Here is a 72,089-nt window from a genome sequence, read left to right on the forward strand (position 1 = left end):
GAAAAGGATTTTCTAAGGTTTTTTTTTTTTTTTTTTGTCTTGTGCAACTAAAATTTTTTAGTTACAAAAAAAAAAAATCTTTAATTAGTAGAAAATTAAGGAAAATTTGCGAAATAAGAGACTAGAGTCTTCAAGTTAGAATATTCTTTCATTTCTATTCTAAGTTAATTTCATATTGTGTGCGCGTACGAGTTTTTTGTTTTATCAATATATTTCAAATAGCTTTTTCCTTCAAAATTTTGATGGGATGGTAATAAATCCAAAGCCAAAGACTTTTTTATCGTCATATCTTTCTAAATCGTTCCAAATGGTTGTGCTAATTAATTATTAAAAAATAAACTGTACTTGTAATTACTCTTCTTGTTTCTATTTTAACTACAAAACAAGTATTTTTCAAGTATTGATATCGTCAAAACTATGAAAATTGTTGCAAATTTAGTACAGAATCAATCATAAATTATTTTTTAAGATTTTGAAAAATGCCAAATTCCATTTTGAGAAATGACTAATTTAAAATGTAATGAGAAAAAATTATTTTACATTTTTATTTTATTTATATTTTGTTAATATTGAGTGGATATTAGTTCTATTTTCATAAGATATATAGTAGTATTTTTTTGATTCTTAAATTATTAAAAAAAAAATCAATTTTTACACCCGAAAATGAAATCCTAGTTTTGTCCTCGATACATGCATCAAATAATTATAAGAAAGAATCTTTGAGGATATATATAGTTCAAGGTATTGATCAAGAAGTTTCTCAAAAAAAAAAAAAAAAAAGGTATTGATCAAGAAATTAACTTGAACTCAAGAGTCAAGACCTCATGGGTCATGCTGATCTCGTTAACGGTTAAACATGAAACCCAGAATTTTCTGGTCCACCTTAATTAGTTGCAAAAGAGCATATGCAATTCATTGCGAGCATATTCGTACTCAAAGTCAATTTTCTTCGTTTATTTCGTTTGACATGCACCAAATAAATTTTTCTCCTTTGGACCTTTGCGACCTAGAATATGTGAACCTGGACCATATATACTTAACAAGAGTGTTAGGTTGGAACATGTGAGAGATTTATTACTTTTCAATTGGTTATAATGCATCAGGAAAATACATAAATCATTGACTTCTTGTTTTAAAGTTTATCTTTAATTTATGCAATATTAGTAATATATGTTGCAACATTTATTCTCTCATCTCTCATTGCTTGTAAAACACTAATGTGAGAATTGCAAGTAACAATTGCAGATTAATTATATGAAACGACAATTAGATGAGTTCTGTGTTAAGAGCAACAAAGAATGTTGAGTTCATAATGGAGGAGGTTGGATTAGATTATTATTATTATTATTATTATTATTATCTCTTTCCCTTTGAATTAATGAACTTAGTTTTATAGCAGATACAGAATCACAGATTGTACAGGGAGATATTTTGGGAATCAGATCCTCTCCATTTATTTTGATTGAAAAGGCCCATTTTATGATATATAGAGTATAAGTATTTCACAAATTTAAATAGGAATATGATATTGTTACTGTGGGATTGTGGGAGCATTTTTGGATTGACAGGCCAATAGCTTGCTTGTAACCATTTTCTCCTCAGCGTCCCACATCGAAAGAAACTCCCCCCACTTTCTGCCTTATTGTTGTGTCTTTGTTTCTTGTCCGTGTCTACCCGAACGCTTGATATTCCGTTGTTGTGTTCCCTTCTTACCATCGTTGGCGCCACCCTAGTTGTAAAGTGAATTCCTAGAACCTAACTGTAAGACCCGTTTGAGCCAAGAGAGGGCGTGTAGGACATGAGAGGTATAAGGTTGGTTAGGGTATGTGTTACGAAATGTAACGGTTGTGAGAAAAACATTGATAACTGAGTGTTGAACCTAGGATAGTATGGATAGGTTGTGGAGATCCAACTCCTCTATCAGCTCCAGGACTAGTTGTCCTCCTGATATTGTAAATGAAGAAGATCACACTATTGATGATAATGAGTTAATCCCTGATTTTCGTCATTGGAATATTCCTAAAGTTGATACTAAAACTGTTTATAAAACTAGTTTTATTGAAAGTACTTTTCATTCTGCTTACAAAACTAGAACTGTTGAACAAATTTTCTCTATTTCAAAAGTTCATGAAAAATGCTGTTTGTTCACTAAAAGGAATATTAATGACTTCCTTGCTGCTAAAAAATTCAGTTATTTGCATATTGGTATGGTTCAAGTTGCTATTAAGCCACTTACTCGAAAGGGTATTAATGTTTTTGTTCTTATGTGTTTAAGAGATGCTAGATTTAAGATTTTTAAAGATAGCATTCTTGGTATGATTACTGCTTCTATGTATGATGGTCCTGTTTATTTTAATTGTTACCCTGATCTTACTCTTGCTTTGGATGATCCTAATATTGTTAAAGCTTTGACATTGAATATTACTTCCACGGTTACCTATTTAACATTAATTATCATTTTTTATTTACTGGAATGATCATTTTCAACGGTAGCTATAACTAATCCCATGATTCCTATAGAGTATTGTCCCAGACAAGCATTGCAGTCTCGTGAAGGTGAAACTCACATATAGATTTTCTCTAGCAAATGAATGGGACAAGGATGAATATTGGCTTGACAATCTGGTGTTTCTTTAAAGGCATCCATGTATCCATTTATGAAGAATTGGACCCTTTGGTAAGGTTGTGACTCTATGGACAAATACATCTCTTTGGAGGAGTCATATCTACTCACTGGAGAAATTAACAACTTGAGAAGTTATCAGTCATCTTTCTAGAAAAAAAATCTAGGTGATTAGGTATAAGGGGGCACACTGTGGTTATGGTTTACCATATCTTAATCAGTCATCCCTTTATTCCTTCATAGAGAGTTAGAGACCACTAAATTGAAAACCGGGAGCTAAAAACTCTACAACCTCATAACAATCTTGTACAAATTTCTCTTCAGTTGTCACCTTTTATATCATTGATATTCTTTAGCAAGCTTCATTTGATGCTTTACCATATCTTAATAATGTTGGGTTAAGATTGACACCGGTTCAATTAATCAATCAACCAAGTTGATTGATTAGTCAAATTATGCAATGGTCCAATTTAATTACGTGATAGGCACGATCATATTGCCAATTCTAAGTTTCATGCAGTGGAAAATAAATTTCAAGTACACAACAATATGGTGACGATGGGAAAAATCCTTGTTAGGTTCTAAATATTTAGGAATAAATGTTTAGATTCTAATTTTATGTAAGTTGGCAAACCAAGAACTAAAACATGTCTAGTTTAAGATTTTTAAGTCTTAGAACAATGTTAGACATTACTCATGTTGGTTCAAGTCAAGATTCAAGAATAGTCAAATTGCAAAAAGAAGAATTCAGAATCTACAAGACTTGATCGATCGAGAGACAAACTCGACCAATCAAGAATTGAATTCTACAGAATTTAAATCAAGCCCAAAGCCAGCGAAACATTTAGGGTTTGTGTCAAAGGTAAGGTGGAGACCTCCTCCAATACCATGATAAATTACAAATTGTTTCAAAAGTTGAAACGGTTAAAAAAGAATAAATTTAATCATTTAAGCTTCCACGTAAAAACCAGAAAGAATTGTATTTTAGCAAAGTAAATGATAGTCTTTATATGTGTGAGATATCATGTGCCCACATGTGGTTTGGCACCCACAATGAGCGTCAATAACACCAACCTAAATTTTTCAGTTTATCATAGATGAATATCTTGCACGATAGCGTTAGAAGGAAGAAATAGCAATGCAGTTGGAGTGTGATCTTGGTGTACCTAATGCCCTCTTGGATTTGTATATAAGTCATAAGATCCATATGTATACAAGAGAGCAAGGCATATATACATGTCACATGAGATACTATGCATTTTTTATGAAATTATATAGATGGAAAAAATAAGTTTTGCCTGGTTTTTTCATCGGTCACTCTCAGTTGCCCACGAGGCCACAACTTCCAAGATTTGCAAACCTAGCAAAAACCAAATATAAGTAAGGGTCATGCTAACGAGTGTCCTTTGGGCACTTGTTAACAATCTATTTTAAGAAAGTTTTAAAATCACTTTTATGAAAAATGAAAAAAAAAAACTATCAAAACATTAATTGTTTTTTTTTTTTTTCCATAAAAACTTTCTTTAATTGGATTCTTAACCAGTGTCCTAAAGACACTCATTAGCATTTCCCTACAAGGTATAGAAAATTTTATTACACACTCACTAGTCACTATTGTACACTCCGTAATCCGTATACACTCCTTTTTGAAATCGCAGTCTATATAGAGGTGTGTATAGTGTACATGGTGAGTATGTTATAAAGAGCAAATATCATTACTCAGTGAGTATTGTTTTTTCACATGCAGGCTTGAACCGAACAAATCAGACTGCCTAGCAATACTAAACGTCGTCCAGCCCAAGCAAAGGTGGCCCAATACGTCCAAAGTACCAAACCACTGAGCATTCACATTGTTCACAAAGGAAACTGTTTCAATGATGATGTTTTCTTGAAAATGAATCATTTTTCAAAATATATTTTCTATAAAAATATCTTGTTTTCTTATGTTTAGTAACAACTTTAAATGAATTGAAAAACAATTTCTTAACTTCTTTTATTAATTTGTAAAATAAAGTTGTTTTCTAAAAAAAATTAGTTAAAAACAATCTTTAAAAATAAGCCATACTTTTTATGTTGACTAAAAATAGTTTTCTTTTAACTCATTTTTTATAATGCTATCTAACACTGAAAAATAGAGATAATTATCTTTACACAATATTTTCTATCAAACAAACAGAGCGGTACAAGAACAAATTAATAGGTTGAAATTTCAAGCTGTAGACAGGGAGGCTTTAGTGTGTTGTGCAATAACTAGGTGGTAATACACACAAAAATAAAATAAAACAGAAACAAGAATCTCAAATAAGAATCGTATTCTGCATAGATGTTTAATCTATTCAATCTGGTATATACTAATTAACAGCGTCTGAAATGCTAATGTTCATAATCTCTCTTTCTAGTTTGCCTTCCAATATCTAATGAAATGCAATCAATAAAAAAGTAAATTGATACTGAAACACTGAAAATAAAGGGAATTTTCCATTAGCATTGCATACCTCCAGTTCATAAATCATAATACATCATTGTTCAAGATTTCCACTTTACACACTTTACAAAATATGCACCCTGGGGGGAAAACTGGTGCATAAACACAGCATATGTTAAAGAAAAGTATTATCACAATTGGGCATTAATATTCTACCCTATGCCCTTCTTCCTGGGTTGTAAAAGGCTGCACATACAACATTCAAGTCCTTGTCAAAATATCATCCTGGCTGCACTTAGGATTTTGCATTTGGGAGGACCCTGTAAAAAATTGGATTTTCTAACAATTCTTTAGCAGAAGGACGCCGGACTGGATCTGGGTCCACCATCACCTGTTAGAATTATTAAAAGTTTAAAACATCAAATAAAATCAGCCATGAAGTTCCAAGTTCCCGATAACCAAAAACAAACTTCAACAACAATATATAATGCACGCTAAAGTTTCTTATACAACACCTTTTGTTACACACTAAAGGAAGTGCGCAAAAGCTTAAGAAGCCTACTCAATTGTCACTCAAACTATATCCAGCAGTATCTTATAACATGTCCTCTTAACAGAACAGAGATGCAGAAAATAGCAAAATCAATTATATTCATTAACAATTTTTCTGGTTTCAAATCTCACGAATACCATATTACATTGGGACTACTTGATATTTCCAAAAAGTACAAGAGTAACTTCAACCAACATACAGTGATTTTTATTTTTACTGCAAGATTTGAGTAAATGAAAGATGAAGATATCCAAAACTAGCATATAGCCGCTAGGAACCAATTTTCAATCACATTAAGTAGGCAATTACAACATATTCCAAAACATTATTCAGAAATTGAATAAAACAACAACAAACCTTAATCCCAAACTTTTGGGATCGGCTATGGATCCTCAACAAATCAGAAATTGACATAAAAGTACAATTGAAAAGTCTTTCCAGTTTCAATAATAAAAAGTATCCCCAGCACCAAAGAAATAGAGAGATGAATAGAAAAAGCAAGCAATTGTTGCATTATAAAGAATTCTGATAAGTAATTCTTGCATTAGAAAGTAATGCTAATAACAAATATCAAAAACTACTTCCCATGCACACACAACAAGAGCAACAGCAACATTTCCTCAGCTTCATAGAAAGTACAGCACTATCAATATAGAGAGCAAAAATTTGCACCTTGAGTAAGTTCTGAAATTGCAATGAATGGCCTGGAAGAAGCGCCAATTTTCCCTCTTTCAAAAATTGAGATCCTGACTCTGGCAAAGGCGAACCTCTAATAAGTTCATAAATAGAAGCTCCCAAGGAGAAGATATCAACCTTGTCAAGATGATCATATTTCTCATTCAAGATTTCTTGAGGCATATAATGTGCATCACCCTCTTCAATTGGCAAGCTTTTGTCAGTAAGAGTTGCACATCCAAAATCACCAAGTTTATAGACACCATTCTTGACATAAATATTATCAGGTTTTACATCTAGGTGAGCTATTCCTCTCCCATGTATAAACTGCAATGCTTTTGCAATCTGTGCAAATTTAAGTAACAGAATGCAAATATTAATGGAAGTGGAAAATTCCTAGTGTCAAAAGATGTTTGGATCAATATAGAGCATCAAGTTGGCTTGTATACCTCATAGAAATTTACATTAAGAAAAAAAAAAATGAACGGTGATAGTAAAAATAAAAATAAAAGAATGTATTCCATCTTTCTCTTTAACAATAAAATACAAGAATGCATGCCATCTTGAAATCGGCATTCGTTTTATAATATTAATTCAAACATAATCAAGAAAGCAATAGATTGATATTGTTTTATCATCCTCTCAACTAAAACCAAAACTTACATACCCCATTTTCAGATTATATGGGACCACATACATAATTCTAAATTCTTTACAAAATTCAATGATTTAGCTGGTTTCCATTGTAACCACATGTGTCTTCATAGTTTAATTAATATAAGAATGTCATGAATCAGTATCTTACAATTTGAATTAAGCAGGAACTGCATACAAGAATTAAGGAACTTACATATAAAATACTCACCCAAAATCGATATTTTTTAAAGAAAAGGTTAACCAGTTACTTTAAAACCATTCAATCTTATCTGCCATCTTCCTGTTGCATATGCAAAAAATCAAAAGATGATGTTCATTGCGGTCAATCTTGTAATGACTTCATGCTACAGCATGTGCAACATTTTTTATAGCATCTTACAAGGTCCAACTATGAGATTTGTACACAAAATTCCCAGAAAGAATATAACCTGATGCAAGGCTTGCAATACTTCCGCCTCTGTGAATAATTGAGAAGTTCTACATATAGATAAGCTGTGATCACAGAGCTCCATCTGAATGTAGAGTTGCTCATTTTCAAACCAAGAAGAGTAGTACCCAACAATATTTTCATGAGACCCTGCATAGTAATGACCGTGAAAATCATTAATAAAATATTAAGCAGAAATGGAAATACTAATGAAATTTTCACATACATACCAAGAGCTGCCAAAGATTGAACTTCCATTAAAGCTTTCCTCCTGCGAAGTGCAAATATTATTGCATAAGCAAGTTACTTGACCAAAAAGTAGAAGAATCTAAATGCATAATGCAGCCACCTTTCTGTGTCTAGATGCAGCTGCCGTGTGCTATGTTTCACAGCATACAAGCAACCATCAATTCTCTTTAAGACTTTGAAAACCTGACTAAAGTTCCCTGTACCAATCTTCTGGAAAGAGAGTAAAAAGCTAACAAGTTACATAAACACCAGAAACTTGAAAACCTAGAAAAGAAAAAGTGTATAGACAAGAACCTCAATCTCTTGGAAATCAGTGTGATAGCGTGAAAGGCCATCTCCACCAATAAGTCCCTGAAAAAACCCTGCAGATAGCAGCATCATGCAATTAGAACTTCAAGCCAAAGAAATTCAAAGAAACTTTTGCCAGTCTAATCCCACGGCTTCAAAATACAAAGGGGAAAAAATGGAAGTTTTTTCAAAGTCTCTTGCAATGAGCCTCTAAAACCATCATAGTACCTGCACATTTTGATCTTTGATTGCCAAAAGGATCTATGTCCATTTCTGAAGCACCCATCAAATAAGGATTCTTAATGCAAGGAGGGGGCATAACCCGACAGCGTAAGGCAACCGCAGATTGTGGTACATAACTATGAATCTTCTGTGGTACAGATATCATTACTTTATCTAATTTTTCTTCATCTGTATCTGTACCAAAAGTATCATTTGCAAGTTCCACCTCTTGTTGATGGTCAGAGAAGGTAGGACTAAGAGGATTTACCAAGATACTATCTGTGAAAAGCATAAATACTCAGTTTCAAAAAGGGACGCACTGACTTTATCATCTAAAAAGGCTTTAAAAATAAAGGAGTGGAAATCATGGAATATAAAGGAAAAAATCATTAATTCATAGGCTGCAAGGTTAATCAAAATACACTTCCAGGTAGCAAACTGCTTCCAGGAAAAGGAAACTTTTGCCTAGGGATGGATAGATACAACAAGAATTACAACATGTCTTGCAGTTCATGTCCATCAAACTAGAGGTCAAGACCCCAAGTCTGTATGGCATTCCACCCACTAAATATGTTCATGGCACGCATTCCAAATGACTTTAATTTGTACAAATGTTGCATCATGGAAATGTTCGTTTCAGATAAGTTTCTCTCCAATTTCATGATGTTGATTAAAAAAACAGGTTCTTATAATGTATGATGATTTAAATTCTGATCAAATATACACATTCACAATGGACACTTCTATTTGACACAAGAAAACCAAAATATCTCAATTCTACTGTGCAATACAAATGAACATACACTCATCATAATACCACTTGCAAAAAATTCTAGATACCCTTTGCTGTCTAATATCTGTGTTCTACTACATCGGTGAGTAAATGGTGTTTAGGGAACGTCAAATGTACAGCAACAATCAATGCTTGATTTGAAATTGAATACAATTTGAGCTAATAATGCAATATCACTAGTACCCAAAACCTTCTGCTACGAGACACCTTCACTCTCAAATCCTGTTTACTATGGCATCTCAACCAGTACTGAAACAAGTAGTTACCATGAATATAGGTTGCCTCACACTATGCAAGCTTAACAACCTGCATAAGCAACCAAATCTGCCTAGAATTTCAACTCTAGATATCTCGAAAGTTTCATACATGGACATCTTGATAATCTTGGATCCAGTTATATCAAATTCCACAACAGTAACTAATTATAGCAGATACCCATGCTATGCAACTCAGGCAATTATCACAATTCTAAAAAGATAGATGCAATTCAATGTGTTCCCTCACCTGAAAACATTCAACAAAAAATAAATAAATAAATATCAGAGCAACAGCTAATCTTACCTGGCCGACGCCGCTTACTTTTCACAGTATTCAGCTTCTCTGGTGACTTGGGGCAAGGAATGTTATCCTGCGGAAACAACATGAAATAACTTCAATTCAAAAACTAATCATAAAAAATGTAACCTCAACATGAAATCCACACCTTCATTTACATCACCTTGTTGCAATCGAAACCGTTCAGAAGATTTTGGTTATCTGGTGTGATATAATCCGGAGTGCTGCATTTACAGCAAAAAAAAAAAAAAAAAATCAACACCCAAATTCAGATACTTACTAAGTTGATTCAAAACAAACACAAAATTCATCACATAACACCCCTTCCAAATTTCCACTAAATTTAGTCAGACTAGCATAAAATTAACTAAGTTAAGTATCAAATAAACCTCCAAATTTCACATTAAAACCCCAAATTCCAAAAAGATTGCACCTAAACATAATAAAAATCAAACTGGGCATCAATTTTAACTTTATTCACAGGTAAAGTAAAACCCTAAAAAATCAAACAAAATTAATCAGATACTCACAGAGTGTGCTTTCAATCATTCATTAAAAGGAACACACACACAACACACAAACTCAAAAATTACTCCTATAACAGAAAACAAAAAACAAAAAAACCTAGAAATAAAATTTATCAACCTGAGCATCGATTTACACTTTACAGCATCAAACAACCTCCAAATTTCACAATAAAACCCTAAAAATCCAAACTCTTTATCTACTCATTTCGAGAAAATGTAAAATATGACAAAGATATTGAGTTTTGATGTTTTTTTACCAGAAGAAATCTTGGCTGAGAATGAAGTCTCTGTCATCGGCATTGGGATAGGCATCGTCGGCGGTGGCGGCGGCGTCGGCGGGCTCTTTCTCTAGAAGGTTCTGGAAGAAAGAGGCGTCGGAGAAGGAAGATGCTGACGTGGAAGAAGATGATTGGTTGTTGTTGAGCTGAAAATGATTCACTGAAACCTGCACTTGCATATTATTCTGCCTCCTCATCTTCTTCTTCATCAATCTCTCTCTCTCTCTCTGTCTCTCTAACTCTGTGTGTGTGAGCGAGTTTGCTTAAATGATTAATAAATAAAGAAGGAAATAAAGTAAAAAAATATATAATTATAATAATAATAGTGATAATTTGTGTTTTTTGAAAATATTTTTAGAATTTTGTGAAGCACGAAATTTGAATTGCGCGGGATGGGTAGAGATTGAGTGAGAGTGGAAATAGGTTTGTATTTAGAACTGGACCGTAGGATGGATATCAAGGAATAATCGACGGTCATTTTATAGGTTTTTTTTTTTTTTAGTGGCGTACCTTGGAAGCTTTTCTTTTCTTTCACTTTTTTGCTTTAGTGGGGAATAAAAGTTAGTGGGCTTTTTGAAATTTAGTGGGGTATGGGGAATAAGATAATTTTATGGATTAGTGGATTGGATTGTTGGGGAGAATTGAACCGACAAAGGTAGCTACAAACTCCAAGAAGGCAAGACCCTTGCGCCTTTTTGGACTACTCAATCAAAATAGATTGTACCACCGGGTCTATTGACCCAAGTGGTATCTAGTCATTTAAGTGACTTCAAGCTTAGGGGTTCTAGCCCCTGTATAAATATTTACCCAAAAAAAAAAAAAAATCAAAATAGATTGTCTTTCTATTTTATAAAACTATTTTTGATGGATCGAGGTCAAGTGCATTATTTAGGATATTGCAGCATATTCAATTGTTTTTAATGGTTAAGTGGTAAAATATTTTTGGGCGAAAATAACATTTTAGTCCCTATATTTTAAGGTAATTCTCATTTTGGTCCCTAAATTTTATTTTTACCGCTTTTAGTTCCTATTTAAAAAAACATCATCCATTTTAGTCCTTTCCGTCAATGTCCTAACGGCAAAATCCTAGGTGGCAAACGGACGTATTAAAATAATAATAAAAAATTTTATTTTGTTAAAAAAATTAATTTATTAATTTTAACTAAATAAAAAAAAAACTAAAAACAAAAACAAGAACACAAACAAAAAAATTAAAACACAAAATTTAAATTTAAGAACACAAAATTAAAAACCAAAATCACAAACCCCGAAAATAAGAACACAAAATTAAACTTCAGATCCACGTCAGATTAAACATGAAAACAAAATTTAAAACCCAAAAAAGTTGAACAAGAAATTGAAACCCAACCATCAAGAAGAAGAAATCATGGAAGGTTTAATTCCATTTCTTCTCCAAGCCATCAAGAAGACGAAGCCATCAATGGGTCATCTCATAGGCAAACCCGGATTGAATTTCAGCCACCAGATACGCCATAAACCCAAAACCCCACAAACCCAAATCGAAATACAACAGACACCACAAACCCACAAACCTAGATCAACATAGACCATAAACCCAGAAACCCAAATACACCACAAACCCAAAAATCTACATACACCACAATCTCCACCACCCGGTCCTGAGAAAAAGCCATTCACGTGCTCGGCGGTGACGTTCCCTCTGTCGCAGTCACTGACGGAAACCCACGTGTCCTCCAAGCTCAACCGCCTCATCTCTGAGTTCCAGTCTCTCCCAGAACCAATCGACTGTGTCAAGCGCTTGCTTCACTACGCGACTCTGTTGCCGGAGCTGGACCCATCTACCAAGGTCGACTCGAATCGAGTCATGGGCTGCACAGCCCAGGTTTGGCTCCAGGCCGAACTGGGCAGCGACGGAAAGATGAGGTTTTTTGCCGACAGCGATTCTGAAATCAACCGAGGCTTCTGCTCTTGCCTCGTTTAGGTTCTCAACGGTGCGGCGTCGGAGAAGGTGATGAAGATCACCACAGATGTTTGGGTTTTAAATTTGATGTTTTCATGTTTAATCTGAGTGGATCTGAAGTTTAATTTTGTGTTCTTATTTTCTGGGTTTGTGATTTTGATTTTTAATTTTGTGTTCTTAAATTTAAATTTTGTGTTTTAATTTTGTTGTTTGTGTTCTTGTTTTTGTTTTTAATTCTGTTTTTAATTTTTTTTATTTAGTTAAAATTAATAAATTAATTTTTTTAATTTAAATGCTGACGTGGCATTTTTTAATGCCAAAATAAAATTTTTTATTATTATTTTAATACGTCTGTTTGCCACTTAGGATTTTGCCATTAGGGCACTGACAGAAAGGACTAAAATGGATGTCATTTTTCTAAATAGGGACTAAAAGCGGTAAAAATAAAATCTAGGGACCAAAATGAGAATCGCCTGAAAATGTAAGGACCAAAACGTGACTTTCGCCAATATTTTTGTGAGAGAGAAAAGAGTAAATTTGCACCAAGTGCAATACCCACCAAATCCTAATCCATTTTTAATGACCCAATACATTTCAACAAGAATAAGTCCTAATGTCCTATAACTTTTCTTTTCTTTTTGTTTTGTAATGGTCCATTTGTTTAGGTGGAAAAATAAATGATGGAAAACTAAGCGAGGAAAATAGGAGGGTTGTGGAAGTTTTCCATTGGATAGTTGTGGAAATTTCAAATTTGGTTGAACAATAAATGATGGGTGTTTACACATGCTAGAAAATTATATTTTTCAACATTTTTCTATCTTCCAACTAGAGAAACCAGAAAGTGACTAATCAATATGAGAGATTGTAAAGAAACCCAAGTGGAAATGCCCTCGAGCCTCAGGCACGTAGCAGCAGTTGGAGTCCCACAAGTGCTTGTGGGAGTGAAGTGATCTTTCCCCTGTTATCTAGGTGGTGAGGTCAAGGAAGTGGTTTTGTTTCAAATGGTGGAAGAGCTTGAGATACTATGGCAAAAGTTAAAGGTCATTGAAGAGGAAGAGGAAAGTGTAAACCTAGGGAGAGAATGTACTAGGGCAGCAAAAAAGAGAGGGAAGAACTGCTTGGTTATGAAGGTGTTATCACGCAGAAGGGTTATTCTAGACGCACTAAGGAAGAACGTTAGGATGTTATGGAAGCCAAATAAGAGCATTAGGATTTTGGTGATTGAAGAGGAGATGTTCTTAGTGGATTTTGACGACGAACTAGACAAGAGGAGAGTTCTTGAGATGAGCCTGTGGCATTATGAAAAGCAACTAGTTCTACTCCAGGAATCTAACGGAGATCAAGACCCAAAGGATATTGTCCTCAAGTGATCTCCTTTTTGGGTTCAAATGTACAATCTACCCCTGAAACACAAGACAAGAGAAACAGGGATGGCCATTAGAGCTAGCCTTTGCGAGGTTATGGAGGTGGATGTGGCTGACACGGGGGTACAATAGGGAAAGTGCCTCCAAGTTCATGTTAAGATAGATGTTTCACGGAAGCTAATACGAGGAAAAAAGATAAACGTCGGTGAAGGGATGGCTCGGTGGGTGCTCTTCAAATATGAGCACCTCCCAAAATTTTGCTATCGATGCAGAATACTAGAGCATGACCTGAAGGGCTGCATGCAAAAAGAAGAGATAGACAGGAACAACGAAATGGGAGAGCTTCAATACGGTGCATGGATGAGAGGTGAAATGGTTAGGAGATTGGGATGGGAACCGACTTACACAAAAAAAGAATGAAGGGGTAGGCATGCGTGGGAGGATATCGAACGACGTTAACAGGGGTCCAAAGGTTCAAACGTCGAGGTATGAAGCGATGGGGACTGACAAAAGAACGTCTGATGTGCAAACCCTCGGGGAAAAGACGTTGGGAAGCAAAACACAGACCTTGAAGGGCAGAGAAAGGGGCAACGAGGTTTATCAGGAAAAAGGATTGGTCAACACCATCGAAGAGATCCTAAAGGAAAGCATTGCTATTTTGGTGAAAGAAGGCATGGATAGAAAGCAGACAAACAACGAGATTAAGGGAAGTGGGCAGGAAGCAATGGAGACACATCAAACAAAGACCCCAAAGTTTAAATTTGAGCCCACGCCAAAGGTGCATGAAGATGGCCATGACTTATGATATGGAGTTAGGATGGATTGTGGAGGTGTTGGGCCCAACTAGCGGGCATTGGAAGAGAAAAGCCCGTGAGGGTCAGACCAAAGGCAAAGAAAAGGCATTAAGCCCAATGCAAAAAAAAAAAAAAAAAAAAAAAGGGAACGCTCAAAACCCACTAATAGAGTTAGATTAGAACATGCTGGAAGTGAAAAGAAGGAGAATGGAAGCTCAAAAAAATGTCGAGGTTAAGAATGAGACTAAAAGGGTTGGCGGTGTGGTGGATGCTGCAAAGCAGCATCGCCGAGCCCAATAAACCTCTTGGCCTAAAACTGTCGGGGCCTTGGGTCAACTCCTACGATGTGTTTACTCACTGATGAGGTGAAAGATACCGACCCGGTTTTGGTTTTCTTATCGAAGACCAAGGCAAAACAGAATTGAATAAGAGGCATTCAGAGAAAGCCTAACTTTACCCAGGGAATTACAATGCTAAGCGATGGTCGGAGTAGGGGGCTGGCAATGTTGTGGAAGGGGCTAATGTGTGCTTAAAGAGCTGTTCAAATGCGCACATCAACGTGGTGGTCCGTGAGGCAGTCAACGCTCAACTGTGGTGAGCAAGGGGATTTTACATACATCCTGATGCAGGTATGAGAATTATTTCTTGGAGATTACCTGAATCACTAAAGAGGTAGAGTGATATGCCGTGGGCTGTTTTCGGGGATTTTAACAAAATTGTGCAATCTAATGAGAAATTGGGTTGGTTAGATAGGGGTGCTAGACAAATGGAGGTGTCTAGAGAGTATTTAATTGATTGTGGTCTCATTGATTTGGGATTTGTAGGGCAGCGTTTTACTTGGTGTAATGGTAGGATTGGGGAGCAACGTACTCAAGTTAGGTCGGATAGGATTATGGCTAATGAGGAGTGGCTGAAGATGTTCCCTAGGGAAAAAGTTTTTCACAGAGCAATGGCAGCTTTAGACCATTGTTTACTAAACATGTCCCTTAGGTAGTGGGTACAAAGAAGGGGAAGTAGGAAACGGTTTATGTTTAAAGCTATGTGGACTAGAGAGGAGGGTTCTAGAGAGGTGATTGAAGCAGACTAGGATCCTTTGAAGGTTAATCGGGATGTGCAGATTTGAGATAGGCTAAAGTGTTGCCAAGCTCACTTGCAGACTTGGAATCGTAGGGAATTCGGCAATGTAAATAAGAATTTGAAGCAGAAGCAGAGTCGATTACAGTAACTAGAAGCGTTAAATTTGCTACATGAATCAACGGAGGAGATTCAGGCACTAAAAAAGGAGACAAATGAAGTAATAATTCGGGAAAAAATGATGTGGAATCAGAGGTCAAGGGCTTTATGGGTTAAGTGTGGGGATCGAAATACAAAATTATTGTGTGACTTGGGGGGTCAGTGGAGAGAGGATTGTGAAGAGGTGGAAGGTATAATTTTGGCATATTTCAAGGAAATATATAGTTCAAACTTCCCAGTTGATTTCGGGGTTAGCCTTGGGGCTGTGGACAGAAAGGTTTCGGAAGTAATGAATGAAGACCTGCTAATGGAATTCAAAGAAGAGGAGGTTTGGCGTGCCTTGAAGCAGATGCATCCCAAAAAGTCTTCAGGCTCAGACGATATGTCACCTATATTTTTTCAAAAATATTGGGATATTGTTGGCCCTCATGTAGTAGACTGTGTCCTCCAAACTCTTAGAACAGGTGTGTTGAAGGCTAAAATTTCACAAGAAAGCCCATTCCATGAAAAGTAAAGAAGGCCCAATTCAAGCAGCAAGAAGAATCAACATTAAGGCCCTATTTATGTTTAGATTTCCAGCAAAAAGGTTATTAAAAAGTCCAGCAAAATTCAGTGAAAGAACTGGGCCGGGATACCCAGAGGCTGCCAGAGGCCCGGGATCCTCAGGTAATGCAGCACAGCTACTGTGGATTGAGACAACTCAAGAAAGGTACCACGAAATACAAGAAATGAAGAACAAAGATGTCCTTCTCAAGTACCCAGTGGTGCAGCAAAGAATCAGAAAGTATAAAGCAAACATTCATGAACAAAGGAGCTGTACCACAGGGAACCAAGAATGAGAAAATCATAATAGAAGCGATTGGAGGGGAACTTTCAACCCAGCAATAAAAGATTCCAGCTATTTGGGAATAATGACAGTAAGGAAATAACACCGACAACTAAGTCTGAAAAATGAGAAACCTTGAAAGAAGAGAGATTGAAGGCTAATTGCCAAGGACGCCCCGGAATGGAAAGTCAGCAAGTGACTTTTAGAGAAACAGTAATAAAAGATGAAAACTATGAGAAAAAAAGGGAAGAGACCAGCCCTTGGGCAACTGTCACAGCACGAGCTCTGAGAGGCAAAAGAGAGAAATCACTAGTACCATGGAGCCCTAGAAAACACACTATAAAAGGAAGAGAAAACCCATATTGAAGGGGGGAGAGGATTTTCAGTAGGAAGAATATCATAACAGAGCCATGAGAACTCTGTAAAATTTAAGAAAAACAGAGGAACGTCTCCCGGTATCCCAGAAACAGCCACTATAGCATATATTTGTCTCCCGGTATCCCAAAAACAGCCACTATAGCACATACTTGGATTCAAAAGAATTCAAACTTTGCATGTCTTAAAGGCTTGAATAGCCATCAAAGTCTGTAATTTTTGAGCTTATTTGAACCTTGTATCACGTCTTAGTGAGCACATTTGTAATTCACAATCAAGAAAAATAATGAAATATCTCATATTGATTTGAGGATTTCTAACAATTATTTTGCATATTTATTTATCATATCATCTTCCTTTACTGCTTCTTGCTGCTCAATACATATATTCTTGCTTGTAAAGCTAAGTCTTTTGCCCAAGTAAAGCCACTCAGACTTGAGTTCCAAATCCCACAAGTCTTGTGCAAAAGCACTAAGGGTCCGTTTGGTTGGAGGAGTGGAAAAGTGGAAGGATGAAAAATTGTGGGAGGATGGAAAAGTAAGATGATGGAAAATATTTAATTTTCTCTCATGTGTGTTTGATTGGAGGGATGGAAAAATGGGAGGATGGAAAACTCTTTTGTTTGGTTGAAAAGAAAAGTGGGAGAATAGAAAAAGTAGTTTATATAAATTGACTATTATACCCTTGTTATATAATTGGTAAAAAATAGATTTATTTATACTCATTAAATAATATAAAATTTACCAACTATTATATTTTTCAATAAGAAGTGTTACGTCCACAACATTTTTCGTAATACTTTCACAACAAAATTTATGTGAAAAGTTGTTACTAGTTCTAATTTGAACCCACCACTGAAATTATTTTTTTACACACCAATATTAACTACTAACAATCTGTTACTTAAAATTTATTGTGAAAATATTGTAGTAATATTTCTCAATTAGGATTTTTTATTTTTTATATTATTTCTCTTTTCAATCTTTTCATTACAGCCATACGTTTTTGTTTTTTTTCTTTTTTCTTTTTTCTATGCTATCTCCTCCACCACACACGTGATCTCTATCCCTACCCCTTCTTTTTCTTTTTCTTTTTCTCCACACATGTTCCAGCACTCTCATTCTCCATTCATCTTCTCCAGCTCGCTCTCTCTGGTTTTTTTTTTTTTTTTTCTTCTTCCTCCATACACATTTTTCCTTATCTCTTTATCTCCCCCTTCTTTTCTTTCTTTTTCTCCCTCATTCAAGAAGTGCTTTCTCTCTTTTTTTTTTCTCCAGCTCCCGGTCTCTGGTGTTTTGTTTTGTTTTTGTTTTTTTTTTTTTTTTTTTTTTTTTTTTTTTTTTTTTTTTTTTTTTTTTTTAACTTGATTCCAGGATAGCCGTTGTGTTGGTGAGGAGGGAAGGTGGGAGAGGGCATTTGTGTAATTTCACGGTAAGAGTAGCTTTCTCTCCACAGTTTTCCTCCCGATTTGGGAGGAAAAAAATTGGTGGGTCCGGGAGGAAAATTTTCTCTCAGATTTTCCATCCTCTCTGTTTTCCTTTGCATCCCAAACAGTGGAAAACACTGTTTTCCACACCATTTTCCACCCATTGTTTTCCATCCTCCCTATAATCCCTCCAACCAAACATAGTGTAAGTCTGTGAGAATTGGGGCCAGGATCCTCGTGGCTGAATCATTCTCATAAAATTCATTTACATATATGTATATGTATTAATATATATATATATATATATATATATAAATATATATATATATATATATATCCTAATCTAAGAAACTAACAATTATTTGAAGATATGTGCCTTGTATAGTTGTTCTTGTGTAGGACCCTATAGAGGTAAAAGGAAATGACAAAACTCCATTGCATAACAAGCATGGAGAAAGATTGTATAGTGCAGAGAACCAGAGATTCTGGGTTCTTACAGGCCTAATACGCCCCGGGATCTCACGACAGTACGTCCCGGGATCCCACGACAGTACGCCCGGGGTACCAAGTGAAGGAATTTTTTAAAATGTTTATACGATAAAAGATAAGCCTTAAATAGTCTATTTCAATCTCTTTCTCATTGTGAATATTATGAACATCTATTTTACCTATTTTGTAAGAGTAAAGGGTCATTTTATGATACTAAAACACTTATAATGGTATTTTATTGCTTAGGAGGAATTGCATTTTTGCCTTGAGGAGATTTATGTGACTTGCGCACAACTTGGTTCGTAATCAGCCCCCATTTAGCTGTGGTGAACCAAGCCCAGTCCACCAAAATACAACTATTTGGCCCAGGATCCTTGGGCCTGTGTGCTAAAGAAAAAAAGCACTCTCACAAGGTGTTATGCCAAATGGTTTAAATGATACTTATATATGTCTGATACCTAAAGTTAATTGCCCCGAAAAGATAACGGAATTTCGACCAACAAGCCTATATAATGTTATATATAAACTTGTATCAAAATTATTGGCTAACAGGTTGAAGAGAGTTCTCTCAGAAGTCATTAGTGATGCCCAAAGCGCCTTTGTACTAGGGAGGCAGATCACAAACAACGTTCTTGTGGCTTTCGAAGTCATGCATTGTATAAATCAAAGGAGAAAGGGGAAAAAGGGGCTGATGGCAATAAAGCTTGATATCAGTAAGGCGTATAACCGGGCAGAATGGGCGTATTTGGAGGCAATGATGCGCAAATTGGGTTTCCAAGATAGGTGGATATCATTGATGATGATGTGTGTGACCACTGTTTCATACTCCGTGCTTATAAATGGTGAACCAAATGGTAGGATCGTTCCAACTCGAAGGCTTAGGCAAGGGGACCTGATATCATCGTACCTTTTCCTATTGTGTGCTAAGGGCCTCTCGGCCATGCTTAGAAAGAATGAAAATGGGGGAATTCCAAGAGGCATAGCGGTGTGTAGGGGAGCTCCATTGGTCTCTCATCTACTATTTGCTGATAACCGTATAGTGTTTGGCAAAGCTTCAAAGGAGAAGGGGCTTAGACTTTTAAAAATCCTTGAGGTTTATGAAAGGGAGTCAGGGCAGAAGCTAAATAGAGAGAAGCCTTCTCTCTTTCTTAGCAAAAACACAATGGCGAAGTTTAAAGAAGAAGTGAAAGATATGTTTAGGGCACAAATTATCCATCAGCATGAGCGATATTTAGGGCTACCCCGTTGGTGGGGAAGGGAAAGAAGAAAGCTTTCCACCGCATCCTGGATCAGGTTGGCCGAAAAGTAGTAGGATGGAAAGGAAAGTTGTTGACAACGCTGGGCCGTGAAATCCTAATAAAGACCGTTGCCCAAGCCACCCTAATGTATATGGGCGAAGAGCGAGGATATGGGCCAATAGGTGGATTCCAATTCCTAATTCATTCATGGTAGTAAGCCCTCGGCCTCAAAACTTCGAAGATGAACTAGTGGAGAATCTTTTAGATCGAGAGTTTGGGAGGTGGAATACTAGTGTTGTGAAAAATAGTTTCTTATCCCCATGAAGAGGAGGCTATTTTGAGCATCCCAATCAGCTAAAGTTTTCCCGATGATGCCTTGGTTTGGGTGTGGACCAAAAAAGGTAATTTCATGGTAAAAAGTGCATACCATGCAGCACATGGGTGGCTAGTGATAGGAAGAGGCAGAGGGGCAGGAAGTGAGGGATCAAACCTGAATAAGAAAAAGGAATTTTGGAAGGCTATTTAGGGATTAAAGTGCCCAAGTAAAGTCAGACACTTTATGTGGGGGGCTTGTAAGAATATTCTTCCTACTAATTATTGCCTTTGTCTTTGGAAGGTGTCCAAGGGGTATAAGTGTGGGCTGTGTGGGAAGGTAGAATCATCGGGACATGCCTTGTGGGATTGTTGGATGGCAGAAGCGGTATGGAAGGAAGCTAAGATATCTTTATCGAGGGGCTGCCACCTTCATTCCAACTTCATTGATGTGGTATGGAAGTTTTGGGAAGAATGAAAGGAAGGAGAGCTAGAGCGTCTGGCGTGTACAGCGTAGTGCATTTGGAAGAATAGGAATGCTGCAAAATTTGAAGGAAAATGCAAAGAAGCGAGGAGGAATGTGACTGAAGCCACTGCTTTTGTTGAGGAATTTAGTGAGTAGTTTGGTGCCCCAAAACAACCTGCCCCACCGAGAATAGATAGATGGACCCCTCCTAGTGAAGGATGGTATAAAGTAAACGTGGATGAGGCGGAGTTTAAAGAGTCGGGCAGCTATGGAATTGGGATTATAATAAGAAAAGAAAGGGGCGAAATCATGGGAGCGATGAGCAAAAGGATGGAACTACTGCTGGGAGCTTTGGAAATGGAAGCTAAGGCCTTTAAAGAGGGAATGCTGCTAGCTAGGGACCTCAGGCTGAAGCACATTGTGCTCGAAGGAGACGCGCAAGGGCTCCCCACCAACCTCTATTAAAATGATTATTGAAGTTATCTGGAGGCAAAAATGTAACGTCCAGGATTGGAAAGCCAGCTATGTTCGTAGAACAAGCAATATGGTTGCCTATCTTATGGCTAGGAATGCAAAATTTGTGAATGATAGTGTTATCTGGGTTGAGGATATCCCACCCATCATTGAATATCAAGTAACCAAAGATGTAGTTGTTTCGAACCATGGTCTAGTTTAATGAATGTTGTTGAAGTTTGAACATCAAAAATAAAAAAAAGGAGAGAGAGATTGTAGCTACTTCCTCATGTAAATTTAGTCATAACTTGATATCAATACTCGTTTTAGTGACAATATTACATGTGATATTGTAGGGGCAAGGGCCCAAAATAGTATATTGGGCCTTGGGCCTTGTCCAAGGACATTTTTAGGTTCGATGAGGAGCAAATAGTTGTTAAATGTTCCCAATTAAAGTCTCAAAGGTGGGGAACAAGTGAAAGGTCCTGAACAAGTGAAAGGTTTTCCGAGGAGGAACTCCTCCTCAAATATGATGAATATAGTTCACAATATGTACTCCATCAGTTAGCGTAATCCTCCAAGAAACTCCAATGATAGAAACATGCCTCATGAACATACAAGAAGGAAGGAAAACTAAAAATATCTAAGGGAAAGCTACCACTACAGCATTAAATGCACTGCAGCTACTTTTCTGGCAGCATTTATGTGGAGGAGACCTCTGAACAGTACTACTTTGGCTACCACAACTCACAGAAAACCAGAGGGGGTGTTTGATGGGACAGGTACTCAAGTAAAGACTCGGATGATCAACAGGTGTATGGTGAAGATGGTTCAAAGGAGGATATATAAGGTGAAAGACTCTTCATGGAGAATGGATCAGAAAAATAGAGAAAGAACACTATAGTAATCTAAATTGTCTCTATATCCAATTGTGATCAATATATACAATCGTGATCTCCTCGGACTGAAAGTCCATTGACATCAAAAACTTCTATTTGTGTTTGATTGTCATTTAATTCAATACTAGCCGTTGTTCAACTCATTAGGGCCTAGTTCTTTGACCCACTCTCTACAAATTTATTGTATTGGGCTTATTGGGCTGAGTTCCCAGACATTTTGGGCTTGGGCCACAAATTGGGACCCTACAGATATCAATATCAAATTATATACATTTTACGTACATGTTTTTAAAATAATGTACGCAAATATGTACATTTAATGCACATATTTTTCAAATAATATACACAATTTTATAAATTCAAAATACACACTTTTTAAAGAATATACACAACTCTATAAGTTCAACATACACATTTTCTCAAAGAATATACACAATTCTTAAAATTCAACATATACATTTTTTGAAAAAATGTATGCATTTCAAAAGTGTGTGCATTTCCGTATATTCAACCTATACATCTTTTTTAAAACACTAGTAAGGGATGCACGTGCAAGGCACGTGTTGCCCCTTGAATGAAAAAAATTTAGATCAAATTTTTTTTTTTTTATCAAATCATGTATTTAAATTTAAAATAGTTATTTAACATATGGCTATCTATTTAGTGTGATAATTTCTTGGAACCTATTTACTAAAGACAGTATCTACTCATAAAAAAATTCTACTAAGAATGATAACAAACGTCGTCATTTTCCAACAATAAACAACTAAGTTTTGATAAAACATTGTCACAATATTTAAATTTTCGCAATAAATGATGACAAATGCTACAATTGAAACTCTTAATCAAGTTAAATACCTATAACCATTTGCAATGAATATTTTGTTATTCATACTACCTTCTTTATCATTTTATTTTATAAGTCTTGCTACGATGCTTAGCTTACTTAATTTTTAATGAACATCTTTTTAAGAAATAAAATAAATAAATAAATAAAAAACAAAAAACATATGTCATTAAAGTTTCTATTAGATAAAATTATAAATCTAGAAGATTTAAACCTCTAATAAATTTGTGTTCTCTAGGTAACAAATAGAATACTATAGATCACCATTTTTACTTTTTAAGCATGTCTAACACATAAAATTCAAAATACACAATGAAAATTTTTTGGACATTAAAATTTAGTGAGGCATTCAGATATTGCACAATGAAATATTCTAGGAATCATAAGATTTTGTTAGGATTTAACTAAGAGAGTAACAACAGGGACTATATGCTTGTGTACAAAATATAGAGGAAAAAATTATTTAACTTTAAAGTTGAGGGGATGAAACTACCCCAAACATAAAGGGGGAAAATACTTTTTTTCTATAATATTTTTTATTGGTAGAATTATGCGTTTTTTTTACTTTAAACAATGTGTTGAAAAAACCCAAGAAAATTGTTCGTAAAACAATGAATTTGGCTCAACAAATTGAGAAATTATAATGTTCTCATGGTGGACAAGTGATGTGGTCTACCATTAGGAATGGCAATGGGTCGAGTTTTTTATACCCGTACCCGACCCGCGGGCCATGACTCGTGGCCCGGACTCAACTTGTTTATTAAACGGATTTTTTCCCAGGGCCTAGACCCGCCCTGCCGAGCCCCACAAGCCCCGCCCAGCCAGCCAATCTTCAGCCCTTAACAGTGGCCCAATCAATTAAAAAAAAAATTGTTTTCTTGAGAAAAAAGAATCACAGCAGCAGTGCAGCACAAACAACAAATCCAAATAAAACTCAAATCAAATCCACCATACCCACTTAAATTTCCAATTCACAGAAACCAAATACAATTCACAGAAACCAAATACATTTTAAATCAGAATCTAAAACAAGTACAGTCAAGGAACATCAAATCTTAACAACAAAATCTAAATCCCCAAACCCATATGTTAAACAAAGAGAATATAAATCCCCAAACCCACTAATCAAATAAAGAAAAAATGGAAGAAGAACATCAAAAACCATTGCCGTAAATCACCGTGGTTGTGGTCGTTGGCTTCAGCTAAAACTACTCGGTGCATAGCAAATATAGGGAGCAATATTGTAAGATTGGAGAGGCTTTACGACGAGAATCTTAGATTTTCGTCTTTGTCTTCTTCGGCAAAGAGAGTGAGATCGAGAGGCTGAGAGCATTAGAGAGGGGCGGCTAACGACGTGAGTGGTGAGACATGAGAGGAGAATGAGTGAGAGTGGGAGAGGAGAGTGAGTCAGAGGAGCAATAGATGAGAGCACCCGACCCGCAGGCCATGACCCGTGGCTCGGACTCGGCCTGTTTATTAAACGGATTTTTTTCCCAAGGCCCAGACCCACCCCGCTGAGCCCCACGAGCCCGGCCCAGCCAGCCAATCTTTAGCCCCTAACAATGGCCCAATCTGTGGCCCAATCAATTAAAAAAAAAATTGTTTTCCTGAGAAAAAAGAATCACAGCAGCAGTGCAGCACAAACAACAAATCCAAATAAAACTCAAATCAAATCAACCATACCCATTCAAATTTCCAATTCACAGAAACCAAATACATTTTAAATCAAAATCTAAAACAAGTACATGCAAGGAACATCAAATCTTAACAACAAAATCTAAATCCCCAAACCCACAGGTTAAACTAAGAGAATCTAAATCCCCAAACCCACTAATCAAATAAAGAAAAAATGGAAAAAGAACATCAAAAACCATTGTCGTAAATCACCGTGGTTGTGGTCGTTGGCTTTAGCTAAAACTAAACTCGGTGCATAGCAAATATAGGGAGCAATATTGTAAGATCGGAAAGGCTTTACGACGAGAATCTTAGATTTTCATCTTTGTCTTCTTCAGCAAAGAGAGTGAGATCGAGAGGCTGAGAGCATTAGAGAGGGGCGGCTGACGGCGTGAGCGGTGAGACATGAGAGGAGAGTGAGTGAGAGTGGGAGAGGAGAGTGAGTTAGAGGAGAAATAGATGAGAGCATTGAGAGGCGGCTGAAGACTCTAAAGAGATTGTGTGTGAGGTTAGGTGTTTTAGGGTTATAACAATATATATATAACTGAGTCAGGCCGGATCCGGGTTCGGGACGGGTTTTTGTAAAAATCCGAACTTGACCCGGACCTACTTCGGGTGTTTTTAAAAAAAAACCCAAACCTGACCCTATTTTTAATCAGATTGGGTAAAATCCGGCCTATTAAGGTTGGGCCGGGCCGGGTATCCGCGGGTCAGGCAAAAATTTTCATCCTTATCCACCATTTCACTAAAAGATTCACACCTATTTGAAATTACTAAGTTATAAATTTTTTTAAAACAGAAACTGATTACTGACTCAGCAATTTTAAACAAGTGGGAGTCTTTTAGTGAAATGGTGGACAAGTGACATAATTTACTAAAAGACTGTAGAATTTCTCCAACAAATTGGCTAAACAAAAAAAAAAAAAAAAGTCAAGAACACAATAAATGTCACAATATTTTCTCATATCTTTATTTTAGCTATGGTGGGCCCTGGTATGATATTTTATAGTTTTATTTTAGAGTAATGCTACGTCCACAACATTTTCAAAACAAATCCTAAATGGTAAATTGTTATTGATTTTTAATTGGGACAACCACTTTAAACTATGCATTAAAAATAAAATAAAAAACGAACAGAAGAAAATTGTGCTTGAAACAGTGAATTTTTTGCTCAACAAATTTGCCTAAACTAAAAAAGTCACAATATTTTCACACCTTTATTTTCAGCCGTGGTAAGTTTCAGTTAGATATATTCTTATTTATTTTATAGAAATGTTATCTCCATAATATTTTCATAACAAATTCTATATGACAAGTTGTTACTGATTTTAAAATAGACCCATGACTGGTATCATTTTTTTATCCATCAATAGTAGCTTACCACCTATGATTTGTTGTGAAATTAATGTGAAAATATTGTGAACTTAGCAATTTTTTATTTGATCTATAAGAAATTGAGATCTTAACAATTGTGAAAATATTGTGATAACAAGTATTACAATATTTTCATAAAATATTTATTTTCAGTTGTACGGTCTCATATTTTATTATTTTATTATTTTATTTTGGCCTATAAAAAATTGACACCTCAATAATTGTATATTGTGAAATTTGTTGTATTAGTATAACAATTAACATATATGTCAGCTCATATAAATATTAAAAAGAAAGAATACAAACCGATGGCTGAAAAAAAGGGCTAATAAAGTGATGAATAGTACATATTGAATAAATCAAAAAGTATTGTAGATACTATAATAGTTTTTACACATTCACACAACATGTGTTACAACATTTTTCACAAAAAATTTATTTTTAGTTTGGATTGGTTATAGTCTCATATTTTATTATTTTATTTCGACTTATAGGAAATTGATATGTCAATAATTGTGAAAATATTGTGAAATTTGTTATATCAGTATAACAATACCTTTATTTTTAGTTGTAGTTATAGGATGATATTTTATTTTGACCTATAAGAACATTAGCAGCAGTGAAACTAAATAGCTATATAGCTATTTTAACTTCATCAAAACACAAAAATGCATGTTACAATAGTGAAGTCATAGTTAAAAATTTTTAGCTTCTTAAATAGCTGTGCACTGTAGCAAGAAGCTAAAAATAATAATAATATTTTATTAAACTTCTCTCTCTTCTCTCATTAAAAAAGTATTTTCTCTTTTTCTTTGTTTCTCTCTCTCTCTCTCTCCGGCATCCCTCATCTCCTCTTTGCTCATAAAATCCATATAAAAACCCACCGAATCAGACACCCAATCACCAAAAAACATCGGATCGGACCACTGCTACTGAAGCAACGTCGATCCACCAAACCCACATCACAAAACACCATAAAACACAAAACACAAAACACAAACCCACGGAGATAGAGTAGAGAGAAAGATCGAAGCAGCACTGGTCCAAATTCCATAGAACCACCACAAAACACAAACCTACATCATAAATCACAAACTCATGACAGATCAGTTAGAGTAGAGAGAGATCACAAACCCATGGAACAACCAACAAACCTGCGCCAGCAAGGAAGGCGAGAGCTTCGACGAGTTCGTCTCTGGCCACGACACAACTCACAAACCCGCGTCGGCACAACCCACAACCCACAAGATCCTCGAGAACTTCGACGATTTCGTCTCCGACACTGGCGAAGAAGGTTTTAGGATGGTGATGGGTGGGAAGGAGAGAGCGGCGGCAAGATAGAGAGAAGTGAGATTGGAGAGTGGAGAGGAGAGAAATGAGAAGTTTTTTTTTACAGTGGAAAGTGAGGCACGGCACACACAGAGATAGCGAGAAAGAAAGAATTTTTTTTTTTTTTGAGAAAGAGAAAGAAAGAAATTAATAAAATAATGTAGTAGATATATTATTTTATTGTAATGTTTATATTATTTTATTGTGTTGAAAGCTAAAATAGATACACTGTTGCTGAATATTTTGTAAAGTGAGTAAGTAAAATAGATAAAATAACTTTTTTGTGGTGCCAAATAGTTAAATTTTTATCTTTACTGTCGTGGATGCTCTAAGGAATTGATATCTAACAATTGTGAAAATATTGTGACAATTTGTTGTGTTAACTAACAACTATATATATATATATATATATATATATAAGAGTTGACCGGGCAATATTACCAAAAAAAAAAAAAAAAGGTCAGTGAACAATGCAAATTGAACAAACCCAAAAAAAAATGTAGCTACTACTATAGCTTTACGCATTCACACTTTTGTTATGAAAGTGTTCTAAAAAATGTTGTGGATGTAGCACTTCTTTTTTCACAATACCTTTATTTTTAGTTGTGGTTGGTTCTAGTATGATATTTTATTTTAACACCTCAACAATTGTGAAAATATTGTGACAATTTATTGTATTAACTATCAACTCTATATATTAAAAAAAAAAGTGGACCAGACGATATTACCCGAAGGAAAAAAAAAAAAAAAAAAAAAAAAGAAGAAGAAAGAGGCAGCAAAACAATGCAAAGTATTGAATAAACCAAATGACTGTAGTTTTTTGCTGTTGCATTAGCGCATTTGCGCTTTTTATATACAAAGAAAAGTACATAATTGAGTACATTTAACATTTAACGTACACATTTTTTTAATGTACCTAATTATTTACATTTCTTTATAAGTACCTAATTTTTTTTTTTTTTTTGAGGAAAATTATAAGAATAACTAATCGATCAATGAGAAAACTCACTTTTGTAGAACAAGTCTTCTTTGAATTAATCACAGACACCAAATCCATATTAGTGCAATATAAAGCCACAGATCTAAGGCCCTCCTCTAAGTTGAATTGGAGACTAGTGTGTCTAAAACAGTCAGGTAGCTAATCGCCACAGGAATTCTCCAATGATTTGCAATTGAGCTACACTTGGCAGATTTTGATTTGGGGGAGAAAATTATCATTTTGAGGTGATCGCAAGCAAAATTTTCTCTACAACGCGAAATATAAATCCAAAAAATTTGAACATTCTCAAAGTAAAGGTAATTCTCTACGACGTGGAATTCTTGATTCGTCCACTGGAGGTCCAAATTAGAAATCGCATGTCAAAAATGGGGTATTTTTAATCTTTTGGACTAATTACTCCGACCAGCCAACTCGTCCTATTGCAACGTTTTTTAATCTAAAAGCATAAATCTCTCACCAAACAACTAGATTCATTTGAAAGTAAGGCTGTGTTTAGTTCCCGTAAAATATTTTCCGAAAATGCTATTTTCAGGAAAGGAAAATATCTTCAAGTGTTTGGTTGTATTATGAAAATTGTTTTAGAAAATATTTTCATGTGTTTGGTAATATTCTGAAAATGCTATTTTCCACCACCACCCACACAAAACCCACCACCACACAACAGGAAAACCACCAAAACATCACCACCCACACCACCACAACAACAACAAAAATCAAAATCACACAGAGAGAGAGATCAGTTAGTGGGTTTCCGGCGAAGTCGAAGGCTCTAGGTAGCCGGCGAAGTCGAAGGCTCGTGGGTCGAAGGCTCGTGGGTCGAAGGCTCTGGGTCGAAGATCAGTGGGTCAAAGGCTCTGGCTCTGGGTCGAAGGCTCTGGATTCGTGGCCTGATCTGGGCTTTGGGTTCGCCGGCGAAGTCGAAGATTGGTTCGTGGGTTCGTGGCGCGAAGGCTCTGGGTCGCCGGCGATGGGCTTTCTCTCTCTCTCTCTCTCTCTCTCTCTCTCTCTCTCTTTGCGTGTGAGCGCGATCTCACTCTCACTCTCTGTTTTCCGGAAAATGAGATTTGAAGGTAAAATAAAAATGGAAATGATTTTACACCCAACACACAGTCAACTGAAAAGCATTTCCGAAAAATTTATTTTCCATGCGCAACCAAACACCCGCATTTACGGAAAAGTATTTCCGAAAGTGATTTGAAGCCAAAACAAACACAGCCTAAAGTTCAGGATTTTCCAACGACATCGGAATCATTCAAATCAAACATTGGGGCGGGTTTCTAATTCCCTACTTCCTCTTTGGGGTGGGTTTTTTTCCCGCCTCGTTCTAGCAGGTCTCGTGAGTGCCCACAAGTACCCATACCACTACACCTAAATTTTTTATGTATATAATTTATTAAAAGTTTTTTTTGAATGTGTTAAATTAAAACTCATAAAACATTTTTAAAAAAATGTTCTAACATTACAAAACCTTTTCAAAGCATGACAATACAACAATTCAAGTAATAAGAAGTACAAAAACAATTCCAACATAGAAATACAACAATTAAAAAATATATAAACAATGTAAATATTAAAACATAAAAGTATAAAATCAATAATACAATATAAAAAATATCCTAAATTTAAAATTAAAAGGCTAAAAATACATATGTATGTCTTATTAAAAAAGTTATAAAAATATTTTTTTAAATTATTTAAATATAAACGTAGTGGGTGCGAGAGAAAATGTTAACCCTTATCCCAACCCCATTTGTTATGTAGGACGGATAAATCCCATCCATTAATAATGAGTGAGCCAAGTACTTGCAGGTGCAAGTTTAAATTGTCATCTCTAGGTAACACCCCGCCTCACCAAAGCTCCTAAAACTTGTGGTCAAAATAAGGAAAAATGGGAAATTTGCATGTGAATTATCAAGGAAAATCTATTAGCATGATGTTGATTCTCTCGACATATAAAGTTGCATGAGACAATTGGAGAATCAGCTCATTGTGTGCAAATCGTGATGACGTACATTTGTGCAATATGATGCTGATTCTAACATAGATCCTATTTTCAAAAATTCTATAAATAATAACCCACATGTCAACATTATCTCATAGACCCTTGGGTAATAGAATAGTTTTCTGGGTAATAGTTTTTAGGGGGGTTTTGGGTAGTTTTCAAAATATGACAAAATTTAGATAGATGCTGTTACTTAGGTTCTCCTTTTAAGATTCAAACATGTGGCTATTTAACTAAAAAAATACACTTCTATCTCATGAGCAAAAATCTACATGGCAAAATCTTAGGCTGCGTTTGAATTGACTTCAAACTGATTCCGGAAATGATTTTCCGGAAAATGGGGGTGTTTGGTTGTTACTTCAAATTCGATCAAACTGAAAAGCATTTCCAGTTGACCGAATTTGAGAGCCAAAACAACGGAAATGATTTTTCGTTTCTATTTTCACTTCAAAGTACTTCCGGCCTTGGAAAATAGAAGAGAGAGAGAGAGAGAGAGAGAGAGAGAGAGAATCGATCGCGACATCCCCGTCCGCCGACATCACCGGCTGGCGCGGTAGCGCCGATCGCGATCGCAATCTCCGCTTCGATCTTCGCGCGATTGCGATCGACGCATCGTGTCACCGACATCACCGGCTGGCGCGGGAGCGCCGATTGCGATCGCGATCTCTGCTTCGATCTTTGCGCGAACGCATCGATCGCGATCTCGCTTTCGTTTGTCCGGATTTGATGATTTTTTTTTCTGGGTTTTGTTTGTGTTTTGAGGAATAAATGAATATAATCGTTTGGTAACCAAGAAAATGTAAGAAAATGTGAGCAACAAGTAGAAAATGTGTTTTTCTATGGTATTTTCAAGAACACAACCAAACATCAGAAAATATTTTCCGAAACATTTTTTGAAATGCAAACAAACACATGAAAACATTTTCCTTTCCGGAAATACTTTTACACAAACCAAACGCAGCCTTATTGGGGAAATCTAAGGAATAGCACATAAACATTGTATCTAAATATTGCCCTTTCAAAATAAATATTTGAGTGTTAGTGATAGAGCATTAGCATTGGTAAATTGCTATTTTACAACTCAAACCCTTAAAAACATGTAACATCCAGGCTGTCATATGTAGAAAATTATAGCAACTTGCTACAATATGCCAACTTACTGTAGCAAGTTGCTAAAAATTAAATAACATTTTTTATTCCCACAAAGGAGATAGAGAGAAAGAGAGGAAGAAAGGAAAGAGAGAGAAGATTAGTTTATATTATTTTACTAGGTTGTATGTAAAAATAAGAATTGTGGTGTATTATTGAATGAGTTAGTAAAAATAGATAAAGTTGTCTTTTATTAGAGGGTAAAATAGGCATTTTATTACAAATTTGATGCAAATGCCTTTAGAATGTGAACCATTTTTGGGAGAACTTTGGTATGATAGTGGAAGCTCTGCTAAAATTTAGTCATTTCCAAATTCCAACTATAGAAGCTACGCCAAAATTTTGTCAAATCCAAGGCTCAAATCTGATCCAACTGTAAAACCTCTATTGATATTCCATCCATTGGCTAAAATTTGATATTTATTTGGGCTCAAGGCATGTGGTGTCATTTTTCCTAGTTGGGCCCAATGGGTTTGGGTTATTAAAATAATGACCCTTAAGATTTAGCCCAAAAATGTGTGTCATATATCGCAACCCCTAATTACTCTTTTTTTTTTTTTTTTTTTCTTTTTCTTTTTTTGAATAAGGATGAAACTTCATTAAAAACAAAAAGTCAAAAACAAGTGAACAAACATCATTTTGTAACTTTTTTGGGATAAATGGTATTAGTTTAGTAGTCATTATTACTATACATTAGGACCATTTGAATGTTAGAATTTAGAAATTCTCAATATGATATCGTATTGTTTGGTTGAATTGTTATTCCTTTGGTTAATTACTTCTCATTAATAATACTTATTTAGGATTGGTAATCATTCTAGTAATTTCTTTGACATTAAAAATTTGATAGAAAGACGCTCATAAATGAAAATCTTGACTCCACCTGTCATTGTCTTATTTATTTACTTATTAAAAAAGACAAAGACAGATAAAGACAAGGTGTTGCTTTCTTTTTGGTGACTCTTTCTTCTCTTGGTGAAGTAAAAAAAATAGATCGTTGTTGCCCGTTGCAACACTAAGGTAAATTTTGTGCCCCTACAATACAGTCAAATTTTTAGTTAAAACGTAGTTAAACTTGGTCCACTCTAGATTTAGCCTGAAGTTAGTTAAGTTCGCCATTTTAAAGCATTTTTCGTAAAACACATGTGTTTTGACATCTATTGACCATAATTTGGATCTCAAAAGAGTTTTCCTTGTTTAATTAGTACAAATTAATCCTTAGTAAAATTCAACAATAAATTGGCTTAAAAACATTTTTAGTAGTCTTGACTTTTACTGAAGGACTCCAAAAATTTAGTAGCGTGAAAATTGGATGATGGCTATTGTAATTGAGTCGTACTTGTCATATTATATGCACGCATCTCTCTCTCTCTCTCAAAGATACACAACAATCCAATCTTAGTTAGGGATGTGCAGTCGTCAAAAACCTTAAACCTTATAGTAACACAATGTCTTCTTTTCTTTTCTTTTCTTTTTGTTGTTTCCTTTTGTTTCTAAAAGCATGTTACTTTTCCAATCTCTTTAATATTGGTTATAGCTGTAGAAAACCAAGTGTAGAATGAGGGTTGCATTCCAAAGAAGAATTAAGTGAAACCAATGTAGAACCAAATAATATGTGACTACAAAATAGATATAAAAATGGACCTTTCTATTACCATTACATACATTTAATTTAAATTCCACACTTTACAAGATCTGCACAATCCCTTGGGATTATAGGATGGGGCAGGGGATTTACTGCATATTAGTGGAAAATGGAAATTTCATAGCCAACATTTCAGTCACAATATGAATAAATCTATACTAATTCAAGAAAAGGCATGTTTATTGACATAGAGACCTTATCTTGTTTATGCACCTACACCTTTTTCACAGCAGGCTCTAAAGCTCATAAGTCATGCCCACTTTTAGCATGCACTTGTGAGGAATGTCAAATACATTTTTAGTTTGTCTCAAATTTTTCTACAAGAAATTGAAAGCATAGTTTATCAAAAATCTCTTACCTATACCTGCTCCTTTGCCTGTAACCGCTTCATTCTCACCAATCAAGTGAACAATACCAACACGCAATGCTTGGTCGAAAGCCTCAATCTCACTCTCTAACAGCTCTTGCAACTTCTTCTCATCAACATCCTTTACATAATTATTTGCATCCTCTCCATTAGCAAATCCAACATCTAGTTCACCATCATTTTCACCATATTTAGTTTACTTTGAGAGAACCAAAATTTTTTTATAATATACTCCTTCAATCTTTCAACTAACATATTCTCAAAAGGCTCATCCTCAAAACATGTATTTGTGTTCCATACCGCACAACACATCGAAACGCATTTTCGTCATTAGGCTCCACTCGACGAAATAGGAAACGCTCTTCAATTGGAACTTTGCAGATAGGTAGTGACTTGATGGTGACGAAGACAAGAACTGATTGCAATACAAGAACATTTACCACATAGTGCTTGAAAATGGGTGGGATGCCTTGAACAAACTCTAAGTTGAACAAGGCCAACCCAGGCATTCGACATAAATTTGTGTCTGCAGCTATGTCCTTGAGCTTCCCTAAAGAGACTTTGTGGTCAAGCTCATAAAAGCACTTTCTTCTGTGCACATCATTCCAAATATACATGATGGTCATTAGTATTGCAGCAAAGGCCAGGGGAAGATATCTTCCTTGAGCAAACTTATAGAAGACTGGGCTTAAATAGAGAATCTCCACACTACTAATGATAAGAAAATATGAGACAACTAAAAGTATGTGAAATTTCCAAATCATGATCATGATTAGCACTAGGAAAGCTGATGTGAGAGTCATAAGAAATATCATTGTTATCCCTGCATGCAAAGGAAGTTAACATTATCTCTACCAAAAAAAAAAAAAAAGACTTGTTACAACAAGTAATATTGCAATAACAAAAATAATTGGGGTAATATATATACTATTGCATCTATGGGTTGTTTTTTGTTGTAATAGTAACTTAAATTTATTACATCAATTAAGATTGTTGCAAGAATTACCTTGTTACATCTAAATATGCTGTTGTAATAACTAAATCTTATTTTATTTTGAAATATATTGTTGCAATAAGCAACCACTTATTTCACATCAAAATATATTGTTGTAATAGGTGAAAAAAGACTTGTTTCATGTGTTTGATCGTAAACTCAATATGTTATGTATATATTTGTGTTTTTGGACATGTTAATTTGATGGAGTACTTTGAGTTTTACATTTTTTTTTTAATTTGTATCTTTAATTTGTTATTTTAGTTCCTCAACATAATGTTTATATTGTCTTATAATGTGTATATTGCAAGACAAGGTAATAGAGAAATTAATAATAAAATAAAAACTCAACCTATTGCAATAAGGCTGTTTGTTGTAATAAGCTATGACATTTTTCACGTATTACAACAAAACCTTTGAAGTAGTAAATTATTGCCACCAAGTTATTTATTGTAATAAAGAAGTTATTGCATCAACCTGTTTGTTGCAATATGTAGAATTTATTACAATGAAATTTTTGTGTTACGTAAACCTATTGCCTTGAAGTTTATTACAACGGCTCGCAATAACTTTTTCAACGTTGCAATACCTTATTGCAATGACTTTGTAGTTATTGTAACAATTTTTCCCGTTGTAACAAGCCTTTTTTCTTGTAGTGTATTCATTAGCTTCTATGTTTATTCTTTATTGAATAGCCAAATTCAACCACCAAACATGTGGACAGAAAATTCAAACCAATAAAACAACAAAAACCAAGTCTAGCTACTATTGATAAGATTCAAATTGATATGTGGGAGATGGATTTCCATATGCATTGCCAATCTTTTCGGTGTTCTTAAAAGCCAAAGTGACACTTATACAAGCCAGCATAAGAAGGTAATTGACTTTTGGTATGTAAACTTGTCCTTCATACTTAGTTGATGTATGCACAATTTTCACTCAAGAGAAACACCCTACTGAGAGAGATTGTTGGACTATAGAGATAGTCCTTGAAATCATGGCTTCACTAGCTACTATTGATGCCAATATGGCCACCACAAACATTGGCCAGTACAAAGGTTCTACATCACAAATAGCCAACTCAATTAGCTAGTAAATCATACATTTTATATAAATATTGAACAATGGACATTATGGACATATATATGAACCAAAGCATTCATGAGAAAATTTAAGGCAAAAACACTCTTTTTCTACCCGGTATGGACTTAAAGAAAGTTTCTTTGACAAGATCATCGTGCTTGCAAAGGAAGGCTGCTTGTCCAATGTATGCCAATATGAGAGCCGAGTAGATCACTGAGCACATACTTATTTGAATGAACCTAACTGTGAAGTGCCCAACATCAACAAATAGAGCTTCCGTTCTTGCAAATTATTATAATTATACTTCATTAACAAAATCTTCACGTAATTCCTAGCAAAGGTGATTTTATATTAAATTTTTAGTTTTACTCTAGGGAACTGTTTATTATACATGGCCCTATTACACATGAAGTACACACAATCCTCTTTTTGAATTGAAATCATGTCTTAATGTTGTAATTTCAGTTCAAATTTAAACCTTTTACAATTCTCCTAATTTGTTAGACGTTCTTTGGTTCTTCAATTTTTGAATTGAAACTAAGACTTCAAGACATGATTTTAGTTCAAAAAATAATTTGTATATACTGAAAATTAGCTTCTACTCTTTTAGCTTATTTAATTATGTATAGTTTTTTACAGTCTTTTTTTTTTTTAGATACAAACTTACTTTTGTAGGTTTTAGATTTTAGTACACAATCAAATAAGATCTCATACCCTAATATCAACCTAACCAAAAATTAACAAAGAATTGTAAGGAGGTAAATCCTGTATGTAGCATGTAGCACAGGAGATTCCAAGCCCAATTCAAATTTCATATAAACAAAAACAGAGTAATAGAGTCATGGTTTAAGTAAATCATGTTCCAAATTCCAATATAAACCATTAAGTGACAACATAGTATCACTAAATAATAATTGTGGATAAATACTGACACTTGAGGGGATATAAGTCAAACTACAATACCTGAACCTATAGTCTATGAGTGGAGTGGGCTCGTGAGATATCGCCTCATGTGATACACATCATAGTCCTTGAACTTAACCCACTCCATGTATGTTTCAACTTTCAAGACATTGGTCCACACATCATATACGACCATAACATGTAACATTAATTACATACATGTATCCAAAAATAGTAAAACAAAATCTCAGTTACACATGCTAGTGGCTTTGACCCCATGACCTCACCCCCAGCCATTTTTATTGGAGAAAGAGGTGTCATTTGAGATAAAGCTTATTAGAAAATATCGGGCCTTTTGTAGTTAAATCATAAATGTGCAAAACTAAGCAATCTTGCAGACTGTCCATTGTTTAAAGCAAACACTGCTTCATCTTACACTGTTTCTGAGGTGATTGTTCACTATGCATGCATTTGTTATCCATATATTTCTACTTAAGAGGAGCCATCAACCTATTCATCAAAGATACATGACCAACAAAAAACTTGTTTTATTTTTATAGGTAAGAAAAATTTATTGAATTCATGTAGAAAAACACAAAGTAGCCAAAGAGTACAAAAGGAAAGAAAAAGAAGAGAGTCTATAAACATCAGGAGGGAATCATTGGTTGTGAGTCCCCAAACCCAAGACCAGTTAAATAAAGAGCCGGCAAAAGAGGCAAGAAGCAGATTGCTGAGCTCTCCTCATCTTCAATCATGTGGTTATTGTGTTCCCTCCAAATGCATAACATCAAACACAACCTTTGGCCCAAACATAGGCAAATTCTATCAATCTTATGCATTAATCAGCTTATTTAGAGCAGTGTACAAACCTGTCAAACTCTCACCACACCACCCCCCCCCCCCCCAAAAAAAAAAAAAAAAAAAAAGGCCCAAAGGAAGTTTACAACTATAAAAATCTCTAATATTCTGGTTCTCTATTATTGGTTTGTAATTTGTTGAACTAAAAGCTTTTTTAGTAGTCAACATATAATTTATTAATTTTAGTAGTCACACTTAATCACATAATGTATTAAAAAAAAAACTTTGTTACCAAGCCAAACATCAATACCAAAAGTATCATGTGCATGCATACATAATATTCATGAAAGTAACTAAGTTGCTAACATCAAGATTCAAGAATTCAACAAGAGTCCTAAAACAGAACACTGTGCCCCTTCCGGTATAACCCTCAATTCATCATCTCTTACATTTTACATCTTTATTTGACCCAATTGTGGATATCAAGGTGGGTTCCTGTCATTGGAAACCTACACAATAGGAACAACATTTATTTTGATAAAGTAGAGAACCTTTTTCTAAAGAAAAGTTCTTTGGACTCGCCTCTAGCCAGTAAACCTATGGGCAACTAACCCTACCCACTATAACCAGTAATTAGGTAATTGAAGGGCATTTTCTCTTGCTAGGCTCAGTAGACAAAAAGACCACATTTTCTAGGAAAGTGAATAACCTACCCATTTAATGTTGGGTCCCAAATAATATTATCAACAATATTAGCAATTCAAAATAGCAATCATACACAAGAATACAAAATATTTACTCGGAAAACCCTTTATCTTTAAAGGGAAAAAAAACCACGGGACAATTTCCGAATAATTTCACTATTATCAAATCAATTACAATAATTTTTGTATATGTCTCAAGGCTAAAGAAAAACCTCTCTTATTTTACCCCCAAGTGTGAAAGTATTTAAATTTAAATTTTTTACTTTTTGAAGTTTTAAAATTTATATTTAGGTAAATTGCAAATTATACCCTTAAAATTTGGGATGATTGGATTTTACACCTTGAAATTTTTGAATTTGAATTTTACTCATAAAGTTTAGGATGTTTGGATTTTACACCCTGATGTTTCAGAATTTGGATTTTACATCCTAAAGTTCGGGAATGTTGGGATTTTGTACCCAAATTCTGAAACTTTAAATTGTAAAATTCAAATACTCTAAAATTTTAGGAAGTAAAATCTAAACACTCTTAAAATGTAAGGGGTAAAATCTAAATTCTGAAACGTCATGGTGTAAAATCTAAACACCTCCAAATTTCAGGGTGTTACATCTAAATTCTGAAATTTTAGGGTGTAAAATCTAATCACTCCAAAATTTTAGGAGTGTTATATTTTATCTTAGGTTTAGATTTTAAGTTTCAAAATTTGAAATTTTGATCTAAATTTTACGAGAAATGCTAGGTTCATAACATTTTTACAATAAATCATAGATAGTTAAGTGTTATTGATTCAAATTTGAGTTTAACACTAAAATTATTTTTTTACTCTAACAATAATATCTAGTTATAACCTGCCCACTTAATATTTATTGTAAAAATATATATTATTTCTCAAATTTTATTCCGTTCCCTTCCTCCATATTTTCCGTAAACTACTACAAATTCACCTGGTTACATGGATTGACTGAGACGCACCCAGATGTGGCGGCAAAACGTTTTTCTGGTAAAAATACCCACACACTCTCTCTCTCTCAAATTGCTTTGCCCTGATTTGATTCAATAACCTAATCCTCTCCTATTGTTTCCTCTCCCATTCAGCAAAATCCCGACTCCGACCACAGCATTTCCGGTAATCCTCACCTTTTTTTTTTTTTTTTTTTTTCCATTTTTGCACTCTCTCTCTCTCTCTCTCTCTCTCATACGTCGTCGTTTTGATTACAATTTGGCAGATGAGGAAGACTACGATTCTAATTTGCCCCAAATTTCTGCCTTATTAACCGGTGCTTTGGAGAAAAAGGTGGCTTTCTCTTTCCTGGTTTAAACTTAACGCCCTGCTGTTTGGACAACAGATTTGAAATTCTTAATTGCAACTTCATGCTTTGATTTGATAGGAGGAACTGCAAGTTTTGTCGCGGCTCGAGATACTTAGAGGTATATTATATTATATTGTTGATCAAAAATTTCTTTGATAATAACTCTAAATTTGAATGTCAGTATTTTGTGTGTGTGTGTGTGTGTGTGTGTCAATGTGGTTTTTCAATGCAGGTACTTCTGAATGGAATTGTGGAAAGAAAAATAGCAAGGCATGTGTTATCAATACTTTGTGTGTGTTATAGACTTATAGTCCGTATTTGCGGCCACTTTGTGTAATTAGAATTTGTTTTGTATTTGTAATGTTGTTTTATATCAGAATGACACACATGTCTCTCTTGAAGATGATGATGTTGAAATGCCTGAATTTCGTAACGAGGCAAGGAAGGCATTCACGTGCAACCCGGACGAGGAAATCATCTCCGATGATGAGGTACAATGTAGTAAGATCTAGAGATATAGCATATGATATATTACCATATGTGCCAAAAGTTTAAGCTGATAGGAAGCAGTGAATTTGATTTTTTTTTTTTTTTTTTGCTTTGTTTTTGTATTGCTATTTACCAATTGCGACAGCTTGTTTTGGGTTTGTATTGTAAATATGCGGACTCTCTTATGGTTTCTCTTGTTGTTATTGCTAGATAGTAACAGTCTTTGTAATCTGTTTGGATAGGTAAACAACGTGGTGTCGAAATTTTCTGATTCCTCCAATGCTAAAAAGCTCCATGAAGACAGTCTTTGTAGATTTGGAAGTGGGGTGCAAGATGGTGCACAGACATGGTCTGCTGTAAGTAAAGAAGCTGAGGCACTGTTACATTTGAATGAGAATGCATCAACCCATTCTGCCTACTCCAAAGCAAGCAAATCTTATAAAGGTGTTTTTTTTCTTTCCAATTATCTTATGATTTCTTAAAACCAATATTTGCCATATCAATGTGTATGCATTACATGTTTATCTGCATATATAAGTTTTTTTTTTTTGGTATATGTCAAACACTGGAGGAAGTAAACAGGTTGTTACCATGGGAGCATCTTTTGTTAACTTCTTATATATATTTTTTGGTAGTATGTCTTTATTTTTCTTATAAATAGTTTTAAATACAGTTTGTATGTAGTTTTTTTTTTCCCCTCTTGGTAGGTTTCAAATTCATACTCAGTACCATGTAATATTTTATGTAGCTCATCAATTCATGGATTCAATGTGTATGTTGTCCCAATTTTTTGAGGGTAGGAGCTTGTTCTTAAAGTCTTGCTTGTTGAAATAAACTGGAAATGGAAAACACAAAGAAAAGGATATGTGGAATACTCTCTTTGTTTAATTACTTTTCACAGGGTACAATGGGGTTTAATGTCATTTATGCTTCAGAGTCCAGCCCTAATGGAATGTCTGAGTGAATCAATATATTAAAACCAGTAATATTCAGATGTTAACATAAATGTACCTATCAAAAAAAAATATTCAGATGTTAACATAGATGTCCATGCAAGTCCATATAAACTGAAAGTACATTGTATACATAAGGCAACAATAAGATTTGCTAGCGGTTCAGTCATTATTCTATAATTTAGATATGTTTCTGGAGCTGATTTTTTTGGTAATTAACCTTTATATCAGACCTTAGATGTGATAGAGCTTTATGTTTCATTTGTAAATGATCTTATTTTTATTTTTTTATTATGAAACTGGTTCTGTATGACTTAAAAAAACAAAAACAAAAAAACAAAAAAAGAAGAAGAAGACAAAACTGGTCCTGTATGGTAAACTTCAGAATCAACTGCTGCAGGAGTCAGATGTAAGGTTAAGCAAAAATTTTCATTCCGTTTCCAGTCACGTAAGGAAGAACCCTCCTGGCCTTCTTTATCTAAGGATGAAAATATTGTGTCATTTGAGGTTCATGAAGCACCTGAAAGATTGGACACATTTGAACCTAGATCCGAAGAACATTCAATTGCTGAGGTTCTTGACGATTGTCAGAGAGAGAATCAATTCCAGTCAGAGAATTTACATGCTCAAGTAGGAGCTCTTGGGCATGGATGCACTGAGCCATCAATGGCTGAGCTTCTAGATGGCCTTCAGGACAGAGCTAGTTTGCAGAAAGGAGTTTCTAAAAAGGTTTGCTGTCTTCTTTGACCTGGAACTTTTTATTCTTTTCTACCTGTTGCTATCCATTCCCAGATTGATCTGCTATTTGCTGCAGTGTAGCAGAACAAAAGATAAAAGGGTACAGATTGTTGCAAAGAAAATTATCTCTCCACTGGGAGATAGAACTGTTGACAGAGAGGATTCCTCTGAATCCATGGGTAGTGGATCATCTAGTGAGGACAAGGTATCTGTTGTGTTTAACACCCTCACCACCTCCCCCACCCCCCTTTTTCCCCCTCCCTTCTTTTCCTTCTTGTTGGTACTGTATTGTATGATATGTATTCTTAGTTATATGCTAAAGCAGGCCACAGATCAAAAGCTAAAGGTTACAATCCCAGAAATGAAGAGGCAAACTATGGCAGATCGGTTTCAAGAAACTTTAGGTGCTACCTTTTTAAATGATGAAGGGGCCCTTGTTGCAGTGCCTAAATCATCAGGGTAACTAACAGGAAAATATTTTGTGTATCACATCTCACCATATTACGTGAAATTTTTTCCTATCATTTTCCTGTTAGCTGATGTTCATAGAGTGAATTCAAATTGAGTAGTTCTGAACTCAGAATGTGTGCTTCCAAATTTTGCAGAATTGGATTATTTGGGAAGTTGCAACAGCTCATGCAGAATGAAAAAGAAAGAGATGTGGATTTCTTGAAGAAGTTGCAGACTGGATCTAACAAAATTAGTAAAACTTGTGACTGTAATTTATTTATTTTTCAAAGGAGCATGTTAACTCATGGAAATGAAAACGATATGCATAGACCAGTCATTTGAACAATTAATAAGTTTGTGCTCGTGTTTTTTCCTATTCCTTACACTAACTATTGTTCCATACATCCTCAGATGAAGTAAGCAGCATCATTGTAAAAATCCTGGCAAGATACTTGGATGCAAAGCTGATAGTTTGTCAATGCTCTTTTTGCGAGAACATAGAGGTCATGTTTAAAATTGAAACAAGTTATGTAGATTATTTGCATAACCTTGCTGATACAACCACCAAATATGGCTAACACTTATTCCCTGAAAGATAATAATTGAAAATGTGCTTGCTTCTTTTTTATTTACAACTAATTTGCTAAATCACAATATTTTGAATTTAATTAGATTCTACAACCTGAGTAGTTATTTGCAGATTGCTTTTAAATCTTGTTAGTTATGTTTAGCAACTAAAAATTTCGTAGTGATGTGAGGAGTGTTGCATCTTAGCTGCAGCATCAAGATTTTCTCAACCATCCTCTCAAAATTTACGTTATTTAACACAATGATTTGGAGAGTGTTGCTCAGTATGCCCTTAGAATGTGAAGTAGTCATAAGATACTTGCTCCATCCATATTTATAGTCCAAATTTCCATATTTTTCATGTTTAAAAGTTAAAATGCAAAAACATTCACCTTATCATTCCACCCTTTTTATTTCAAGAATTCAAAATTTTGATATCTTTACAATTTTCTTCAGATGGCAATTTTGGAAAGCATTGATATGGGGAAGGGCTTATTATATGATAATTAGTGCCTTAATTTGTATGTTTAGTCAACCCAGACTATTTTTCTGGGATGGGTACTTGGATCAAATTTTTTTAACATTTGCCTCCAGCTGAATGTTTCTGATTCAATATATATCCATGTCTATTTTAAGTGTTTGGTAAATGAGGATTGAAGGTGCATGCCTGCTTTTGCAGAGCCCCACACCATCAGGAAGCCCTCAAATAATGATAAATGGAGGAAGGAAAACAACAATTATTTTTAATCCGAGAGTTTGCAGTGATGTTGACCTTGAAGTTGGGAACTTGATCTGTATTCACCCACCATGGTATGGAACTATGGATAGTACAATTTGAATGTTTGCACTGGTCTCTTTTTCCAAGTTTTAATTAGAAGACAACTATTGCTTGAATAATTAATTAAAAAAGTTAGTCTTTTCCTAGTGCACCACAATAGTCGTGTTGAAAAGTTTCCATCACGTGGTTTAGTCCAATGGGATAATTAATAAGTTGTTAAAATGATGAAGATAAAGTTTAATGGTGAAATTTTCTGGCCAGGAAGGAGGTAAAAGCAGGCAATGATGAGAGCATTATTCTCTCTACGTATTTCTCCCAAATTGTAAGACCAGTTCAGGTTTGTCAAAATTAGAAGTATGTGTGCATTATAAGGATCATGTGCTCAGATCAGTTTCATCCAGAATCATGTGATTCTATGTACAGCCCTCAATTTTTTTTTTCACTCACTAATGGCATGAGACATGGTTGGACAAAGTATATTACAAATCTGTAATCCATTTTTTTGCATTTTTTTTTTCTTTTTACTCTCTCTTTCCTTAATTTAATGCCTTGACCCAATTCAAGTTGTACCCACTAATGACAATTTCATGAATGAGAAAGGAAGATGAAATTCTTCTGTGAAATGAAATAGAGGAAGAAACTTAAAAATGTACTTCAGATGGTTTCTTGTGCCTGATTGATTGACAAGATAACCAAGGGAGTGTGAGAGACCAAGGCAAAACCAATTTTTATCTTTCAAGCATAGTAACGTAAGTTTTCATTGTTTGCCTACTGTCTTTGACTAACAAATACATGGATAGATTTGAATTGAAATATTTGAAGAAGCTGCTTTGATGAAAAAAAGTATGTTGATGGTGGAGTATAGGACATCATATAGGGATCAATTTTTGTCATTTGTTAAATTTTTAGTTTGTTAAATATAATTATTCAGATATTTTTATGTGGTTTTAGTTTCTTATTTCTAATTGTTTTAGGACTTTTTTACCACCAAGTTCAAGTACTTGTAGAATACTTTATAGGTTAGCGTTAATTTAAGAATGTTATCTCTTCATCATCATAGAGTCTCTAGGAAAGTGTATTTGAAAATGTAGGTAGGCAAAATAAAAAAAAAGTGGATTTTACTCCCCAAATTGGGTGAAAATATGCCTTATTTGTTGGAGATGGCTCAATGTATGTTATCACTCACTCTTGGTCCAACAATGGCTTAATAAATACCTCATCACTGAATGAAATGGGCTGGTCTTATTGTTTAAATGAAACTAGTTGTAAACTGCTCACTGGATTTTAACTTTAGTTTATAGTTTTTTTTAGTTAAAAAATTAATATTAATTTTAAGTGCTTTTGCATATTTATTTGAATATGAATTGAGAGTGATGGTATAACTATAAATTTATGATTGATTTATTGATTATATTAATATTAGTTTATAATTAAGATTTGGTTTCTAAGTAAAGAATCTATAATATGGTTTTTGAAAACATAGTTCTAGAATGAGTAGATGTCTAAAGGAGAGAAGGGAGCTCAAAGTAAAATAATGGAAGAGATGATATCTATTTGGTGCAAAGAAAAGGTATGCAATTGAAGCAAGAATATTTTATAGATTCAATTTTATTAAATTGTACCATATGGTGTAAGCATATGAGATTAAAATTTTATTACATTTAATGAATTGTTTTGTGATTGATTCTTTCTTGTTCTTTCTCTGAAAATTTGAATGTTTAACTTCTAAATGATATTGGCTTACTTTGTTGGAGTCTCTTTAACCATTGCTGTCCCATGTCCTAGGTTTTTTGGATGTGTATGAGATTCTGAATTACCAAAAATACAAAATAACAAATAGAGTAGGAATAATTCAGACAAGTACATGAAGCACGTTTTATATATTGGTGTCAAGAGTCTTGTATCTAAACTACTCAATTGGCACCTACTAGTGTTTTGAAGGGAGACATCTAAAGTTCAAATCCTCTCACCCCAATTGTAACTATTGAATTAAAAAAAGAAAAAAGAAAAAAGAAAAGAAAAAAGAAACATTGGTACCCTAACTCCTAGGCCATTTGATGGCCAAAGCAGACGACTCATATTTCTGCCATATTATTCATAGTTGTACCTAGCCTTTAGAAGAAGAAAAAAAAACCCTTGATCCAAATTCCCTCATGATTTCTGAGTAAAATCCTTGATCCCACAGTACCAATGCTACCATCTGTGTTTAAAGTGATGTAGGGAATCATTGGGGGTGTTCAGCAAATTAGATTTAGAGTATGGCTGGGTTTGCTTTGTTCTTCAGAGGTGACAAAGGTATATTCTGTGGCAAGCTAGCTGGCATGGTTAGTGAGGGTGTGCATAGACACTATAGCTTGTCTAATTATATAATTATTTCGACAAAGCCAAAGCTGCTAGATTCCAAAAGCAAATAGAGTAATTCAAGGAACCCCACTTGGTTTATCCGTAACTAGTTTGTTAGATTTTGTTGCAGTCACGTCTGGGGAGGAGAGTTGAAAATTTGAGTTGGAAGTGTGATAGGAAGAGATGCTCAAAGAAGACGTACCCGTCTACATTCACAGAGAATGTGTATGATTGTTACAAACTGATGACATTTAGGGGAGAGATTAGAGTGCCAGAATTACTGAATATGATCAATGCCCTCCTATTCTTATATCATGCTTTCGTCTAGGATATAATGCAACTGGGAATTCTTAGAGAATGCCCACTGAACTAGATGCTTTTTATATTTACATTCACAGAGAATGTGTATGATTGTTACAAATTGATGACATTTAGGATGGGAAGAGATTAGAGTGCCTGAATTACTGAATATGATCAATGTCCTCCTTTTCTTATTTCATGCTTTTGTCTGGGATAAGAATGGCCACTGAACTAGATGCTTTATATTATTAAATTTTATTCTCCCCCCCCCCCCCCCCCCTTTTTTTTTTTTTGAGAAGACCATCAACTTCACCTATAGCCTTATAGGATCACTATAAAAATCATTTCATATTTTTCAAACATGATACTATGATTTTATATGCATTAAATTCAGGTAGTTGGGGAAATAGATAGATAGGTGAAAGATTTCATTGAACTAAGATTGGCCAATGGTCAATTCATACTTGGTGTGGGGCACTTTAAAACTTCTTATATATTTCCAAATATTACACTATATGATTTCATATCCCGGAAAATTGGGTAGCTGTGGAAAAAAATGGGTAGGAGTGTAGGAGAAGCTTTTATATTTGTTGCAAAGTTTACTCTCCATTTGATTTATCGAAAAATATGCTTTTGGGGAAGATGTATACACTGGAATTTATTTATTTTTTTTTTTGGAATTAGTTTTAGTTGAATTCAGGAAAAATATATATATATATATATATATTGACCAAATTTATCACCATATCCAACACAAGAAACTGTATCATATTACTATACAAATATCTTGCTCATTGAAGAAGTAAATTAGTTAAATGTTTTGTTTTTAAGTGGTATTGTCTGGTTCTCTTATGAAGAACTTAGATCTAAATCCTTCCTCTCTCACTTATTGTAAGAAAAAATATATTAAATTAGTTAGAAACATCCGTATAATTCCTATTCCTTTCACACGCCTGAAGAAAAATACAGGAAACTTCTATTCCAACCATTTCTAGTTCTTTTGCTTAATTCTCTAAGTGTAAGAATGAAGTATAAAAGCAAACTTAGGAGGCAGAATATTATTAGTATTTTTTTTTTCCTTTGCTAATGTGGGTGTCTAGAACTCATCAAACATATTCCTGTATTCCTCCCATTTAGTTTGAATAAGTGGTCCCAACTTACAATTAATTATAGGCTTGGTAAGATATGACTTGATTTTAAGCTCATAAACAAGCCTAAGCTCTGTTTGTTTTTTTATTATCAAGTCATGTTGTCCACAAGCCTGTTTGTAAACATTTTTTTTTCTTGGGCTCAGTTTGTTTATTAAATTAGTCTAAAATTAAGGCTCAAGCTTAACTTGTTTTAATCAAACAAACACAAATAAGTTTTTTATCGAGATAAGCCCTAACTGTTTATGAACAGCTTGATACGTTTACATTTTACAACTCTGATTAAGATGGACACTTACTCAGTTACTTTGGACTCTCTCTCTCTCAACCACAGGTCCACCAAGCACACTGTGCTTTTTGGACGCAGTTATACTATAGCTCTCAAGCCTAATTGACAGGTTCGGTTCATCTTGAATGTAAGAGCATTCCCAAATGTTCCTGTTCCGAGACAATAACTGTTATTACTCAAACTTGATCCAACAACTTATCAAAAAAAGCCTCATCACTGAATAAATGAGCTAAACTTGGTCTTATTTCTGGTTATGATGAAATGCTTTGCTGATTATTATTGTCCTTCTTTGCTAAAATTTGAATGTTCAACTTCTATGATGTTCTGGTAGTAGTACATTCAATTCTAACCAATATAAATAAAAATATAAACTTCTAAATGATGTCAGCTCCCCTTGCCCGAGCCTCTCTATTCTCTAAAACGATTGCCTTCCTAGGCTTTTTGGATGTTCATGATGTAATCTGGGGTTTTTTTTTTTTTTTTTCTTAAATATAAATATGTAATTTGGGTTTCTAATGTTGTCTTTCTAAGCCTGTAATAGCCACGAAATTCTAATTTACAAAAAAAAAATACAAAATAACCAATGGGCAAGCATGTTGTAGGAATAATATAGGAAATGAAATAATTTTCAAGGGAGTTGATTCAAGTTAGGGATGTAAATGAATGAAACTCGAGCTCAACTTGAAATAAAAAAAAAAAAAAAATTGATTATGTTCATTTGTTTAGCCAACAAGCTAAACCCAAGTTTGAAAAAATATCGTTTGTTTTGAAACTTAATTACTTTACAAAATATCTTCCAAGTTTGAAAATTTTCAGATTAGTTAAAAAGTTAAAACACTCCTATAGCTTCACTTCCATCCGAGAAATGATGCTTGTGATATTTTAGTAGGGCCGTCTCTAGCATATAGGCAACTAAGGCAATCGCTTAAGGCTCCAAAAAAAAAAGGCTCCCTCTTTTAATTAATATAATTTAATATATTTATATTATATTTCAATTAAGACTTATTTACCCTTTTACCCAAATTAAAAAATTATATATTTAAGGCTATTTCATTAGCTAATAGGATGTATTATATATTAAAAAGGCTCCTACTATAATTCAAAACATTGATAACTAGTTTGTAATTTAAATAAAAAAACAATAAATAAAAAGTCTATAGACGGTAGTCATTATCATGTGGGTTGATGTGTCACATCAACTACACATTAATCCACATTTAGCTATTAAAAAAAAACACATCAACCCATTTGTTACTTCACTTAAAGTCTTTTATATACTAGTTTGATTTTTCCCATTTCTGTTGGCACTGATTTTTTTTTTTTAACATTTGAAGCAGTTTATTTTGATTTGTATTGTATAAGTATATTTTTATTAGTTATCCTTTAAGAATAATCTACTTTTTGTATTAGTACTAGTTTATTTAGCTATATGATAAATAAATTTTTATTTGTGCAAGTTTAGAGTATAAGACTATAAAGTGACTACTTTTAAAAATATATATAAATACGTAATTTGGGTTTCTAATATTGTCTTTCTAAGCCTCTGATAGCCACGAAATTCTAATTTACAAAAAATACAAAATAACCAATAGGCAAGCATATTGTAGGAATAATATAGGAAATGAAATAATTTTCAAAGGAGTTGATTCAAGTTAGGGATGTAAATGAATGAAACTCGAGCTCGGCTTGGAAAAAAAAACTTGATTATGTTCGTTTGTTTAGTCAACAAGCTAAACCCAAGTTTGAAAAAAAATCGTTTGCTTTGAAACTTAATTACTTTTCAAACTATCGTCCAAGTTTGAAAACTTTAGATTAGTTAAAAGTTAAAACACTCGTACAGCTTCATTTCCATCAGAGAAATGGTACTTGAGATATTTTTGTTTTATTAGTAGGGTTGACTGTAGCATATATTTGAAACTTAATTACTTTACAAAATATCTTCCAAGTTTGAAAAACTTTAGATTAGTTAAAAGTTAAAACACTCATATAGCTTCGTTTGCTTTGAAACTTAATTACTTTTCAAACTATCTTCCAAGTTTGAAAACTTTAGATTAGTTAAAAGTTAAAACACTCCTACAGCTTCATTTCCATCGGAGAAATGGTACTTGAGATATTTTTGTTTTATTAGTAGGGTTGACTGTAGCATATATTTGAAACTTAATTACTTTACAAAATATCTTCCAAGTTTGAAAAACTTTAGATTAGTTAAAAGTTAAAACACTCATATAGCTTCATTTCCATTAGAGAAATGGTACTTAAGATATTTTGTTTTATTAGTAGGGTTGACTCTAGCATATAGGCAACTAAGGAAGTCACTTAAGGCTCAAAAAAAAAAAAAAAAAAAACCCTCTTTTAGTTAATATAATATAATATATTTCTATTATATTTCAATTAAGACTTATTTATCCTTTTACCCAAATTAAAAAACTATATATTTAAGGCTATTTTATTAGCTAATAAAATGTATTATATATTAAAAATGCTCCTACCATAACCCATAACATTGACAACTAGTTTGTAATTTAAAAAGAAAAAACAATAAATAAAAATTCTACTGTAGCCATTATCATGTGAGTTGATGTGTCACATCAACTACACATTATTCCACATTTAGCTATAAAAAAGAAAAAAAAAAAAAAAATACACATCAACCCATTTGTTACTTCACTTAAAGTTTTTTATATTTCAACTAGTTTGATTTTTCCCATTTCTGTTAGTACTGATTTTTAAAAAATAATTGAAGCAATTTATTTAATTTGTATTGTATAAGTATATTTTTATTAGTTATCCTTTAAGAATAATCTACTTTTTGTATTAGTATTAATTTATTCAGCTATATGATAAATAAATTTTTATTTGTGCAAGTTTAGAGTATAAAGTGACTACATCATTTTATAAGTTGCAATCTTAATTTTGATAAACTAGGCCTATCGCTCTATACTTTAAATTTTGTTTTAGTTAAATTATAATTTTCTATTATAAATCATGTTTCATTTATTTATAAATATATTTTTGTAATTATAAATGTCTACTAGAAAATATCCATCTAGATATGAAAAACTTAAAAAGAAGAACAACAAAAAACAAGAAAAAAAAAATTGAATCTCAAAAGGCATTTATAGATAAATTTGTTATTAATATTAAACAAGACACAAAAAAAAAAAAAAAAAATTAGATGAAAATATAACAAACAAAAATTCATTGATAATAATGCAAATAGTCCTAATTAAATAAATATTATTTGATTAATATCTAAATATAAAAAATAAAATAAAAAGCCCCACTTAAAATTTTGGCCTTTAAACCCCAAAATTGGTTGAGCCCACCCTGTTGACCTTAAAAGAAACAACAAACGAAAGCTACCTTTTGACACGAAATTGAAACAAAAACTAAAGCAAAACTCTTTTGCTTTTAATAGCAAAATATTGTGCCCGTTCGATGATAAATGAATTAGTTAAAATATGGTGGGAGTAAAAAGTTAAAATTTCCCTCAATAATTGACCAAATTAATTAGTGTTTAATTGGGACTCATTCATCAACCTAAGATAGATCATGGATCTAACATACAAAGGAAAATGTAATTTGAACACGTTAATTCTTATCTTCCATTCAGACAGCCTTTGACTTTACCTGTTGTATATGAACCTCAAAATATATATCATCCCCTCTCTAAATCCAAAACAACAAAAAGAAAAAAAAAATAGAGAGAGTCTAAGAGAAAGAAGAGCTCAGAAACAATAAAGAAACTCAACAGAAGGTTAAGAAAAATGGAGATGAAACACTTGGAGATAACTATGAACTCTGCAAGGGGTCTCAAAAAAGTGAATCATCTTCATTCTATGGACGTGTATGCCGTGGTCACACTGTCCAGCAACCCCCAAACTGAGCAAAGAACTCCTGTGGACAAGGGTTGTGGCTCAAAGCCCATGTGGAACCACACCATGAAGTTCACTTTTGATGAAGCCGTGGCAAAGATGAATTACCTTTTTCTCAACATCAAGCTCAGGCACCATGGCCACATCCGTGGAGACAAGGAGATTGGAGAGGTCTTGGTCCCTGTGAAAGAGCTTTTAGACAAAGCTGAAGAAGGCAACTCTGTTAAGTATTTGACATACCAAGTTAGAGAACCCTCTGGCAAGCTAAAAGGGGAACTAAACTTGTCCTATAAGTTTGAGGATGATACACCAATAGTTACTGCCTATCCTCCTCCACATGTAGGAACGAGTAGTAGCTCAGCTTACACACCAACAAGATTGAATATCCCACAAACTTATAACCCTCCTCAAAGTGGTACTTCACAATCTACAATGGGATATCCTATTCATGGTGGGGGTCCACCACCGCCACCGCTACCGGAGGGCTATCCCACACCACCACCAGGGTTGGGATATCATCGTCATGGGCAGCCACAGGTGGTGCAGCCACAGCAGCCAGCTGGGAATAATAATGTTGGGTTAGAATTGGGCATGGCAGTGGTGGGAGGAATGCTTGGTGGAATTTTGATCGGAGAATTGGTGCCTGAATCTGATGATGGAGCTTCTAATGATGCAGATAATACCAGGAAGGATTACTAGGATATACTGGTGGTTTTGATTCTTTGATTCTTTTTCGTCTAATTATTATTCTTAGTTTTCTTATCCAATTGTATTTTCCCACAGTTCTCACAATCTTTGTCTAGAGGTACGTGTTCTAGGAAGATCTGATTAGATGCAACTTCTCAATGTAATGACTTATCATTTTTTGAATGGAATTTTTATGATTATCGTTCTTTGTTGTGATTCAAACCATATTTTGGAAAAGTTTTTCATTATCAAAGAAAAATTATGTCAAAAATGGTGGGAAAGAGTATTCATCTTTGAGAAAGCATAACCCATTTCCCAATCCAAACCAAGATTACACGTATCTTGAAAAAAAAATATATCCTCCCACCCACCAGTCCACCCTCTCCATTGACACAACTACCACGGGTTGATGAATGAGTACAATTAGAATACAACTATTGCTTGAATAATTAATTTAAAAAGTAAGTCTTTTCCTAGTGCACCACAATAGTAAGTCTTTCTGGCCAGGAAGGAGGTAAAAGCAGGCAATGCTGAGAGCATTGTTCGATCTCTACGTATTTCTCCCAAATTGTAAGTTGACCAGCTCAGGTATGTCAAAATTAGAGGTATGTGTGCATTATAAGGATCATGTGCTCAGATCAGTTTCATCCAGAATCATGTGATTCTGTGTACAGCCCTCAATTTTTTTTTTCACTCACCAATGGCAAGAGACATGGTTGGACAAAGTATATTACAAATCTGTTATCCTTTTTTTTTTTTTTTTTTTTTTCCTTTTTACTCTCTCTTTCCTTAATTTAATGCCTTGACCCAATTCAAGCTGTACCTACTAATGACAATTCCATGAGTGAGAAAGGAAGATGAGATTCTTCTGTGAAATGAAATGGAGGAAGAAACTTAAAAATATACTTCAGATGGTTTCTTGTGACTGATTGGTTGACAAGATAACCAAGGGAGTGTGAGAGACCGGGGCAAAACAAATTTTTATCTTTCAAGCATAGTAACATAAGTTTTCATTGTTTGCCTACTGTCTTTGACTAACAAATACATGGATAGATTTGAATTGAAATATTTGAAGAAGCTGCTTTGATGAAAAAAAGTATGTTGATGGTGGAGTATAAGACATCATATAGGGATAAATTTTTGTCATATGTTAAATTTTTAGTTTGTTAAATATAATTATTCAGATATTTTTATGTGGGTTTTGTTTCTTATTTCTAATTGTTTTAGGACTTTTTTACTGCCAAATTCAAGTACTTGTAGAACACTTTATAGGTTAGCGTTAATTTAAGAATGTTATCTCTTCATCATCATAGTCCCTTGGAAAGTGTATTTGAAAATGTAAGTAGGCAAAAAAAAAAAAAAAAAAAAAAGTGGATTTTACTCCCCAAATTGGGTGAAAAGCTGCCTTATTTGTTGGAGATGCTCAATGTATGTTATCACTCACTCTTGGTCCGACAATGGCTCATTAAATACCTCATCACTGAATGAAATGGGCAGGTCTTATTGTTTAAATGAAACTAGTTGTAATCTGCTCCACTGGATTTTAACTTTAGTTAATAGTTTTTTTTAGTTAAAAAATTAATATTAGTTTTGAGTGCTTTTGCATATTTATTTGAAGACAGAGTGATGGTATATCTATAAATTTATGATTGATTGATTATATGAATATTAGTTTATAATTAAGATTTGGTTTCTAAGTAAAGAATCTATAATATGGTTTTTGAAAACATAGTTCTAGTATGAGTGGATGTCTAAGGAGAGAAGGGAGCTCAAAATAAAATAAAATATTTTTGATAAGTCAAAGTAAAATGTATTATGATGGAAGAGATGAAATCTATTTGGTGCAAAGAAAAGGTATACAATTGAAGCAAGAATATTTTATTGATTCAATTTTATTTCATTGTACCATATGGTGTAAGCATATGAGATAAAAAATTTATTATTGTTTACCAAAAAAAAAAAAAAAAAATTATTACATTTAATGAATTGTTTTGTGATTGATTCTTTCTTGCGCTTTCTCTGAAGATTTGAATGTTTGACTTATAAATGATATTGACTTACTTTGCTGGAGCTTCTTTGACCATGGCTGTCCCATGTCCTAGGCTTTTTGGATGTGCATGAGATTCTGATTTACCAAAAATACAAAATCACGAATAGAGTAGGAATAATTCAGACAAGTACTTGAAGCACGTGTTATATATTTGTGTCAAGAGTCTTGTTATTCATAGTTGTACCTAGCCTTTAGAAAAAAAAAAATCCTTGATCCAAATTCCATCATGATTTCTGAGTAAAATCCTTGATCCCACCTTACCAATGCTACCATCTGTTTTTTAAGTGATGTAGGGAATCATTGGGGGTGTTTAGCAAATTAGATTTAGATTATGGCTGGGTTTGCTTTGTTCTTCAGACTTCAGAGGTGACAAAGGTATACTCTATGGCAAGCTAGTAGGCATGGTTAGTGAGGGTGTGCATAGACACTATAGCTTGTCTAAATGTATAATTATTTTGACAAAGCCAAAGCTGCTGGATTCCAAAAGCAAATAGAGTAATTCAAGGAACCCCACATGGTTTATTCTTAACTAGTTTGTTAGATGATTGTTACAAATTGATGACATTTAGGGTAGAGATTAGAGTGCCAGAATTACTGAATATGATTAATGCCCTCCTTTTCTTATATCATGCTTTTGTCTAGGATATGATGCAACTGGGAATTCTTAAAGAATACCCACTGAACTAGATGCTTTTTATATTTACATTCACAGGGAATGTGTATGATTGTTACAAATTGATGACATTTAGGACGGGAAGAGATTAGAGTGCCTGAATTACTGAATATGATCAATATCCTCCTTTTCTTATTTCATGCTTTTGTCTGGGATATAATGCAACTGGGAATTCTTAGAGATTGCCCACTGAACTAGATGCTTTATATTATTAATTTTTATTCCCCCCCCCCCCCCCCCCCCCCCCCCCCCCTCTTCTTTTTGAGAAGACTATCAACTTCACCTATAGGTATTGCCTTATAGGATCACTATAAAAATCATTTCATACTTTTCAAACATTATATATGATTTCATATGCATTAAATTCAGGTGGTTGGGGATATAGATAGATAGGTGAAAGATTTCATTGAACTAAGATTGGCCAATGGTCAATTCATACTTGGTGTGGGGCACTTTAAAACTTCTTTTATATTTCCAAATATTACACTATATGATTTCATATCCCGGAAAATCGGGTAGCTGTGGAAAAAGATGGGTAGGACCGTAGGAGAAGCTTTTATATTTGTTGCAAAGTTTACTCTCCATTTGATTTATCGAAAAATATGCTTTTGGGGAAGATGTATACGCTGGAATTTATTTATTTATTTTTTTGGAATTAGTTTTAGTTGATTTCAGGAAAAAAAATAATTATATTGACCAAATTTGTCACTATATCAAACACAAGAAACTATCTCATGTCAAACACTGGAATTTATTTAATTGGAATTGTATTTTAGTGGTGTTGTCTAGTTCTCTCTTGAAGAACTTAGATCTAAATCCTTCATCTCTCACTTATTGTAAGAAAAAATATTAAATTAGTTAAAAACATTCGTATAATTCCTATTCCTTTCTCACGCCTGAAGAAAAATACAGGAAACTTCTATTCCAACCTTTTGATTTCTAGTTATTTTGCTTAATTCTCAAGTGTAAGAACGAAGGATAAAAACAAAATTAGGAGGCAGAATATTATTAGTTTTTTTTTCCTTTGCTAAGTGTGGGTGTCTAGAACTCATCAAACATATTCCCAAGTTGAGTTTATTCTTCCCATTTAGTTTGAATGAGTGGTTCCAACTTACAATTAATTATAAGCTTAGTAAGATATGACTTGATTTTTTAAGCTCATAAACAAGTTTAAGCTCTGCTTGTCTTTTTATTATCAAGTCATGTTGTTTAGAAGCTTGTTTGTAAACATTTTTTTTTCTTGGGCTCAATTTGTTCATTAATTTAGTCTAAAATTAAGGCTCAAACTTGACTTGTTTTAATCAAGCAAACACAAATAAGTTTTTATCGAGACAAGCTCTAATTGTTTATGAACAGCATGATACATTCACATTTTACAACCCTGATTAAGATGGACACTTACTCAATTACTCTGGACTCTCTTTCTCTCAACCACAGGGCACAAGTCCACCAAGCACACCGTGCTTGTTGGTTGATGCAGTTATAATATAGCTCTCAAGCCTAATTGACAGTTGGGTTCATCTTGAATGTAAAAGCATTCCCAAAAGTTCCTGTTCCGAGACAATAACTGTTAGTAATCAAACTTGATCCAACAACTTATCAAAAAAAGCCTCATCACTGAATAAATGAGCCAGACTTGGTCTTATTTTTGGTTTTGATGAAATGCTTTGCTGATTATTGTTGTCCTTCTTTGCTAAAATTTGAATGTTCAACTTCTATGATGTTCTGGTAGTAGTACATTCAGTTCTAACCAATATAAATAAAAATAAAAATAAAAACTTCTAAATAATGATGTCAGCTCCCCTTGCCCGAGCCTCTCTATTCTCTATAACGATTGCCTTCCTAGGCTTTTTGGATGCGCATGATGTAATCTGGTTTTTTTTTTTTTTTTAATATAAATTTGTAATTTGGGTTTCTAATGTTGTCTTTCTAAGCCTGTGATAGCCACGAAATTCTAATTCACAAAAAAAATACAAAATAACCAATAGGCAAGCATGTTGTAGGAATAATATAGGAAATGAAATAATTTTCAAGGGAGTTGATTCAAGTTAGGGATGTAAATGAATCAAACTCGAGCTCAGCTTGGAAAAAAAAAACTTGATTATGTTCATTTGTTTAACTAACAAGCTAAACTCAAGTTTGAAAAAATATTTTTTGTTTTTAAACTTAATTACTTTACAAAATATCTTCCAAATTTGAAAATTTTCAGATTAGTTAAAAGTTAAAACACTCATATAGCTTCATTTCCATAAGAGAAATGGTACTTGGAATATTTTTGTTTTATTAGTAAGGCCGACTTTAGTATATAGGCAACTAAGGCAGTCACTTAAGGCTCCAAAATAATAATAAAAAAGCTCTATCTTTTAATTAATATAATATAATATAATATATTTATATTATATTTCATTTAAGACTTATTTACCCTTTTACCCAAATTAAAAAAACTATATATTTAAGGCAATTTTATTAGCTAATAGAATGTATTATATATTAAAAAGGCTCCTACTATAATCCAAAACATTGACAACTAGTTTGTAATTTAAAAAAAAAAAAAAAACAATAAATAAAAAGTCTATAGACTCTAGTCATTATCATGTAGGTTGATGTGTCACATTAACTACACATTAATCCACATTTAACTATTAAAAAAAAAAATACACATCAACCCATTTGTTCACTTAATTTTTTTTTTTTAATATTTTAACTAGTTTGATTTTTCCCATTTCTGTTGGTACTGATTTTCTTTTTTTAAATATTTGAAGTGATTTATTTAATTTGTATTTTATAAGTATATTTTTATTAGTTATCCTTTAAGAATAATCTACTTTTTGTATTAGTACTGATTTATTTAGCTATATGATAAATCAATTTTTATTTGTGCAAGTTTAGGGTATAAAGTGACTACTTTTTATATAAAAAAAATGTAATATGGGTTTCTAATATTGTCTTTCTAAGCCTGTGATAGCCATGAAATTCTAATTTACTAAAAATACAAAATAACCAATAGGCAAGCATGTTGTAGGAATAATATAGGAAATGAAATAATTTTCAAGGGAGTTGATTCAAGTTAGGGATGTAAATGAATGAAACTTGAGCTCGGCTTGGGGGAAAAAAAAAAAACTTGATTATATTTGTTTGTTTAGCCAACAAGCTAAACTCAAGTTTGAAAAAATATTGTTTGCTTTGAAACTTAATTACTTTACAAAATATCTTCCCAAGTTTGAAAAACTTTAGATTAATTAGTTAAAAGTTAAAACACTCATATAGCTTCATTTCGATTAGAGAAATGGTATTGGGGATATTTTTGTTTTATTAGTAGGGCCAACTCTAGTATGTAGGCAATTAAGGTAGTCGCTTAAGGCTCCATAAAATAAAAATAAAAAGAAAAAAGAAGTTCCCTCTTTTAATTAATATAATATAATATATTTATATTATATTTCAATTAAGACTTATTTACCCTTTTACCCAAATTAAAAAACTATATATTTAAGGCTATTTTATTAGCTAATAGAATGTATTATATATTAAAAATGCTCCTACTATAATTCATAACATTGACAACTAGTTTGTAATTTTTTTAAAAAAAAATAAAAAAATAAAAAGTCTATAGACTCTAGCTATTATCATGTGGGTTGATGTGTCACATCAACTAAACATTAATCCACATTTAGCTGTAAAAAAAAAAAAAAAAAAAAAAAAAAAAAAAAAAAAAAACACCTCGACCCATTTGCTACTTCACTTAAAGTTTTTTTTTTTATATTTTAACTAGTTTGATTTTTCCCATTTCTGTTGGTACTGATTTTTTTTATTTTTTTTATTTGAAGTAATTTATTTAATTTGTATTGTATAAGTATATTTTTATGAGTTATCCTTTAAGAATAATCTACTTTTTGTATTGGTACTAATTTATTTAGCTAAATGATAAATAAATTTTTATTTGTGCAAATTTAGAGTATAAAGTGATTACATCATTTAATAAGTTGCAATCTTAATTTTGATAAATTAGGCTTATTGCTCTATACTTTAAATTTTATTTTATTTAAATTATAATTGTAGGGTCTCGATTTACAGTTCAAATCCAAAACGTATGGGATGTTGGCCCAATGAGCCCAATACAATAATTTTGTAAAGAGTGAGTTGAAGAACTAGGCCCTAATGAATTAAACAACGGATAAATTTAATTTGAATGACTGTCAACACAAATAAGAGATTTGATCTTAATATATTTTCAGTTCGAGGAGGTCCCCCTTGTATAATTTAATCACAAATGAATGCAAAGATAGTTTAGATTGCTACAGTCTTTTTTCTCTATATTTCACTCCCCCCCCCCCTTCCTCATGAAGAGTCTTTCCCATTATATATCCTCCTTCAGATCATCTTCATCCTACACTTATTGATTATCCGAGCCCTTACTTGAGTACCTGTCTCATCAGACATCCCCTCTGGTTCTCTGTGAATTGTGATAGCCAAGATAGCACTGTTCAGAGGTCTTCTTCACATAAATGTGATCAGAAAAGTAGCTGCAATGCATTTAATGCAGTGGTGGCAGCTTTCCCTTAGATATTTTTAGGTTTCCTTCTTTTTCGTATGTTCATGAGGTATGTCCCTATCATTGGAGCTTCTTGGAAGATCACTCTAATAACTGGAGTATGTACTTTGAACTATATTCATCATATTCGAGGAGGAGTTCTTCCTCGGACCACCTTTCATTCGTTTCCTACTTATGAGACTTTAACGGAGAACATGTAACAACTATTTGCTCCTCCTCGGACCCATCAATGTCTTCGGACAAAGACCAAGACCCAACATATGGATTTTGGCCCTTTATCCCTACAATAATATTCAATTATAAATCATGTTTCTTTTTTTTCTTTTTCTTTTTTTGATGTCATAAATCATGTTTCATTTATTTATAAATATATTTTTGTAATTATAAATGTTTACTAGAAAATATTCATCTAGATATGAAAAACTTAAAAAGAAGAACAACAAAAAACTAGAAAAACAAATTGAATCTCAAAAGGCATTTATAGATAAATTTGTTATTAATATTAAACAAGACACAACAAAAAAATTTTAGATGAAAATATAACAAATGAACAAAAAAAATCATTGATAATAATGCAAATAGTCCTAATTAAATAATTATTATATATTTGATTAATATCTAAATATAAAAAATAAAATAAAAACCCCCCACTTAATATTTTCGCCTTTAAACCCCAAATTGGTTGAGCCCACCCTCTTGACCTTAAAAGAAACAACAAACGAAACCTACCTATTGACACGAAATTGAAACAAAAACTAAAACAAAACTCTTTGCTTTTAATAGCAAAATATTGTGCCCGTTCAATGATAAATGAATGAATTAAAATATGGTCAGAGTACAAAGCTAAAATTTCCCTCTATAATTTACCTAATTAATTACATGGATCTCAAATCCAGACTGGACCACACGGTCCGATTGGGTTAATTGTGAACCGCCTATTATTGCGGTTCTTTTATCTCTAAGAACCTCTCTATGTGAAAAAAGTATGAAACCATTCGAACTACAGTTGGACTGTATGGTTCTAAGAACCGTGGTCGGTTTTCAAGGTTCGCACAATTCCCTTAAAAAAAAAAGTTAACAGTGTTGTTTCGGGATACATATCATATTTAGGCTGAAAAACATATATTGGTCGGTGAAGAATTTGAATAAAAAAATTGAGAGAAATAAAAAAGAAAAACAGAGAGCCACATTTTACATTATAAACAATTTTCGCCTAAACGAACTCATCCTGTCGCAGCATGTCGTCGGTGAAGAATTTGAATAAAAAAATTGAGAGAAATAAAAAAGAAAAACAGAGAGCCACATTTTACATTATAAACAATTTTCGCCTAAACGAACTCATCCTGTCGCAGCATGTCGTTGGTTGTCTAAAGCAAACCACAGTGGTCGATCCTTTCTTCTTCTTCTGCGTTTCACATCCTTTGCTCTGCTTCTTCTTTTTCAGTTTTTTGTGTGTTGTAAGGGATGTTTGATAGAGGAGTTTGCGTAATATTGTTTTAAGGTTTTTGATATACGTGTGAGTGAAAAAAATGTATAAATGTTTAAAATACTAAAAAAATTGCTTAAAATAGGCTAAAAAAATTGCTTAAAATAGGCTTACAAATGGGCCCATAATGTTCGCCCCTTTAATGCCTGGTTCTTTGTTTTTTGTGTAATTTCTTAGATTTGCAAGCTTTCACATGACTATTTTAGCCTTTTGGTCATTCAATTATTCTGGTTGACTAAGACTTCCTCCACTTTACATTAATACCTAGGTTTACTTTTTTTTTTTTTTTTTTTTTAGAGATGCTACGTCTACAACATTTTTACAATAAATCATAAGTGATTAGTTATTATTGGTTCAAATTTGAAATTAACACTAAGATTACTTTTTTGCCTTAACAATAACAACCAATAATAACTTGCCACTTAGGAATTGTGGTAAAAATGTTGTAAACATATCATTTTTTTTTTTTTTTGCATTTCTTTTATGATTACTCTTACTAAAATTTAAAAACTATTATTAATTTGTTATTTATATTAGTATTGTGGGAGGGTTTCTTGTCTCAGCCCCCAATTAGTAGGTATATTTCGCTTTAACTCATGCCTCATAGTTTTGCTCAATCCCACATCAGGGAGAGACGCCTCCCACATGTGTCTTATAAGCCCAAGACACATGTGGGAGGCGTCTCTCCCCAATGTGGGATTGAACAAAACTGTGAAGCATGAGCTAAAGCAGACAATACTTACTAATTGGGGGCTGAGACAAGAAACCCTCCCACATTAAAAGGCGCTTTTGAGGGCAATGCCTATCAAGAGTATTGTCCGCTTTGGGGTGGGGTGGGGTGGGATTGGCTTGGCCATGTCCCGAACCTGACACCCGCACGGTTTTGTTACCTCTGTGCAGGGCACGCCTCTACCACTACTAGACATGGCAAAACGGGTGGGTCGGGTCGGGTTGAGTTCGGGTCGGGTCACAGGTCAAACGGGTCACGGGTAAAAAATGGGTCATTTTAAGCGGGTTGAAAGCGGGTTCGGGTCAATCGGGTTGCGGGTCGAGTCAGGTTGGGTTGACCCGTATTTTTCACATGAAATTTTTTATTTTTTATTTTTTTTATAAAGAAAACAATATTTATTTTCCATTTGGATAGTTATGCAACATATTACTTGATGTAAAATGCATTATTTTGAATTCACTACTTATATCAAGAATAAACTCAGTTAAACTTATTAATACTTATTCAATAATTTTAAAATTATACAAATCCTAACATTGCTATCTAAAACAAAACAACACAAAGATAAGTAAAACAAGTATATAAGTTTTATTTTTACACAATATCAACATTCCAAAAAAAAAAAAATTACAAATGACTTATTGGATAACTCATTTGATAAAGAATAAAAACATATAAGAAAGTTACAATTTTAAAAATTAATTTTATAATCTATTATCAATTGTGGTTGACACTCTATTTCAATTTGAGATATACATTAAAGTTTGATTGCTTACTTATTTATACCTAGTCTCTTTTATGAAGATCATATCATTGTTAAGTAGCGCATACTCTAGGAAATATCATAATTTATTTTGAAAAACCATTTATTTTGAACATAAATTGTTAAAAAATAGATCTAAGCATTCATAATTTATGCTAATTTGATACTTTGGCTTTACTATTTTCACACTTGTGAATGTGTCTCACACATATCTACAATTTTAAATCTGTTTTTAACTTTACTGTAACCAGATTATCTTGGCATGTACTTTGCTATTTGATATCTAAAAATTTTTATTCATTACAGAATGCTCAACCATTTATTTTTCAATTAATTTGCATACAGCTATGTAAATGTATCAATTGTTTCCTTAAAACTCATAATAAACAATTAAACCAATATTATCTTAATTTCACTATTTTTTTTTACCAAAAAAAAAAAGTTTTTAAAAAATGGTTCGGGTCGGGTTGACCCGCAAAAAAACACGGGTCGGGTCACGGGTCAACCCGTTTTTGCTTCGGGTAAAAAAAATCGGGTTCGGGTCGGGTATTTTTCGGGTCGAGTCGGCTCAGAAAATTCTGACCCGTTTTGCCATGTCTAACCACTACTACATGTGTAGTAGTGGTACACATGTGTCTTGGGCTTAAACTTATAAGGCACATGTGGGAGGCATCTCTCCTCGATGTGGAATTGAGCAAAACCGTGAGGTATGAGCCAAAGCGGACAATACCTACTAATTGGGGGCTGAGACAAGAAACCCTCCCCCAAGTATTATTAAACTGATACGTGGGATTAAATAAATTGACATACTAGTGGAAATATGAACTTATTACAAAAGTATTTTGTTTTTGCGTTTTTTTTTTTTTTTAACTTATACTATTATTATCATTATTATTAGTATTATTGCAAGTTTTACTAATCCACATATAAAGAAATAAAGAAATACTATATCTATATTTGCTTAGGATTTGATATGTCTTATTTGTTTATAAAAGCTATGATATGAAAAATGTATTTGAAATATGTATCTTTATTTTAATTTTATTATTTTTGTTAATTTTATTTATTTCTTTATTTATATTAATTTAATATATTTATTTATAATTTAAATATTTATTAATTAATTATGACATCATCACGATTTGATTCCGGTTCGACCTTAAAAATCTTGAATCTCTTACTTTTACGGTACATTGAACGGTCCGGGTCTGAAAACTATAATGTGTTTGATTGGGACTCATATATCAACCTAAGATGGATCATGGATTAGCGGTGGCTTTAGAAATATTTTTTAGAGTAGTCACTAAGAAACATAAATTATATAAAATTTAATAAAGAGACAATTTGAATATATAAACATTACAAAAAACACATGAATATATGAAATATTACAATTTTTTGTACTAGCAAAGATAAAAATTAAAAAAAAAAAAAAAGATTAATAAGAGCTAATATGAGAATAATAAAGTGGCCACAATAATTTCTAATAGCTTACCACATAAGATTTATTGTGAAAGTATTGTAAATGTTGCAATACTATTATTTTTGTTGAATTTAAATTATTGTAATTTTCAGGTAATATTGTTTAACATTTTTATTAAAGTGATCAAAATAAGTTAATATAGTATATAATATTTTTTTTGTAAGTATTTGTATACATTTTTTTTCAAGTCAGGGTGGTCACAGATTAATTTAAACTAATTATTTATATATATGTTTTTGCTAAGTAAAAAAAGGGGGGGGGGGGTGGTGGAGGGGAGGAACCCTCACATACAAGTGGAGCTGCCACATACAAGTGGAACATACAAATGAAAAAGTCACTTCAACACGTTAATGCTTATCTTCCATTCAGATTGCCTTTGGCTTTACCATTTTGTTTTTTTTTTTTTTGGTGAAAATCACATTTTGGTCCCTACATTTTCAGGCGATTCTCATTTTGGTCCTTAGATTTTATTTTTACCGCTTTTAGTCCCTATTTAGAAAAACAGCATCCATTTTAGTCCTTTCCGTCAGTGTCCTAACGGCAAAATCCTAGGTGGCAAATGGATGTATTAAAATAATAATAAAAAATTTTATTTTGACATTAAAAAGTGCCATGTCAGCATCTAAATAAAAAAAATTAAAAACATAAACAAGAACACAAACAACAAAATTAAAACACAAAATTTAAATTTAAGAACACAAAATTAAAAACCAAAATCACAAACCCAGAAAATAAGAACACAAAATTAAACTTCAGATCCACATCAGATTAAACATGAAAACAAAATTTAAAACCCAAAAAAGTTGAACAAGAAATTGAAACCCAGCCTTCAAGAAGAAGAAATCATGGAAGGTTTAATTCCATTTCATCTCCAAGCCATCAAGAAGACGAAGCCATCAATGGGTCATCTCATAGGCTAACCTGGATTGAATTTCAGCCACCAGATACGCCATAAACCCAAAACCCCACAAACACAAATCGGAATACAACATCGGAATACAACAGGCACCACAAACCCACAAACCTAGATCAACATAGACCACAAACCCAGAAACCCAGATACACCACAAACCCAGAATGTCAAAATAAAATTTTTTATTATTATTTTAATATGTTCATTTGCCACCTAGGATTTTGCCGTTAGGGCACTGACGGAAAGGACTAAAATGGATGCCGTTCTTCTAAATAGGGACTAAAAGAGATATAAATAAAATCTAGAGACCAAAATGAGAATCGCTTGAAAATGTAGGGACCAAAATGTGATTTTCGTCTTTTTTTTTTTTTGGTAGAAAGGATAGTTTTATAAACTTATGGTCCGTTTTGATGAAAAAACTGAAAATTGAAACTGAAAAATACTGTAATAAAATAATTTTTAAATGTGTGAATAATATCATGAAACCCATTTTTAATAAAAAATTACTGAAAAGTTAAATTTATGAGTCTATAAACAATATACTGGTGTATACTGTTCACAAAAAAATCAAGCATTTCGGCTCAAAAAGATAACTAAACGTGAACGCGTTTTCGCACACAGAAACGGAACAGGCGCAAAAGAGCGCCCATACAAAGCTCCAGCAGCGTCAGCCTTTGACTTTACCTGTTGTATATGAACCTCAATATATATATATATATATATATATATATATATATCATCCCCTCTCTAAATCCAAAACAACAAAAAGAAAAAAAAAAATAGAGAGAGTCTAAGAGAAAGAAGAGCTCAGAAACAAGAAAGAAACTCAACAGAAGGTTAAGAAAAATGGAGATGAAACACTTGGAGATAACTATGAACTCTGCAAGGGGTCTCAAAAAAGTGAATCATCTTCGTGCTATGGACGTGTATGCTGTGGTCACAATGTCCAGCAACCCCCAAACTGAGCAAAGAACTCCTGTGGACAAGGGTTGTGGCTCAAACCCCATGTGGAACCACACCATGAAGTTCACTTTTGATGAAGCCGTGGCAAAGATGAATTACCTCTTTCTCAACATCAAGCTCAAGCACCATGGCCACATCCGTGGAGACAAGGATATTGGAGAGGTCTTGGTCCCTGTAAAAGAGCTTTTAGACAAAGCTGAAGAAGGCAACTTTGTTAAGTATTTGACATACCAAGTTAGAGAATCCTCTGGCAAGCCACAAGGGGAACTAAACTTGTCCTATAGGTTTGAGGATGATACACCAATAGTTACTGCCTATCCTCCTCCACATGTAGGAACGAGTAGTAGCTCAGCTTATATACCATCAAGATTGAATATCCCACAAACTTATAACCCTCCTCAAAGTAGTACTCCACAATCTACAATGGGATATCCTAGTCATGGTAGGATTCCACCACCGCCACCGCTACCGGAGGGATATCCCACACCACCACCAGGGTTGGGATATCATCATCATGGGAAGCCACAGGTGGTGCAGCCACAGCAGCCAGCTGGGAAGAATAGTGGGAATAATAATGTTGGGTTAGAATTGGGCATGGCAGTGGTGGGAGGAATGCTTGGTGGAATTTTGATGGGAGAATTGGTGTATGAATCTGATGATGGAGCTTCTAATGATCCAGATAATACCATGTAGGATTACTAGGATATACTGGTGGTTTTGATTCTTTGATTCTTTTTGGTCTAATTATTATTCTTAGTTTTCTTATCCAATTGTATTTTCCCACAGTTCTCACAATCTTTGTCTAGAGGTACGTGTTCTAGGAAGATCTGATTAGATGCAACTTCTCAATGTAATGACTTATCATTTTTTGAATGGAATTTTTATGATTATCGTTCTTTGTTGTGATTCAAACCATATTTTGGAAAAATTTTTCATGATTAACGAAAAATTATGTCAAAAATGGTGGGAAAGAGTATTCATTTTTGAGAAAGCTTAACCCGTTTCCCAATCCAAACCAAGCTTACACGTATCTTGAAAAAAAAAAAATCCTCCCACCCACCAGTCCACCCTCTCCATTGACACAACTACCACCGGTGTATTATTACCTAGCTAATTACTATTTCTTATGAGTTTTTGTTGGTTTTAATGAAAATATTTTTAGTGTGACCAAAAACCTTTTTTTAAGATCTCAAGAATATGTTCTATCAAGAACATTTCTTCATGGATAAAATGTTTTATATCGAAAAAATTGAGGCCTTTTGATTGTTATTCTTTGCGTCTCTTAGCAAAAAAAGTAAAAGAGCAGGTAAATAAAATATTTTTCGGGTGGTTGATATTTTTGCCAAAAGTTAATTAATATATCAATTGAAGATGATAAAATATAGCCTGTTGGGCCTACCTTAATGGGCCTGACGGATTGGGACTGTTGGACCTGTGTAAAGATGGTCCCATGCGCTGTGAAAGCCCATCGCTGACAGACGCAGTATGGGCCCATGATCCGAAATCTCTATCGCCTAAAAAAACACTAAGATCCAAAAAGGGAAATCGTTGCTCACCACATTTTGGAGAATTGGTATCAGAGTCCCACATTGGAAAGATCTGGAGGTCAAGAAGAAAAGCCACCTCTCCACCACTATAAAAGGACTGACATTCTCGGAAATCGAGGTAAGATTAATTGACCCTCTCTTGCGCTCTAAAAGTGAAACGACGAATTCTGACTTGACCTTCGGAGAATGTTAGGCCGGCACCACACCGGTGCTCTTTAAAGGTTGTCTTCGATTGTTCTTGTCGTGCAGGTTCGCTTTGAGTCGCGAGTACGGTGTGATCTATTGGTGACAATTTTCAACGTCATCAGTTGGCGCCGTCTGTGGGAATCGATCACTTCCTAGACAAAAGAGTTACATGGTACTCACTCGCTCAATGGCAACCACGAATGACGTTCAAGAAGAAGAAGCCCCTACGACTGCCCTTGAGAAACAGGTCAGGACGCTCGCCACAACCGTGGAGCGCCTCACCAAACAAAACCACGACCTAGAAGAGCAGCTGAACCAAAAGAATGCGGCGGTCAATAACCAAGGAGAGGATCAAGAAGGGACCAGCGCTGAGAGGAGAAATCAGGACGGACAACAGGAGAGTAACGCCCCGAGCAGACCAGTACGACGGGACATTAACATCCCTTCCCCGATGGAGACGGTTCCACAATCCTTCATCGCGGAGATGCAGGCGATGAAGGAACAGATGGATGTAATGATGAACGCTCTCAAGGGTCGGGTGTCAAGTGATCTTGACGACCTCGTCAACCGGACCAACTCGCCATTCACGACATCCGTCAACTCCTTCCCCCTGCCGAATAAGTTCCGAATGCCAAATATGGATAGTTATGACGGAGTAAAGGACCCTCTAGATCACCTAGAGACCTTCAAGACCCTGATGCACCTTCAGGGAGTGGCTGACGCGATTATGTGCAGGGCCTTTCCTACAACCCTAAAGGGCGCAGCAAGGATTTGGTTCAGTCGGCTAGCACCCAACTCCATCAGCACCTTCAAGGAACTGAGTGCTCAATTTACTACGCACTTCATCGGAGGACATCGGTATAGAAAATCCACGGCTTGTCTAATGAATATCAAGCAGCGAGAGGAGGAGACGTTGCGAGCCTACATATCACGCTTCAATAAGGAAGCGCTCTCGATCGACGAGGCCGACGACAAAATATTGGTAGCAGCATTCACGAATGGGCTGAAGGGGGGTAAGTTTTTGTTCTCCTTGTACAAAAACGATCCTAAGACCATGTCGGAGGTGCTTTACAGGGCTACCAAATATATGAACGCCGAAGACGCGCTTCTAGCCCGAGAAGATAGACCCAAGAAAAGAGACAGACAAGAGGATCCCCGGCAGGACCAGGGGCGGAAAAAGGGAAGGATGGGAGACCGAAGGGAGGACAGACGTCCAAAACCCACGGGCGGAAGGTTCACAAGTTTCACCCCGTTAACCGCACCGATAGACCAAGTCCTAATGCAGATTAAGGACGAAGGGTCCCTGATGTTCCCAGGAAAGCTGAAGAGTGATCCCAGCAAAAGGTCCAGAGACAAATATTGCCGCTTCCATCGTGACCACGGCCACGACACGGCTGATTGCTATGACTTGAAGCAACAAATCGAAGCCCTTATCCGACAAGGGAAGCTGCAGAAGTTTGTCAACAAGGGAAGAACGGATCAACCCCCACAAGAACAACATCCTCGCCGAGAAGACGGGCGGCCAAGACCCCCGTTAGGGGTCATAAGAATGATAATCGGAGGAACGGTTGCGGCCGGATCGTCAAAAAAGGCTCGCAAAACATACCTTCGGATGGTGCAGAATGTCCAGCTGACGGGCATAGTGCCAAAGATAGCAAACAGAGAGGGCCCTGTTTTTTGGTTCTCGGAAGAGGATGCACGGCGCCTACACCATCCACACGACGATGCCCTCGTCGTCAGCCTGCGAACAGGAGACTACAACATGCACCGAGTTTTGATCGACAACGGCAGCTCGGCCGATATCATGTACTATCCAGCATTCTAGCAAATGAGGATTGACAGGGAGCAGCTAATACCTACAAATGCTCCGCTCGTTGGTTTCGAAGGAAGTAGGGTATTCCCTTTGGGCTCGGTAACGTTACCGGTGACGGTAGGAGATTACCCCCAACAAATCACCAGGAACGTGACATTCTTGGTGGTCGATTGTTCGTCCGCCTACAATGCTATTCTTGGACGACCTACACTCAACTCGTGGAAGGCGGTAACATCAACTTACCACCTAATGATCAAGTTCCCAACGGAGTATGGGATAGGAGAGCTACGCGGAAGTCAAGTTGCCGCACGAGAATGCTACGTAGCTATGATGGAAATGCAAGACCAAATCCGGGCCTTGAGCATAGAAGAGCACCGAACGACGGCAGCACCCACAGAGAGGCTGGAGGAGATAACCCTCGACAGTTCCAATCCAGACAGAACAACCAAAATCGGAACGCTTGCCAAACCCGCAATCCGTCAAGAGCTCGTAGCTTTCTTGAGGAGCAATAAGGATGTGTTCGCCTGGAGCCATGAAGATATGCCGGGAATCGATCCCTCGGTCATGGTACACAAATTGAATGTATTGCCCTCATTTCCACCCGTCCGACAAAAGAAGAGAGCGTTCGCACCGGAACGAGACCAAGCAATAGCGGAAGAGGTCCGCAAACTCCAAGAGGCAAGTTTCATCAGGGAAGTCTACTATCCCGATTGGCTGGCGAATGTAGTAATGGTAAAGAAAGCGAGCGGCAAGTGGCGGATGTGCGTGGATTTCACCGATCTTAACAAAGCGTGCCCTAAAGATAGCTACCCCCTTCCAAGGGTCGACGTCCTAGTAGACTCGACGGCTCAACACCAATTATTAAGCTTCATGGACGTTTTCTCGGGTTATAACCAGATCCGCATGCACGAGGCCGATCAGGAGAAGACTTCGTTCGTAACCAGCCAAGGACTATTCTGTTACAAAGTAATGCCATTCGGCCTGAAGAATGCGGGGGCAACATACCAGAGGCTAATGAATAAGATGTTCGCGCAGCAAATCGGGAGGAATGTCCAAGTATATGTCGACGACATGCTGGTAAAGAGCCGGAAGGAGGAAGACCACCTAGAGGACCTTAAGGAAACATTCGGTACGCTCCGATCCTACAACATGAAACTCAATCCGGGAAAGTGCGCATTCGGCGTAACGGCAGGCAAATTCCTAGGGTTCATGGTTTCCCAGAGAGGAATTGAGGCTAATCCGGACAAAATCCGAGCCATAGTAGAGATGGCCCCCTCGCGAAATGTGAAGGAGATACAAAGCCTTAACGGCAGGATAGCGGCATTAAATAGGTTTGTGTCGAGAGCAACGGACAAGTGCTTGCCTTTCTTTCGCACATTAAAGAAATCATTCGAGTGGACGGACGAGTGTCAGCAAGTGTTTGAGGAATTAAAGGCATACCTATCTTCACCACCCCTATTGAGTCCCTCGCAACCAGGTGAAGAACTTTTCCTCTACTTGGCCGTCTCCTCTGTCGCCGTCAGCGCGGCCTTAATCAGAGAAGAGGATAATGCACAGAAGCCTGTATACTATGCCAGCCGGGCTCTCCGCAGTGCCGAAGAAAGATACCAACCCATGGAGAAACTCGCTTTTGCATTGGTCACGGCGGCTCGTAAGCTCAAACCCTACTTTCAAGCCCATACCGTGAACGTAATGACCGACAAGCCCTTGCGAAGGGCACTGAGTAATCCTGAAGCCGCAGGTCGACTGACGCTGTGGGCAATAGAATTGAGCGAGTTTGATATCAAGTACCGTCCACGTGTGGCCATTAAGGGACAAGCTGTAGCCGACTTCATAGCAGAGTTTACGCATGACGAGGACAAGGGGGCAGAAGAACCCACCCCAGTGGAGCATCTACACCGACGGATCATCCAATCGGCGAATTGGAGGGGCCGGCATAGTATTGCTGTCACCTGAAGGAGACAAGATCGAATGTATGGTCCGTCTCGACTTCCCCATTACCAACAATGAAGCAGAATACGAAACGGTGGCAGCAGGAATCGACCTCGCCAAAGCCGCCGGAGCTGAAAGTGTGGTCGTTTATTGCGACTCTCAAGTCGTGACCAATCAAGTAAACGGAGATTATGAATGCAAGGGGGAAAGGTTGAAGAGATATCTTGATCAAGTAAGGGCGAGTGCCAACGGGCTAAAAGCGACGGTCGTCCAAATACCAAGGGAGAAAATGAGCTCGCCGATCGGCTAGCGAAGACCGCTTCAGCAGAACATATGGTGACACCGGGTAATGTACTTTCCTTTGTTCAACTCTTTCCACTAATAGACCCCGACAACATGCAGGAGATACACTCCGAAAGAAACTGGACTACGCAGATAACTTCATACTTGAAGGACGGGTTACTGCCACAAGAGAAGGAGGCAGCGAGAAAGCTAAAAGTCCAAGCGGCAAGGTTCGTCTTGATAAAAGACATTCTTTACAAGAGAGGTTTCTCCCGCCCTTATCTAAGATGCCTCGGGGTTGAGGAGCAGACTACGTAATGAGGGAAGTTCACGAAGGGATATGCGGGAACCATTCTGGATCGCGGTCATTGGTGCACAAACTGGTACGAGCTGGGTATTACTGGCCAACCATGCAGAAGGATGCCGAGTCTTACGTTAAAAGCTGCGACAAATGCCAGAGGTTCAGCAATTTTATCGGACAGCCAGCTGAAGAGCTGACCCCTATAACGGCTCCATGGCCGTTCGCTCAGTGGGGACTAGATATCATGGGACCTTTCCCAACGGCGGTAAGGCAGCTAAAGTTCTTGGTAGTGGGTATTGACTACTTCACAAAATGGGTAGAAGCGGAAGCCTTGGCCACCATTACAGAAAAGAACATTAGAAGTTTTGTCTGGCGGTGCATCGTATGCAGGTTCGGTATTCCTAGAGTCCTAGTCTCAGATAACGGGAGGCAGTTCGACAACGGCCACTTCCGGGATTTCTGCGCACAGCTAGGAATAAAAAACCACTACTCATCACCCGCCCATCCTCAGGCTAATGGCCAGGTTGAAGTCA

The 72,089-nt window shown here is 34.8% G+C and overlaps 5 protein-coding genes and 1 pseudogene across 13 annotated transcripts in view; 3 read left to right on the forward strand and 3 right to left on the reverse strand.

The window, feature by feature from the left end:
• Positions 1 to 5,074: 5,074 nt before the first annotated feature.
• LOC115970053 (wee1-like protein kinase) lies at positions 5,075 to 10,576 on the reverse strand. The gene is made up of 10 exons (XM_031089718.1): positions 10,252 to 10,576; positions 9,631 to 9,691; positions 9,474 to 9,540; positions 8,126 to 8,398; positions 7,904 to 7,971; positions 7,710 to 7,819; positions 7,591 to 7,631; positions 7,362 to 7,510; positions 6,274 to 6,621; positions 5,075 to 5,439 (listed from the first exon to the last, which is right to left on the reverse strand). Exons 1-10 carry the CDS (start codon positions 10,479 to 10,481, stop codon positions 5,344 to 5,346), a joined length of 1,443 nt encoding a protein of 480 aa, XP_030945578.1. The 5' UTR covers positions 10,482 to 10,576; the 3' UTR covers positions 5,075 to 5,343.
• Positions 10,577 to 33,345: 22,769 nt separating this feature from the next.
• On the reverse strand, positions 33,346 to 35,997 carry LOC115970526 (annotated as a pseudogene).
• Positions 35,998 to 38,848: 2,851 nt separating this feature from the next.
• On the forward strand, positions 38,849 to 43,893 carry LOC115971255. Of its 9 annotated transcripts, none has more exons than XM_031091049.1 (14): positions 38,849 to 38,958; positions 39,054 to 39,084; positions 39,185 to 39,252; positions 39,347 to 39,386; positions 39,501 to 39,538; positions 39,646 to 39,759; positions 40,000 to 40,201; positions 41,111 to 41,439; positions 41,525 to 41,653; positions 41,774 to 41,907; positions 42,054 to 42,151; positions 42,310 to 42,401; positions 43,145 to 43,275; positions 43,505 to 43,893. In XM_031091049.1, the coding sequence occupies exons 1-14, from the start codon at positions 38,935 to 38,937 to the stop codon at positions 43,593 to 43,595; spliced, it is 1,521 nt and encodes a 506-aa protein (XP_030946909.1). In that variant the 5' UTR covers positions 38,849 to 38,934; the 3' UTR covers positions 43,596 to 43,893. The 9 variants fall into 9 exon arrangements, with proteins under 9 accessions (XP_030946909.1, XP_030946906.1, XP_030946905.1 ...); XM_031091046.1 differs by having other exon boundaries at positions 38,867 to 38,958; positions 39,185 to 39,255; positions 39,350 to 39,386; positions 41,771 to 41,907; positions 42,054 to 42,166; XM_031091045.1 differs by having other exon boundaries at positions 38,867 to 38,958; positions 41,771 to 41,907; positions 42,054 to 42,166.
• A 7,089-nt stretch (positions 43,894 to 50,982) lies between these two features.
• On the forward strand, positions 50,983 to 52,090 carry LOC115971257 (protein SRC2 homolog). The gene has a single exon (XM_031091054.1). It carries the CDS (start codon positions 51,091 to 51,093, stop codon positions 51,895 to 51,897), a length of 807 nt encoding a protein of 268 aa, XP_030946914.1. The 5' UTR covers positions 50,983 to 51,090; the 3' UTR covers positions 51,898 to 52,090.
• Positions 52,091 to 65,378: 13,288 nt separating this feature from the next.
• LOC115970527 (protein SRC2 homolog) lies at positions 65,379 to 66,188 on the forward strand. Its single transcript, XM_031090150.1, has one exon. The coding sequence runs from the start codon at positions 65,379 to 65,381 to the stop codon at positions 66,186 to 66,188; it is 810 nt and encodes a 269-aa protein (XP_030946010.1).
• A 124-nt stretch (positions 66,189 to 66,312) lies between these two features.
• Positions 66,313 to 72,089, reverse strand: part of LOC115970528 — a 13,080-nt gene continuing 7,303 nt past the window's right edge. Inside the window, exon 3 of the mRNA XM_031090151.1 lies at positions 66,313 to 66,322. Within this exon, the coding sequence (XP_030946011.1) occupies positions 66,313 to 66,322 (10 nt within the window). The remainder of the gene's footprint in view (positions 66,323 to 72,089) is intronic.

This window comes from Quercus lobata, chromosome 12 (assembly GCF_001633185.2).
Source record: "Quercus lobata isolate SW786 chromosome 12, ValleyOak3.0 Primary Assembly, whole genome shotgun sequence".
Lineage (NCBI taxonomy): Eukaryota > Viridiplantae > Streptophyta > Magnoliopsida > Fagales > Fagaceae > Quercus > Quercus lobata.

Excerpts from the sequence above, each read along its gene's own strand:
- LOC115970053 (XM_031089718.1), bottom strand. The coding sequence starts at position 10,481 with ATGAAGAAGAAGATGAGGAGGCAGAATAATATGCAAGTGCAGGTTTCA. Across the intron at positions 7,972-8,125 it reads TCAAAGATCAAAATGTGCAG|GGTTTTTTCAGGGACTTATT; the intron begins GTACTATGATGG and ends TGCTATCTGCAG. Across the intron at positions 6,622-7,361 it reads TATTGCAAGCCTTGCATCAG|ATTGCAAAAGCATTGCAGTT; the intron begins GTTATATTCTTT and ends AAATTTGCACAG.
- LOC115971255 (XM_031091046.1), top strand. The coding sequence starts at position 38,935 with ATGTGGCGGCAAAACGTTTTTCTG. Across the intron at positions 41,908-42,053 it reads GCAGTGCCTAAATCATCAGG|AATTGGATTATTTGGGAAGT; the intron begins GTAACTAACAGG and ends CAAATTTTGCAG. Across the intron at positions 42,167-42,309 it reads AATTAGTAAAACTTGTGACT|ATGAAGTAAGCAGCATCATT; the intron begins GTAATTTATTTA and ends ATACATCCTCAG.
- LOC115971257 (XM_031091054.1), top strand. The coding sequence starts at position 51,091 with ATGGAGATGAAACACTTGGAGATAACTATGAACTCTGCAAGGGGTCTC.
- LOC115970527 (XM_031090150.1), top strand. The coding sequence starts at position 65,379 with ATGGAGATGAAACACTTGGAGATAACTATGAACTCTGCAAGGGGTCTC.